The 72089-nt window shown below is 46.5% G+C and overlaps 2 protein-coding genes, 1 long non-coding RNA gene, 1 other non-coding gene and 2 pseudogenes across 5 annotated transcripts; 3 read left to right on the top strand and 3 right to left on the bottom strand.

Annotated features, from left to right (window-relative positions):
* The first annotated feature begins 14677 nt into the window (after positions 1-14677).
* On the top strand, positions 14678-19288 carry LOC147976598 (uncharacterized). Its single transcript, XR_015601593.1, has 2 exons — positions 14678-14978; positions 19038-19288. It is a non-coding gene; the product is annotated as an uncharacterized LOC147976598 (long non-coding RNA).
* Positions 19289-27100: 7812 nt separating this feature from the next.
* On the top strand, positions 27101-30768 carry LOC125528553 (uncharacterized). The gene is made up of 3 exons (XM_087518910.1): positions 27101-28428; positions 29435-29499; positions 30478-30768. The coding sequence occupies exons 1-3, from the start codon at positions 27267-27269 to the stop codon at positions 30481-30483; spliced, it is 1233 nt and encodes a 410-aa protein (XP_087375036.1). The 5' UTR covers positions 27101-27266; the 3' UTR covers positions 30484-30768.
* A 431-nt stretch (positions 30769-31199) lies between these two features.
* On the top strand, positions 31200-34570 carry LOC125554183 (uncharacterized; annotated as a pseudogene). Its single transcript, XR_015601592.1, has 3 exons — positions 31200-31319; positions 31936-32923; positions 33869-34570. The product of XR_015601592.1 is annotated as an uncharacterized LOC125554183 (transcript).
* Positions 34571-38153: 3583 nt separating this feature from the next.
* On the bottom strand, positions 38154-39358 carry LOC147976597 (uncharacterized; annotated as a pseudogene).
* A 1086-nt stretch (positions 39359-40444) lies between these two features.
* Positions 40445-45899, bottom strand: LOC147976596 (uncharacterized). The gene is made up of 4 exons (XM_087519814.1): positions 44598-45899; positions 44429-44509; positions 40975-41057; positions 40445-40822 (listed from the first exon to the last, which is right to left on the bottom strand). The coding sequence occupies exons 1-3, from the start codon at positions 45271-45273 to the stop codon at positions 41026-41028; spliced, it is 789 nt and encodes a 262-aa protein (XP_087375940.1). The 5' UTR covers positions 45274-45899; the 3' UTR covers positions 40445-40822; positions 40975-41025.
* A 5587-nt stretch (positions 45900-51486) lies between these two features.
* On the bottom strand, positions 51487-51618 carry LOC125555130 (small nucleolar RNA Z247). Its single transcript, XR_007304562.1, has one exon. It is a non-coding gene; the product is annotated as a small nucleolar RNA Z247 (small nucleolar RNA).
* Positions 51619-72089: the final 20471 nt, after the last annotated feature.

Here is a 72089-nt window from a genome sequence, read left to right as displayed (position 1 = left end):
AAACGGCGATAGAAATAGCAAGTGGATAGGAAAATAATATAATGGAGAATAGACCCGGGGGCCATAGGTTTCACTAGTGGCTTCTCTCAAGATAGCAAATTCTACGGTGGGTGAACAAATTACTTTCGAGCAATTGCTAGAAAAGCGCATAGTTATGAGAATATCTAGGCATGATCATGTATATAGGCATCACGTCCGCGACAAGTAGACCGAAACGATTCTGCATCTACTACTATTACTCCACACATCGACCGCTATCCAGCATGCATCTAGAGTATTAAGTTCATAAGAACAGAGTAATGCATTAGGCAAAATGACATGATGTAGAGGGATAAACGCAGGCAATATGATATAAACCCCATCCTTTTATCCTCGATGGAAACAATACAATACGTGCCTTATTGCCCCTGCTGTCACTGGGAAAGGACACCGCAAGATTGAACCCAAAGCTAAGCACTTCTCCCATTGCAAGAAAGATCAATCTAGTAGGCCAAACCAAACTGATAATTCGAAGAGACTTGCAAAGATATTAAGTCATGCATAAAAGATTTCAGAGAAGAATCAAATATTGTTCATAGATAATCTTGATCATAAACCCACAATTCATCGGATCTCAACAAACACACCGCAAAAAGAATTGCATCGAATAGATCTCCAAGAGAATCGAGGAGAACTTTGTATTGAGATCCAAAGAGAGAGAAGAAGCCATCTAGCTAATAACTATGGACCCGAAGGTCTATGGTAAACTAGTCACACATCATCAGAGAGGCTATGGTGTTGATGTAGAAGCCCTCCGTGATCGATTCCCCCTCCGGTAGAGCGCCGGAAAAGGCCCCAAGATGGGATCTCACGGGTAAGCAGGTTGCGGCGGTGGAAATAGGGTTTCGTGGTGCTCCTGGATATGTTTTCGGGGTATATGGATATATATAGGAGGAAGAAGTAGGTCGGTGGAGCTGCGAGGGGCCCACGAGGGTGGGGGCGCGTCTGGCCCCCCTGGGCGCGCCCTCCTGCCTCGTGGCCTCCTTGCTTCTTTCTTGACGTCCACTCCAAGTCACCTGCATCACGTTTGTTCCAAAAATAACTCTCTCGAAGGTTTCATTCCGTTTGGATTCCGTTTGATATTCCTTTTCTGTGAAACACTGAAATAGGCAAAAAAACAGCAATTTGCACTGGGCCTTTGGTTAGTAGGTTAGTCCCAAAAATAATATAAAAGGTATATTAAAGCCCATTAAACATCCAAAACAGATAATATAATAGCATGGAACAATAAAAAATTATAGATACGTTGGAGACGTATCAAGCATCGCCAAGCTTAATTCCTGCTCGTCCTCGAGTAGGTAAATGATAAAAACGGAATTTTTGATGTGGAATGCTACCGAGCATAATTCTCAATGTAATTTTCTTTATTGTGGCATGAATGTTCAGATCTGAAAGATTCGAGACAAAAGTTTAATATTGACATAAAAATAATAATATTTCAAGCATACTAACAAAGCAATCATGTCTTCTCAAAATAACAAGGCCAAAGAAAGTTATCCCTACAAAATCATATAGTCTGGCTATGCTCTATCTTCATCGCATAAAGTATTTAATCATGCACAACCCCGATGACAAGCCAAGCAATTGTTTCATACTTTTGATGTTCTCAAACTTTTTCAATCTTCACGCAATATATGAGCGTGAGCCATAGACATAGCACTATAGGTGGAATAGAGTGGTGGTTGTGGAGAAGACAAAAAGGAGAAGATAGTCTCACATCAACTAGGCGTATCAACAGGCTATGGAGATGCCGATCAATAGATATCAATGTGAGTGAGTAGGGATTGCCATGCAACGGATGCACTAGAGCTATAAGTGTATGAAAGCTCAACAAAAGAAACTAAGTGGGTGTGCATCCAACTTTCTTGCTCACGAAGACCTAGGGCATTTTGAGGAAGCCCATCATTGGAATATACAAGCCAAGTTCTATAATGTAAAATTACCACTAGTATATGAAAGTGACAACATAGGAGACTCTCTATCATGAAGATCATGGTGCTACTTTGAAGCACAAGTGTGGTAAAAGGATAGTAACATTGTCCCTTCTATATTTCTCTCATTTTTTATTAGGGACTTTTCCTCTTTTTTATGGCCTCTTTTTTTCGTCCGGAGTCTCATCCCGACTTGTGGGGGAATCATAGTCTCCATCATCCTTTCGATAAGTAAGAGTGTCGAACCCAACGAGGAGCAGAAGGAAATGATAAGCGGTTTCCAGCAAGGTATTCTCTGCAAGTACTGAAATAAAGTGGTAACCAATAGTTTTGTGATAGGATAATTTGTAACGAGCAACAAGTAACAAAAGTAAATAAAGTGCAACAAGGTGCCCCAATCCTTTTTGTAGCAAAGGACAAGCCTGGACAAACTCTTATATAGAGAAAAGCGCTCCCGAGGACACATGGGAATATCGTCAAGCTAGTTTTCATCACGCTCATATGATTCGCGTTCGGTACTTTGATAATCTGATATGTGGGTGGACCGGTGCTTGGGTACTGTCCTTACTTGGACAAGCATCCCACTTATGATTAACCTCTATTGCAAGCATCTGCAACTACCACAAAAGTATTAAGGTAAACCTAACCATAGAATGAAACATATGGATCCAAATCAGCCCCTTACGAAGCAACACATAAACTAGGGTTTAAGCTTCTGTCACTCTAGCAACCCATCATCTACTTATTACTCCCCAATGCCTTCCTCTAGGCCCAAACAATGGTGAAGTGTCATGTAGTCGACGTTCACATGACACCACTAGAGGAGAGACAACATACATTTCATCAAAATATCGAACGAAGACCAAATTCACATGACTACTAATAGCAAGACTTCTCCCATGTCCTCAGGAACAAACGTAACTACTCACAAATCATATTCATGTTCATAATCTGAGGGGTATTAATATGCATATATGATCTGAACATATGATCTTCCACCAAATAAACCAACTAGCATCAACTACAAGGAGTAATTAACACTACTAGCAACCCACAGGTACCAATCCCGGACTTGGAGACAAGAATTGGATACAAGATATGAACTAGGGTTTTGAGAGGAGATGGTGCTGGTGAAGATGTTGATGGAGATTGCCCTCTCCCGGTGAGAGCAGCGTTGGTGATGACGATGCCGATGATTTCCCCGTCCCGAAGGGAAGTTTCTCCGGCAGAACAGCTCCGCCAAAGCCCTAGATTGGTTCCGCCAAGGTTCCGCCTCGTGGCGGGGGAGTTTCGTCCGAGAAGATGGCTTATCATTTTTTCCCATCGAAAGACTTCATATGGCAGAAGATAGTCATCGGAGGGCCACCAGGGGGCCCATGAGGTACGGGGGCGCGCCCCCCACCCTCGTGGGCAGGGTGTGCCCCCCTTGGTGAACTTCTTGCGCTCAATATTTATTATATATGCTGAAATTGACTTCCATGAAGTTTCAGGACTTTTGGAGCTGTGCAGAATAGGTCTCTAATATTTGCTCCTTTTCCAGCCCAGAATCCCAGCTGCTGGCATTCTCCCTCTTTATGGAAACCTTGTAAAATAAGAGAAAATAGGCATAAGTATTGTGACATAATGTGTAATAACAGCCCATAATGCAATAAATATCAATATAAAAGCATGATGCAAAATGGACGTATCAACTCCCCCAAGCTTAGACCTCGCTTGTCCTCAAGCGAAAGCCGAAATCGAAAAATATGTCCACATGTTTAGAGATAGAGGTGTCGATAAAAATAAAATATGGACATGAGGGCATCATGATCATTCTTAGAACAACAACTTATATAATTCTTGTCATATGATCTCTTATGCTAGAGTAACAATTCAATCACAATTTCAAGTATGAATCATAAACTTCATTGAAAACTAACAAACTATAATCTCAGTCATTGGAGCAATTGCAATTTATCATAACATAGGAAAGAGTCAATATAAGAGCTTTTCAGCAAGTCCACATACTCAACTATCATATAGTCTTTCACAATTGCTAACACTCAAGCAATACTTATGGGTATGGAGTTTTAATCGGACATAGAGAAAGATAGGGGCTTATAGTTTTTCCTCCCAACGTTTTACCTGAAGGGTAATGTAAACAATAATAGTTCATGAAAACTCACATCCAATTAGCCATATATACCAGGATCTTTCCAACATGTTGTGCTAAAAGATAAAATGTAAAAAGGAAGGGTGAAGATCACCATGACTCTTATGTAAGGTAGGAGATAAAAGTAAAAGTGTCGGGAGACTAATCCACGAGCACCTATAGGAACGAAGGAGATGAGAGCAAGGAGGTCACTGTAGACCAGCCTCTGGTCTTCTAACAAGCACTGCCAGCTGACGAGGAGGAGGAAGATATCCTTAAACCTTACCTTAATCATCTTACTCCTGCTGAGATTGAAGCCTTTCTCATCATTGAAATAGTTTGCATACTAAATAAGTATCTCACTCGCGAGAATATTTTGCATCAAGAGCACATCACCCACCTCAGGAGCGTCATCCGTTGATTGGAGAACCTTCTAATCCTTAAAGATAGGATCGCTTCATCACCACCATCATCTTCTTCACCACCAAAGGAGAATTAAGTATTGGGTATGGGCACTCCCCTTGGCTTCCGCCAAGCTTGGGGGAGGGGCCCCGATATCGTATCATCCCACCACCTTTTTGCTTTTACTTATTTTAGTTCAATCCTTTTGCTTTAGATGAATAAAAGTTTAGTTCGATCCTTTTTCTTTGAGAGTTTTCTTAGTGATCTATCCTTGTAATCGTGTGCAAGTTATATAATAAAGTTAGATTGAGTTTTTGCTTTCTTTACTTTCATGTTGCAAATAAAGAAAAGAAATAATAAATAAAGAAAAGAGAAAGAAAATAAATGAAGAAAGGAAATAAATAATGAAAAAAGATTATATACTAATCCTATGGTAGGTGATAGCACCACATAAGGAAAAGTATAAGTAGAAAATTTTATTAGAGATTAACAAACATAGCATTAGTCAATGATGCAACTCATGAAAGAATTAATAAGAGAAGAGAAGATTCACATATAGATATACTATCCTAGAAATCTCTTGTGATTGTGAGCCCTCATCAAAATATTATATGCCAAAATTGTTGACGTTGGACAAGGAAGACAACTTAATGGTTTATGTTTGTTTATATTCACATAGAAGTCATATTGTCATAGATCCTTTAACATGTGATGCTTGCCCCTATCTTTGCTAGCCAAAAATTATGTAATAAGTAGAGATACTACTTGTGCATCCAAAAACCCTTAAACCCAAATCTTTTTCAAGTGTCCACCATAACTACCTAGGGATTGAGCAAGATCCCTCAAGTAAGTTGTCATCAGTGCAAAAAGGTAATAAAAATTGCTTCTAAAAGTGTGTGATCATTTAGGGGAAGAGAAAATTGAGCGTTGTACAAACTTGGATGACAAAGAATAAAAGCGACAGACTGTATAATAAAGGTTGTCATCTTAAGGGGCAATACAACGTGACGTTCTCTTGCACTAAGGGATTGAGCATACAAACAAATAAGCACATGGCAACCTCTGCTTCCCTCTGCGAAGGGCCTATCTTTTACTTTTATGCAAAGAGTCAAAGTTTTTCCCTCTATTCCTTTTATTTTTCTCTTTTGGCAAGCATCATATGGTGAGAAAAGATCTAGTCACATATGTCCTGTTGAATATAGATAGCATGAGTTATTATTGTTGACATCACCCTTAAGGTGAGTATGTTGGGAGGCGAAACTATAAGCCCCTATCTTTATATGTGTCCAGTTGAAACATTTTGTTCATGGGTACAAGGTGAGTGTTAGCAATCATAGAAGACTATATGATGGTTGATTATGTGTACTTGCCTAAAGGCTTCGACACGGGACTCTTCCTGAAAAGATGATGAATTGTAGTTGCAAAGTTGACTGAGAACATAGTTTGTTGGTTTCTAATAGAGTTTTTGCTTTATACTTTGATTATGTGATGAACTATTACTTATTCATGAGAAGTATATGCTAAAAGTCCTATGTTTAATTTTGTTGTTGTCATAATAATCAACATGATGCTTCTATGTCCGTATTTTGTTTTTATCGACACCTCTCTCTCAAAGCATGTGGACATGTTTTTCGATTTTGGTTTTCTCTTGAGGACAAGCGAGGTCTAAGCTTGGGGGAGTTGATACGTCCATTTTGCATCATGTTTTCGTAATGTTATTTATAACGTTTTTGTCCATAATAATGCTTTTTGGAGTAATTCTAATGCCTTTTCTCTCTGCAAGGAACACACCAAGAGGGAGAATTCCGGCAGCTGGAAATCTGGACCTAGAAAAGCTACGTCAGGCCACCTATTCTGCACAACTCCAAATGAGCTGAAACTTCATGGGGATTGTTTATGGATTATTTGAGAAATACTGGAGCCAATAAACACCAGAGGGGGGCCACCAGGTGGGCACAACCCACCTGGGCATGCCATGCCCCCCAGGCGCACCCTGGTGGGTTGTGGCCTCCTCGGCCCACCTTCAGTGCACATCTTCTGGTATATAAGTGGTTTTGACCTAGAAAAATAAATAAGAGGAGGACTTTCGGGAGAAAGCGTCGCCGCCTCGAGGCAGAACTTAGGCAGGAGCACTTTTGCCCTCCGGCGGAGCGATTCCGCCGAGAGAACTTCCCTCCCGGAGGGGTAAATTGAAGGAAATATGCCCTAGAGGCAATAATAAAGTTATTATTTATTTCCTTATTCTCATGATAAATGTTTATTATTCATGCTAGAATTGTATTAACCGGAAACGTAATACATGTGTGAATACATAGACAAACAGAGTGTCACTAGTACGCCTCTACTTGACTAGCTCGTTAATCAAAGATGGTTATGTTTCCTAGCCATTGACATGAGCTGTCATTTGACTAACGAGATCACATCATTAGGAGAATATTGTGATTTACTTGACCCATTCCGTTAGCTTAGCACTCGATCGTTTAGTATGTTGCTATTGCTTTCTTCATGACTTATAGATGTTCCTATGGCTATGAGATTATGCAACTCGCGTTTACCGGAGGAACACTTTGTGTGCTACCAAACGTCACAACGTAACTAGGTGATTATAAAGGTGCTCTACATGTGTCTCCGAAGGTACTTGTTGGGTTGGCGTATTTTGAGATTACGATTTGTCACTCCGATTGTCGAAGAGGTATCTCTGGGCCCTCTCGGTAATACACATCACTTAAGCCTTGCAAGCATTGCAACTAATGAGTTAGTTGCGGGATAATGTATTACATAACGAGTAAAGAGACTTGCCGGTAACGAGATTGAACTAGGTATTGAGATACCGACGATCGAATCTCGGGCAAGTAATATACCGATGACAAAAGGAACAACGTAAGTTGTTATGCGGTCTGACCGATAAAGATCTCCGTAGAATATGTGGGAGCCAATATGAGCATCCAGGTTCCGCTATTGGATATTGACCGGAGACGTGTCTCGTTCATGTCTACATAGTTCTCAAACCCGTAGGGTCCGCACGCTTAACGTTTCGATGAAAGTTATATTATGAGTTTATATGTTTTGATGTACCGAAGGTTGTTTGGAGTCCCGGATATGATCACGGACATGACGAGGAGTCTCGAAATGGTCGAGACATGAATATTGATATATTGGAAGCCTATATTTGGATATCGGAAGTGTTCCGGGTGAAATCGGGATTTTATCGGAGTACCGGAGGGGTTACCGGAACCCCCCGGGGGTTAATGGGCCATAGTGTGCCTTAGTGGAGAAGAGGAGAGGCGGCCAGGGCAAGGGTCGCGCGCCCCTCCCCCCTAGTCTGAATAGGACAAGGAGAGGGGCGGCGCCCCCCCTTTCCTTCTTCTCCTCCACCTCTTTCCCCTCTTCTCCTAATCCAACAAGGAAAAGGGAGGGAGTCCTACTCCCGGTAGGATTAGGACTCCTCCTGGCGCGCCCCTCCTGGCCGGCCGCACCTCCCCTCTTACTCCTTTAAATACGGGGGCAGGGGGCACCCTAGAGACACAACAATTGATCGTTTGATCTTTTAGCCGTGTGCGGTGCCCCCCTCCACCATAGTCCAGCTCGATAATACTGTAGCGGTGCTTAGGCGAAGCCCTGCGTCGATAGAACATCATCATCGTCACCACGCCGTCGTACTGACGAAACTCTCCCTCAACACTCGGCTGGATCGGAGTTCGAGGGATGTCATCGGGCTGAACGTGTGCTGAACTCGGAGGTGACGTACGTTCGGTACTTGATCGGTCGAATCGTGAAGACGTACGACTACATCAACCGCGTTGTGCTAACGCTTCTGCTTTCGGTCTACGAGGGTACGTGGGCAATACTCTCCCCTCTCGTTGCTATGCAACACCATGATCTTGCGTGTGCGTAGGAATATTTTCAAATTACTACGTTCCCCAACAGTGGCATCCGAGGCAGGTTTTATGCGTAGATGTCATATGCACGAGTAGAACACAAGTGAGTTGTGGGCGATATAAGTCACACTGCTTACCAGCATGTCATACTTTGGTTCGGCGGTATTGTTGGATGAAGCGGACGGACCGACATTACGCGTACGCTTACGCGAGACTGGTTCTACCGACGTGCTTTGCACACAGGTGGCTGGCAGGTGTCAGTTTCTCCAACTTTAGTTGAACCGAGTGTGGCTACGCCCGGTCCTTGCGAAGTTTAAAACAGCACCAACTTGACAAACTATCATTGTGGTTTTGATGCGTAGGTAAGAACGGTTCTTGCTAAGCCCAGTAGCAGCCACTTAAAACTTGCAACAACAAAGTAGAGGCGTCTAACTTGTTTTTGCAGGGCATGTTGTGATGTGATATGGTCAAGACATGATGTTAAATTTTATTGTATGAGATGATCATGTTTTGTAACCAAGTTATTGGCAACTGGCAGGAGCCATATGGTTGTCGCTTTATTGTATGCAATGCAATCGCCCTGCAATGCTTTACTTTATCACTAAGCGGTAGCGATAGTAGTAGAAGCATAAGATTGGCGAGACGACAACGATGCTACGATGGAGATCAAGGTGTCGCGCTGGTGACGATGGTGATCATGAAGGTGCTTCGGAGATGGAGATCACAAGCACAAGATGATGATGGCCGTATCATATCACTTATATTGATTGCATGTGATGTTTATCTTTTATGCATCTTATCTTGCTTTGATTGACGGTAGCATTATAAGATGATCTCTCACTAAATTTCAAGATAAAAGTGTTCTCCCTGAGTATGCACCGTTGCCAAAGTTCGTCATGCCCAGACACCACGTGATGATTAGGTGTGATAAGCTCTGCGTCCATCTACAATGGGTGCAAGCCAGTTTTGCACACGCAGAATACTCAGATTAAACTTGACGAGCCTAGTATATGCAGATATGGCCTCGGAACACTAAGACCGAAAGGTCGAGCGTGAATCATATAGTAGATATGATCAACATAGTGATGTTCACCATTGAAAACTACTCCATTTGACGTGATGATCGGTTATGGTTTAGTTGATTTGGATCACGTGATCACTTAGAGGATTAGAGGGATGTCTATCTAAGTGGGAGTTCTTAAGTAATATGATTAATTGAACTTAAATTTATCATGAACTTAGTACCTGATAGTATCTTGCTTGTCTATGTTGATTGTAGATAGATGGCCCGTGCTTTTGTTCCGTTGAATTTTAATGCGTTCCTTGAGAAAGCAAAGTTGAAAGATGATGGTAGCAATTACACGGACTGGGTCCGCAACTTGAGGATTATCCTCATTGCTGCACAAAAACTTACGTCCTGGAAGCACCGCTAGGTGTACCACCTGCGCCAGCAACTGCAAACATTGTGAATGCCTGGCAGTCACGTGTTGATGACCACTCGATAGTTTAGTGTGCCATGCTTTACGACTTAGAACCAGGACTTCAACGACGTTTTGAACGTCATGGAGCATATGAGATGTTCCAGGAATTGAAGTTAATATTTCAAAAGAATGCTCGGATTGAGAGATATGAAGTCTCCAATAAGTTCTACAGCTGCAAGATGGAGGAGAATAGTTCTGTCAGTGAGCATATACTCAAGATGTCTGGGTACTGCAATCACTTGATTCAACTGGGAGTTAATCTTCCGGATGATAGAGTCATTGACAGAATTCTTCAATCACTGCCACCAAGCTACAAGAGCTTCGTGATGAACTATAACATGCAAGGGATGGATAAGACGATTCCCGAGCTCTTCGCAATGCTAAATGTTGTGGAGGTAGAAACCAAGAAAGAGCATCAAGTGTTGATGCTCAATAAGACCACCAGTTTTAAGAAAAAGGGCAAAAGGAAGAAGAAGGGGAACTTCAAGAAGAACAGCAAGCAAGTTGCTGCTCAAGAGAAGAAACCCAAGTCTGGACCTAAGCCTGAGACTGAGTGCTTCTACTGCAAGCAGACTGGTCACTGGAAGCGGAACTGCCCCAAGTATTTGGCGGATAAGAAGGATGGCAAGGTGAACAAAGGTATATGTGATATACATGTTATTAATGTGTACCTTACCAGAGCTCGCAGTAGCACCTGGGTATTTGATACTGGTTCTGTTGCTAATATTTGGAACTCGAAACAGGGACTACGGATTAAGCGAACACTGGCCAAGGACGAGGTGACGATGCGCGTGGGAAACGGTTCCAAAGTCGATGTGATCGCCGTCGGCACGCTACCTCTACATCTACCTTCGGGATTAGTATTAGACCTAAATAATTGTTATTTGGTGCCAGCGTTGAGCATGAACATTATATCTGGATCTTGTTTGATGCGAGACGGTTACTCATTTAAATCAGAGAATAATGGTTGTTCTATTTATATGAGTAATATCTTTTATGGTTATGCACCCTTGAAGAGTGGTCTATTTTTGATGAATCTCGATAGTAGTGATACACATATTCATAATGTTGAAGCCAAAAGATGCAGAGTTGATAATGATAGTGCAACTTATTTGTGGCACTGCCGTTTAGGTCATATCGGTGTAAAGCGCGTGAAGAAACTCCATACTTATGGACTTTTGGAACCACTTGATTATGAATCACTTGGTACTTGCGAACCGTGCCTCATGGGCAAGATGACTAAAACGTCGTTCTCCGGTACTATGGAGAGAGCAACAAATTTGTTAGAAATCATACATACAGATGTATGTGGTCTGATGAATGTTGAGGCTCACGGCGGATATCGTTATTTTCTCACCTTCACAGATGATTTGAGCAAATATGGGTATATCTACTTAATGAAACATAAGTCTGGAACATTTGAAAAGTTCAAAGAATTTCAGAGTGAAGTTGAAAATCATCATAACAAGAAAATAAAGTTTCTACGATTTGATCGTGGAGGAGAATATTTGAGTTATGAGTTTGGTCTACATTTGAAACAATGCGGAATAGTTTCGCAACTCACGCCACCCGGAACACCACAGCGTAATGGTGTGTCCGAACGTTGTAACCGTACTTTACTAGATATGGTGCGATCTATGATGTCTCTTACTTATTTACTGCTATCGTTTTGGGGTTATGCTTTAGAGACGGCTGCATTCACGTTAAATAGGGCACCATCGAAATCCGTTGAGACAACGCCTTATGAACTGTGGTTTGGCAAGAAACCAAAGTTGTCTTTTATTAAAGTTTGGGGCGGTGATGCTTATGTGAAAAAAGCTTCAACCTGATAAGCTCAAACCCAAATCGGAGAAATGTGTCTTCATAGGATACCCAAAGGAGACTGTTGGGTACACCTTCTATCACAGATCCGAAGGCAAGACATTCGTTGCTAAGAATGGATCCTTTCTAGAGAAGGAGTTTCTCTCGAAAGAAGTGAGTGGGAGGAAAGTAGAAATTGATGAGGTAACTATACCTGCTCCCTTATTGGAAAGTAGTTCATCACAGAAACCGGTTCCTGTGACGCATACACCAATTAGTGAGGAAGTTAATCATGATGATCATGAAACTTCAGATCAAGTTGTTACTAAACCTCATAGGTCAACCAGAGTAAGATCCGCACCAGAGCGGTACGGTAATCCTTTTCTGGAGGTTATGTTACTAGACCACGACGAACCTACGAACTATGAAGAAGCAATGGTGAGCCCAGATTCCGCAAAATGGCTTGAGGCCATGAAATCTGAGATGGGATCCATGTATGAGAACAAAGTGTGGACTTTGGTTGACTTTCCCGATGATCGGCAAGCCATTGAGAATAAATGGATCTTCAAGAAGAAGACTGACGCTGACGGTAATGCTACTGTCTATAAAGCTCGACTTGTTGCAAAAGGTTTTCAACAAGTTCAAGGGATTGACTATGATGAGACTTTCTCACCCGTAGCGATGCTTAAGTCTGTCCGAATCATGTTAGCAATTGTCGTATTTTATGATTATGAAATTTGGCAAAGGGATGTCAAAACTGCATTCCTGAATGGATTTCTAGAAGAAGAGTTGTATATGATGCAACCGGAAGGTTTTGTCGATCCAAAGGGAGCTAACAAAGTGTGCAAGCTCCAGCGATCCATTTATGGACTGGTGCAAGCCTCTCAGAGTTGGAATAAACGCTTTGATAGTGTTATCAAAGCATTTGGTTTTGTACAGACTTTTGGAGAAGCCTGTATTTACAAGAAAGTGAGTGGGAGCTCTGTAGCATTTCTGATATTATATGTGGATGACATATTGTTGATTGGAAATGATATAGAATTTCTGGATAGCATAAAGGGATACTTGAAAAAAAGTTTTTCAATAAAAGACCTCGGTGAAGCTGCTTAAATATTGGGCATCAAGATCTATAGAGATCGATCAAGACACTTAATTGGACTTTCACAAAGCACATACCTTGACAAAGTTTTGAAGAAGTTCAAAATGGATCAAGCAAAGAAAGAGTTCTTGCCTGTGTTACAAGGTGTGAAGTTGAGTAAGACTCAATGCCCGACCACTGCAGAAGATAGAGAGAAAATGAAAGATGTTCCCTATGCTTCAGCCATAGGCTCTATCATGTATGCAATGCTGTGTACCAGACCTGATGTGTGCCTTGCTATAAGTCTAGCAGGGAGGTACCAAAGTAATCTAGGAGTGGACCACTAGATAGCGGTCAAGAACATCCTGAAATACCTGAAAAGTACTAAGGATATGTTTCTCGTTTATGGAGGTGACAAAGAGCTAGTCGTAAATGGTTACGTCGATGCAAGCTTTGACACTGATCCGGACGATTCTAAATCGCAAACCGGATACGTGTTTACATTGAACGGTGGAGCTGTCAGTTGGTGCAGTTCTAAACAAAGCGTCGTGGCGGGATTTACGTGTGAAGCGGAGTACATAGCTGCTTCGGAAGCAGCAAATGAAGGAGTCTGGATGAAGGAGTTCATATCCAATCTAGGTGTCATACCTAGTGCATCGGGTCCAATGAAAATCTTTTGTGATAATACTGGTGCAATTGCCTTGGCGAAGGAATCCAAATTTCACAAGAGAACCAAGCACATCAAGAGACGCTTCAATTTCATCCGGGATCTAGTCCAGGTGGGAGACATAGAAATTTGCAAGATACATACGGATCTGAATATTGCAGACCCATTGACTAAGCCTCTTCCACGAGCAAAACATGATCAGCACCAAGGCTCCTGTAACGCCCCGGATCCGATGCTCGAGTTGCCTTCCTTTTATTTTAGTTGTTGCCGTGTGTTGTTTTGTGTTTGTTGCATTATCATAATTGTTTTGCATATTTCATTCCTGTATGCTTATACCATGATCATGATGAGTGCCATTCTCATATTTTCTTCTTGCATCATGTTCATCATTGTTTGTATTGCATTGCCATGCCTATCTCTTGTCATATTGCATTTGGCCATTCATGTTGTTGCCACGAGCATCATGTGCATTGCAACTCCTTCTTCTCTTTGATCCTTCGTATTTTACTCATTGCTCAACTTCAACTTGGTTTCACCCAAGTTTCCAAATCCCCAAAGTGCTACTTCCTTCTTTCCCTATTCTTCCTCTATTTGATTGGCATTTTCACTTCTCAACCCTTACCCAAACCTTGGTCATATTTCATTTTTATATATGTCCAGCCACCCTCTCAAATTTCATCCCAACCAGAACTCATTTGATAGGGTTTTCGAAATTCAACATATTGAACTTAATTCATTATGTTTGGTTTTCTTAATTCCTCCATAAATGCTCATCTTGTGCCCACAAATCATACATATTATGTAGGGTCATCCTATAAGATTTCAGCCCATTTGGATTCGGTTTGGTTAGGTTATAAATTCATGCAAGTTTGAATTAAATTCGAACATGTTTAAATTTATAGTCTGTAAAATCTCCACACCACTTTTCTTTATTTGTGCATAAATCCAGGAGCTTAAGTATATTTTTACTTACTTCTCTTTCTTCCTGTAACACCTTGCCTTTTTCTTTTCTCCATCTGGGAATTTGAATCTACAGATTTTAAGAAAAGGGAGAAGGCCTCCCTGTAGCCACCGCAGCCCACCTGGGCCTCTTCCAGCTGGCCCAAAACCTGTTCACGGCCACCTGTCCCGTTCTGCTCGCCGTCTCTGCCTTAGATACAGAGCTCGCAGTCGCGCCGTGAGCTCCTTCACGGACGCCGAGGTCGCGCCGTCTAGCCCCCTCCTATAAATCCAGCAACCCGCGCCCCCTAGGGTTTCCCTCTCGCCGCCGCCACCCTTTCCCTTCCCCTGTTTTTCCTTCTTCCTCAAGAGTCAGATAACAGAGGGCACCACCGAGAGCTTCGCCTTTGCCTGCGTGGACGGAGGCCACCACGGTCATCTCCGGCATGTCCATCTTCTTCCTCGACTTCGACTACTTCCGTTCAGACGTCTTCCCTGCCCTAGGTCGCCTCCACTACGTCGCCGTCGCCTTCGTCTTCCTCTTCGTCACGGACCCGAAGCCGCCATTCACCGCGTCCTCGCCCTGGCTGCACCACATCTCCGGCATCCTCATCTTGTCCTACGGGACCTAGGTGAGCAGCCATTCCTCCCAGCCCCTCTCCGGTTCGATTCTATCGTTGTGGTCGCCGATCCCGTCGCGTCAGAGGCCATGTCCGCCATGGACGACCATGGCAGCGAGTCCAAGCTCGTGTTCTAGGCCCTGATCGCTTCACCTTGCATGCATCCTCACACGCACTCAGCCGCCGCCCCTCTGTTTCGCCTCGCCGCACCCTGCTTCGCCGCTGCATCGCCGCGATTCGCCGTGGCCTGAGACGAGCTTCTTCTCGAGGCTCATGCTCTGGACTCCTCCCGCAGCCCTCCGCACGCACGCGCACCTCCTTAGCCTATTCTGCACGCCCGCCGCGGCCTCTCAACCCCCGCCATCGCCACGGCTGCCCTCGCCGGCGCCGTCGTCGCAGCCGTCGTCTTCTCTGTCTAAACAGAGAAGCTCGACCCTGGGCTATCTCTTAGAAGGCCGCGCCCTTTCCTATCAACAGAAGCCATGGCAGTGCAGTGGTTCGCTCCACGCTGCATCCATCCGTTAGGTCCTGGGTTCAAACCCAGCTCTACCTCCCTTTTCATTTTTGTTGTTGTTGTTGTTGTTTCAGTTATTCCACATGCACACTCACCCTTGCTGCATCAGCAAGTTTCGCTGCTCGTTTGCGTCCAGCAACGTTCAGATCAACGCCAGAGCATAGTTCATGTTGAGCGTAAGGCATTCGTTAGCAGAGTTCTATCATAGCCCATCTGGTTAACAGCGCATGCATGTAACGGAGGGGTCTCAGGATCAAATCCCAGGCGCCCCTGGTTCTTTTTCATCAACTTTTTGCACCAATTTTGGCTCACTCAGATCAAGCCCTTATCCTTCTTCATGTTGCGCCTAGCCGCTCTCTTGTCAGCAATGCACTGGTATCCCAGTGGTCTTCAGAGTGTGCATCGATCCAGCAGGTCTGGGGTTCGAATCCCAGGGAACCCTTTTTTCTGTACTTGTATAGTTGCATTCGGCCCGTAGACATTTTTTTTCCATTCTGTGATTCTGTCATATATCCAGTGCATGCATATTTTCAGAAATGCCATTAAAATTGCATTGCTCATACCTAAATATCCTTGCATCCAAATGAAACATGTTGTATATGAAACTTGTTTAGTTTTTCATCTAGTTTAATAATTTGTCGTTCTCATCCATGTTTAAAATATCTAAAATGTTGTTTGTTTAAATTTGCTCCTATACCATGTTAAAATGCTTTAATTCATAACTAAATAACTGTAACTTCGAATTAAATAATCTTTATATATAAATGGGGTAGAATTTTTCCTAGTTTATCATGGTGGCCTTACTTTGCATGTTTAACAACTCTAAAATATGGTTTAGGGCAGAACAGCACCAAATCTAAAATATGCATATGGGGATTTACCGAAATTTGTTGTTTGTTGTTCCGGCCTCATTTAAACTTGCCTAGATAGGTAGTTTTCATTTGCTTCACCTCTTGCCATGTTAATCAACATTTAATATTGTTGGGTACATAAACAAGATCGAACTAAATAACTTGTTGTGGTGTTTCGTCACTATGCAACTCGTTGCATATTGAGCTCCACTTAACTTGTAGTTTTGCTTGTGCACTTTGCCATGCCATGAATCATTAAACCGGACATGCATCAAACTTGGTTGTGCATCATGCCATGTTCATGTGTTGGTTGTTTACTATTTTGTGTGCTTCTTTCCGGTGTTTGCTTCTTCGGGTTGGATTCGATAACGTCGCGTTTGTGAGGACCCGTTCGTCTACGTCCGTTTGTCTCTTCATGGACTCGTTCTTCTTCCTCGCGGGTTTTCAGGCAAGATGATCATACCCTCGAAATCACTTCTATCTTTGCTTGCTAGTTGCTCGCTCTTTTGCTATGCCTATGCTGCGATACCTACCACTTACTTATCATGCCTCCCATATTGTTGAACCAAGCCTCTAACCCACCTTGTCCTAGCAAACCATTGTTTGGATATGTTACTTGTAGAGTTGCATTCGGCCCGTAGACGTTTTTTTTCCATTCTGTGATTCTGTCATATATCCAGTGCATGCATATTTTCAGAAATGCCATTAAAATTGCATTGCTCATACCTAAATATCCTTGCATCCAAATGAAACATGTTGTATATGAAACTTGTTTAGTTTTCATCTAGTTTAATAATTTGTCGTTCTCATCCATGTTTAAAATATCTAAAATGATGTTTGTTTAAATTTGCTCCTATGCCATGTTAAAATGCTTTAATTCATAACTAAATAACTGTAACTCCGAATTAAATAATCTTTATATGTAAATGGGGTAGAATTTTGCCTAGTTTATCATGGTGGCCTTACTTTGCATGTTTAACAACTCTAAAATATGGTTTAGGGCAGAACAGCACCAAATCTAAAATATGCATATGGGGATTTACCGGAATTTGTTGTTTGTTGTTCCGGCCTCATTTAAACTTGCCTAGATAGGTAGTTTTCATTTGCTTCACCTCTTGCCATGTTAATCAACATTTAATATTGTTGGGTACATAAACAAGATCGAACTAAATAATTTGTTGTGGTGTTTCGTCACTATGCAACTCGTTGCATATTGAGCTCCACTTAACTTGTAGTTTTGCTTGTGCACTTTACCATGCCATGAATCATTAAACCGGACATGCATCAAACTTGGTTGTGCATCATGCCATGTTCATGTGTTGGTTGTTTACTATGTTGTGTGCTTCTTTCCGGTGTTTGCTTCTTCGGGTTGGATTCGATAACGTCGCGTTTGTGAGGACCCGTTCGTCTACGTCCGTTTGTCTTTTCATGGACTCGTTCTTCTTCCTCGCGGGTTTTCAGGCAAGATGATCATACCCTCGAAATCACTTCTATCTTTGCTTGCTAGTTGCTCGCTCTTTTGCTATGCCTATGCTGCGATACCTACCACTTGCTTATCATGCCTCCCATATTGTTGAACCAAGCCTCTAACCCACCTTGTCCTAGCAAACCATTGTTTGGCTATGTTACCGCTTTGCTCAGCCCCTCTTATAGCGTTGTTAGTTGCAGGTGAAGATTGAAGTTTGTTCCTTGTTGGAACATGGAGATGTTGTTCCTTGTTGGGATATCACAATATCTCTTATTTAATTAATGCATCTATATACTTGGTAAAGGGTGGAAGGCTCGGCCTTATGCTTGGTGTTTTGTTCCACTCTTGCCACCCTAGTTTCCGTCATATCGGTGTTATGTTCCCGGATTTTGCGTTCCTTACGCGGTTGAGTTATAATGGGAACCCCTTGACAGTTCGCCTTGAGTAAAACTCCTCCAGCAATGCCCAACATTGGTTTTACCATTCGCCACCTAGCCTTTTCTTTCCCTTGGGTTCTACAGACTCAAGGGTCATCTTTATTTTAACCCCCCGGGCCAGTGCTCCTCTGAGTGTTGGTCCAACCTGTCAGCTGCCGGTGGCCACCAGGGGAAACTCTGGGTTGGCCTACCCGTACCTAAGACAATCTGAGTGTGCCCTGAGAAAGAGATATGTGCAGCTCCTATCGGGATTTGTCGGCACATTCGGGCGGTGTTGCTGGTTTAGTTTTACCTTGTCGAAATGTCTTGTAACCGGGATTCCGAGTCTGATCGGGTCTTCCCACTAGAAGGAATATCCTTCGTTGACCGTGAGAGCTTGTTATGGGCTAAGTTGGGACACCCCTGCAGGGATTTGAACTTTTGAAAGCCGTGCCTGCAGTTATGGGCAGATGGGAATTTGTTAATGTCAGGTTGTAGAAAACCTGAAGTTGACCTTAATTAAAATGCACCAACCGCGTGTGTAACCGTGATGGTCTCTTTCCGACGGAGTCCGGGAAGTGAACATGGTGTTGGAGTTATGCTTGACGTAGGTTGTTCTAGGATCACTTCTTAATCATAGTTTCTCGATCGTGCTTTGCCTTCTCTTCTCGCTCTCATTTGTGTATGTTAGCCACCATATATGCTAGTCGCTTGCTGCAGCTCCACCTCATACCTTTGCCTTACCCATAAGCTTAAATAGTCTTGATCGCGAGGGTGTGAGATTGTTGAGTCCCCGTGACTCACAGATACTTCCAAAACCAGTTTGCAGGTGCCGTTGAACCGAGCAGGTGACGCAACCAAGCTCAAGGAGGAGCTCGATGAAGATCTCGTCCTTTGTGTTGTTTCTTTCTAGTTGATCAGTAGTGGAGCCCAGTTGGGGTCGATCGGGGACCTTGTCGCATTTGGGGTACTTCTTTTATTCCGGTTCCGTAGTCGGACCTTGATTGTATTTGGATGTTGTAATGCTTTATTCCTGTAATTGTGTGAAGTGGCGAGTGTAAGCCAACTATGTATCTCTTTCCCTTATGTATTACATGGGTTGTTTGCGAAGATTACCTCACTTGCGACATTGCTTTCAATGCGGTTATGCCTCTAAGTCGTGCTTCGACACGTGGGAGATATAGCCGCATCGAGGGCGTTTCAGATCCATGGGTGTTAGAATCATTACTGTGTAATCTAGATTATTGACTCTAATGCAAGTGGGAGACTGAAGGAAATATGCCCTAGAGGCAATAATAAAGTTATTATTTATTTCCTTATTCTCGTGATAAATTTTTATTATTCATGCTAGAATTGTATTAACCGGAAACGTAATACATGTGTGAATATATAGACAAACAGAGTGTCACTAGTATGCCTCTACTTGACTAGCTCGTTAATCAAAGATGGTTATGTTTCCTAGCCATTGACATGAGTTGTCATTTGATTAACGGGATCACATCATTAGAAGAATGATGTGATTGACTTGACCAATTCCATTAGCTTAGCACTCGATCGTTTAGTATGTTGCTATTGCTTTCTTCATGACTTATACATGTTCCTATGACTATGAGATTATGCAACTCCCGTTTATCGGAGGAACACTTTGTGTGCTACCAAACGTCACAACGTAACTGGGTGATTATAAAGGTGCTTTACAGGTGTCTCCGAAGGTACTTGTTGGGTTGGCGTATTTCGAGATTAGGATTTGTCACTCCGATTGTCGGAGAGGTATCTTTGGGCCCTCTCGGTAATACACATCACTTAAGCCTTGCAAGCATTGCAACTAATGAGTTAGTTGCGAGATGATGTATTACAGAACGAGTAAAGAGACTTGCCGGTAACGAGATTGCACTAGGTATTGAGATACCGATGATCGAATCTCGGGCAAGTAACATACCGATGACAAAGGGAACAACGTATGTTGTTATGCGGTCTGACCGATAAAGATCTTCGTAGAATATGTGGGAGCCAATATGAGCATCCAGGTTTCGCTATTGGTTATTGACCGGAGACGTGTCTCGGTCATGTCTACATAGTTCTCGAACCCGTAGGGTCCGCACGCTTAACGTTTCGATGACAGTTATATTATGAGTTTATATGTTTTGATGTACCGAAGGTTGTTCGGAGTCCCAGATATTATCACGTACATGACGAGGAGTCTCAAAATGGTCGAGACATGAAGATTGATATATTGGAAGCCTATATTTGGATATCGGAAGTGTTCCGGGTGAAATCGGGATTTTACCGGAGTACCGGAGGGGTTACCGGAACCCCCCGGGGGTTAATGGGCCATAGTGGGCCTTAGTGGGGAAGAGGAGAGGCGGCCAGGGCAAGGGCCGAGCTCCCCTCCCCCTAGTCCGAATAGGATAAGGAGAGGGGGGCAGTGCCCCCCTTTCCTTCTTCTCCTCCACCTCTTTCCCCTCTTTCCCTAATCCAACAAGGAAAAGGGAGGGAGTCCTACTCCCGGTAGGAGTAGGACTCCTCCTGGCGCGCCCCTCCTGGCAGGCCGCACCTCCCCCCTTACTCCTTTATATACGGGGGCAGGGGCACCCTAGAGACACAACAATTGATCGTTTGATCTTTTAGCCGTGTGCGGTGCCCCCCTCCACCATAGTCCACCTCGATAATACTGTAGCGGTGCTTAGGCGAAGCCCTACGTCGGTAGAACATCATCATCGTCACCACGCCGTCGTACTGACGAAACTCTCCCTCAACACTCGGCTGGATCGGAGTTCGAGGGATGTCATCGGGCTGAACATGTGCTGAACTCGGAGGTGTCGTACGTTCGGTACTTGATCGGCCGGATCGTGAAGACGTACGACTACATCAACCCCGTTGTGCTAACGCTTTCTCTTTCGGTCTACGAGGGTACGTGGACAATACTCTCCCCTCTCGTTGCTATGCATCACCATGATCTTGCGTGTGCGTAGGATTTTTTTTTTGAAATTACTACGTTCCCCAACAGAAATCATCGTCATCATCATCACCAACAACTCTCCCGTCTTGGGGATGGCAATCTCCATCAACATCTTCAACAACACCATCTCCTCTCAAACCCTAGTTCATCTCTTGTGTTCAATCTTGTTACCGGAACTATAGATTGGTATTTGTGGGTGACTAGTAGTGTTGATTACGTCTTGTAGTTGATTACTATATGGTTTATTTGGTGGAAGATTATATGTTCAGATCCATTATGCTATTTAATACTCCTCTTATCATGAACATGTTTATCATTTGTGAGTAGTTACTTTTGTTCTTGAGGTCACGGGAGAAATCATGTTGCAAGTAATCATGTGAACTTGATATGTGTTCGATATTTTGATAGTATGTGTTGTTATTCCTTTAGTGGTGTCATGTGAACGTCGACTACATGACACTTCACCATATTTGGGCCTAAGGGAATGCATTGTGGAGTAGCAATTAGATGGTGGGTTGCGAGAGTGACAGAATCTTAAACCCCAGTTTATGCGCTATTTCATAAGGGACCGATTGGATCCAAAAGTTTAATGCTATGGTTAGAATTTATTCTTAATACTTTTCTCGTAGTTGCGGATGCTTGCGGGAGGGTTAATCATAAGTAGGAGGTTTGTTCAAGTAAGAAAAACACCTAAGCACCGGTCCACCCACATATCAAATTATCAAAGTAGTGAACACAAATTAAACCAACATGATGAAAGTGACCAGATGAAATTCCCGTGTACCCTCAAGAACGCTTTGCTTATCATAAGAGACCGTTTTGGCCTGTCCTTTGCCTCAAAAGGATTGGGATACTTTGCTGCACTTTTGTCACTATTATCGTTACTTGCTTGTTACAAATTATCTTGCTATTAAACTACTCGCCACTTACAATTTCAGCACTTGCAGACAATACCTTACCGGAAACTACCTATCATTTCCTTCTGCTCCTCGTTGGGTTCTACACTCTTACTTATCGAAAAGAGCTACAATTGATCCCCTATACTTGTGGGTCATCAGATGGCGATGACTCCTCCACAAGTGACGTCAACTTGCGAATGATTTTCTTGGTGCCCTATGTGAACTAAAGGAATTGCGTCCAAGTTTGGCGTGTAATCAATGTTGTCCATTGCGTCCTTTCCAAGAATGAGCATGTTCTCTTCATTAACCTTTGGAACTTCTCCACGTGCCTACAACGTGTTAGCGATATGATAGAAATATCATATAGCATGACACTCAATGCAACTAGCCCTATGCTTATTGCTTTGATATGACATTTCTTTAAATAATTGTACCGAATGTGATTCGAGCATGTCGTAGGTGTAGCGGAAGTGATCATCGTCGTTGGGGAATCCAAAGCGATTGCACCACTTCGTAAGGAACACATCGAAGCTCTGGTTCACGAGACGAAAAGTGATTTCGTCTTCTTCACCTCTGCTAATTAGCTCAACCGTGTGTGGAAGTGTGATCAAGAACTCTAGCGTCAATAGATGACATGTATATTTGTGGATAGGAGGCGGGAAGGATGGGAGACCGGGAGTGGAAGAATGTGTAGAGAGAGAGAGAGTGGAGTCTCGATAAAACGAATTTGTGGATGTGTACGGGCCGTCGAGCTAACGTGGCAAACATTTCAACCCCCCCCCCCCATTCCTCCCCTCCATAGACACTGGAGTATGGGATATGGGATTGTGCAAGAACATGATTGTGCAGGAACAAAGGAGCCTGTTTGATTGCCTTTTTTCTAGATATATGGAGAAGTAGGAGGGGGCGTTTGAGTTGCCCTGATGCTTTCCATACTAAACTGTTGTGATAGTTTTGTTATTTGCTTCAAACTAAGAAATGGCTATTTTTTCCTTAATTTAGGACGAAAACTATCCCCGTGAAGTTCTAGGATCCGCTTAAGTGCAAAAGAAACAAAAACAAATCTTGAATGACAAAAGTGATAAGAAACAAATATTGATTTGACGATTAACTAGGCAATTATTTCTAAGTCACCAACTTCTTGCATTCACATTCGCACACATGAGTATGAGTATGTTCCACAAGAATTTAGTATTTTTCTTGAGTGGAATAAATTTGAGTAAAATCCAAGAATTGTCTTCATTTCTTACCATTTATAGTTTTGGTTTTTTTAGTTTTTTTAGAATCAGTTTTGTTTTTTTTAGTATTTTTTAGGGTTAACATGCCTCACTTCATTGATCAAGAGTTCGGAGAACAGGAATTACAGAGGGATCGTGGGGGTTCATCAGCCACACATGGCGCCCCTCCTCTAGATGTAAAGCATGTCTAGCTAGTCTATGTGCTTCCATATTGGAGAGCCTGCTTTCAAACACAAAATTACAAGTAAGAAAATCCTTAGAGGTATCTACTATCTCATGGACAATTGATGCAATCGCTCCCATAGTGCAAGTATGTATGTCCATCACCACTGACTTGCAATCAGACACTACCCTTAGCTGCTGTAGCATAAGATCTTTTGCCAAAGCGAGCGCCTTTCTACATGCAAGGGCCTCGAGGATCATAGGGTCCGTCAGTCCCTGGTACACCAGTGTGGATGAGCCAGCATATAATCCCTCCTCATTGCGACATACTACAGAAATAGATCCCTTCTGCCCATTCTTGTCAACGGCCGCATCAACATTAAGCTTGTGAAAACTGGCTCGTAGTGGAACCCATCTTCTAGTTGCAGCAGTTACATGCGCTGGTGCTCTAGTTCTCTGCTTTGGGATTGCGAGCTGTAGATCATCCAGGTAGGGATTTACAAATATGTGTGTCGACATTGGGCTTTGATGTTCGCCTTCATGGATAAGTTTCCATCGCGCCGACGAAATCGCCCATAATGTTACCACCATTTTTGTGAACTCCAGATGCGATACTGATTCCAACATTGTGAAAATCCAGTTTTTTGGGTTTGCTTCTTCGGTGGTCAATATATGTTCAACTAGCTCTGGTTCAGATAATGCCCACACACACCGCGCCGTCGAGCAGAGGAGGAGTGAGTGCATCCACGAGTCATCTGCATCGCATAGTGCACAAATAGAAGAGGTAGCCATGCTTCGGTGCTGTCTCACATCGGCAGTAGGTAGTGAGCAGTGGGCAAGTCTCCACAAAAACACCCTCACCTTGGATGGGACATCTGTTTTCCACAACTTTGACCAGCTGGTGCATTCCTTTGCATTTTCAGAAGAACTCGATTTGCCTTCTAACCATGCTTCATGTCAAATCTTCGTTGCCACTAGCATTTTATAGGCAGACCGCACCGAAAATTCACCTTTTTTATCATGTGCCCAGGCCCAAAAATCCTCACACTGCCTTGTACTAATTGGTATATTCAGAATTAGCTCCGCATCAGCAGGGAGGAAAACACTATTGATCAGCTCCCGGTTCCATGTGGCCATGTTAGGTAGCATGAGTTCAGAGACCATTTGTGGTATATTCGGTGATAAACAGGCCAGCGGAGGCATGGAATGTTCCTTGGGTAACCAATGTTGCTGCCATATGTTGGTCGAGGTACCATCACTAATTCTCCTTATAAGCCCATGAGTAAGAATCTCTTTACCTTCCATTATAGCTCTCCAAATCTGAGATGGATTACTTCCAAATAAATCTGAGAACGGTTGGGGAACTGAACTAAACCTCAACCGAACTCGCATGATCAATTTGGGCAAACCGAACCTAACTAAACCTCTTTAATTTTTATTTAAACCCTAACCAAACTGAACCACGTCCTCACTCCACCTAAACTAAACTGAGCCGATGGTTGAAACCATGGTTTTAGCCAATGGGTAAATAACAGTTCCATACCATGTTGCCTCCTACGTTCATGGCAAATGGCCTGGTGCTGCTCCCATCTCTCTGTCTTTGTGAACAGCTTGTAAAGGTGAGGTTGAGTGGGGCAGTGGTCGAGCAGAGCGATGCACCTCAGGCACCGGCGCCGCCCGTTCTTGTCAGTGCGGTGGGTCATGCATGCGCGCGGCCGCTGTCGCGCCTCCGAGTCCCGAGCTGAGCATGATCTTCAGCTGCTCCCACGAAGGTGTCGACGCCGGCGGCGGCGCTGGACGACTCTCCTTTGATGCGGCACTGCGGCTCAGCATCGCGTGGGCGGGGACGCCGGGACGGGGAGAGGTGGTGGCGGCGGCTACAGGAACAGGGAAAGAGCGAGTTATCGAGCAGACCTACGAAGTTCGAACCAATCTCAGGAACCGGTTTGGAACCATGGGTTGAGCCTGGTTGGAAATAGAACGGTTCAAGCCCATACCTAACCACACCAACCTATTATTCACACGAAACTGAACCCAACCAAACTGTTAGCAGATACTCCCTCCATCCTAAAATTCTTGTCTTAGAATTGTTTAGATACGGATGCATCAAGTCACGTTTTAGTATTAGATACATCTGTATTTAAACAAATGGAAAACAAGAATTTTGGGACGGAGGGAGTACAATCCATTAGCGACCAAACCAAAGAAGCCCACTTGATTAAACTGAACCAATACACCCGGTTATACGAAAACCATCCCAGGTTTGCTTCTAAGTTCAACAGTAAGAGGATCTTTGTTTTGTTTTTGGGCGCATCTACTGGGCGGCCGGCTGCCCAGTAAAGCGATCCAGCGGCCCGGTCAAATAAGGTAAGTATTTGTCCCTTTTATTGTCAGAAAAAGAAAACAAAAGAAACAGCCACCCGTCCTACCGTTTGGGCAGCCGTTGCATGCATGCGTCTAGTGTTTGCATGCCGATGCATTAATGTTCCTTACGTTCGTCTCTTGTGCATTATTTTTTGGTTTTCAAAATTATAAAAGACATATCTTCTAAACCGCGTGTCGAAATTCAGATCCGTTTTCACCGTTAAAACCCTCGCGGCGTGCTCTTTAAAAATAGATCCCGCATGGGGATGTTTCGATGAACTAGTCTTCCTGCCAACTAAACATCAATATGTGTATAACTAGACTACATGCTGCGCCAACTGAGTATATGTATGTGCCAATAGTCCTTCTGTCAACTAAACATCAATATGTGTACAACTAGACTATATTTCCACGCCAACTGAGCATATGTGTGTGCCAATAGTCTTGCCAACTAAATATCAATGTGTGTGCAACTAGACTACATTGCCGCGCCAACTGAGCATATATGTGTGTAACTAGTCCTGTCAACTAAATATCAATGTGTGTGCAACTAGACTATATTGCCACGTCAATTGCGCATATGTGTGTGCAACTAGTGTCCTGCCAACTAAACATCAATATGTGTGCAACTAGACTAAATTACAAGCCAACTGAGCATATGCATGTGCAACTAGTTCCTCTAGCAACTAAACATCAATGTGTGTGCAACTAGACTACATTATAAGCCAACTAAACATTAATGTGTGTACAAACTAGACTAAATTACAAGCCAACTGATTTTAAAAAAAGTTGTACCTTATAGTACTAAAGTTGCACAATGCAGTACTTTAGTTACACCATATAACACCAAAATTGGCATCAAAAAAATTTCGTCAAAACATATCCACGCGGGATCTAGTTTTAAAGATCTCGTCGCGATGAATCCAACGATGAAAAAGGAACTGAATTCCGACGTCTGGTTTAAAAGATATGGCTTTAAAAGAATTTGAAATCCCGAAATAAAAGTACGTGGATCTGTTTTTTCTAACTGATGAGACTAGTATGAACACATTTAATGCCAGCACCCACATGCGCTACGAGACAAAAAATACACATGCATGTGTGTGACAGACGCGGCCGCTCGGAAACACCAAAAAGCGCAGGGCCACTTTTTAGATTTTGGGTTTGTTTTTTTACTAGAAAACCATTTCTTGGACCCCATTCGCAAGATGCAACAGCCCAGCCCAGCCCAGCCCATTCCGATCAGCCACACGAGTCCATCAAGGGAAGGCATCGTCCTCTCTCTCTCTCTCGCCCAAACGAAAACGAAGGGGAAGAAGAAAAGGGGGGAAACTGCACGCGGCGGCGGCATCCACCGCCGAATGCGCCCCCAAAACCAAATCCCTCCACCAAAACCCCAATCCCCATCTCCATCCCCATCCCCATCCCCATGGCGACCGGGTCGCGTGCGCCGCGACGACGCCGCCCCCGCTCGCCGCCGACGCTGATGGACGACCTCGTGCGCGAGATCTTCCTGCGCGTACCCGTGGACGACCCCATGACCCTCGTCCGCGTCGCCGCCGGCTGCAAGACCTGGCGCAGCATGCTGTCCGCCCCCGACTTCGCCCGCGAGTACCGCAAGGCCCGTGCGGCGCCGGTGCTGGGCTTCCTCCACAACACCACCAGCGAACCGGAGGATCGCTTCGACTCCTCCCACTTCGTATCCACCGCGGCCTTCCGCTTCCGCCCGCCGGCACACCAGGACCTCCTCTCGCGCTGGGACGTCCTCGACTCCCGCCACGGCCTCGCCCTCTTCCACGCCCCCAAGAGCAAGAGGAACAAGGGCTTCGTTGTCTGCGACCTCGTCACCGGCCAGCGGTGGGAATTCGGCGACCCCGAGTGCTACAACGTCATGTGGTGGCCGCACGGCGATCACATGGACAAGCGCATACGCTGTAGTGCCACGGTGCTCTGCGCCAAGGCCCAATGTGACCCGCTCGACTGCCATGGCGATGGCGGCCCTTTCCGCGTGGCCTTGGTGGGCACCGACTATAGAAACTTGAGATCCCACGCCACCGTCTACTCGTCAGAGACTCGTGAGTGGAGGGACACCATCTCTGTTCACAACCTGGATTTCGTCAATGGCAGGGGGAACAGTGCTGTTGTGGGAAATAAGGTCTATGTCCAATGTATAGAGAGTGACAAAGTCGTGGAGTACAACATGCATGAGCAAAAACTATCTCTGATCACCCTGCCATTTGAGGACCAGGAGGGGATCGACGAGAGCATTGACCTCATGGGGGTGGACGACGGCAGTCTGCTGTTTGCATCCGTGCTGAAGGCTAAACTCTGCCTATGGACTATGGAGGCTGGTCCCGGCGGAGCTGCGGGGTGGGCGCGACGCTGGGCTATCGAGCTCAAACCATCGCTCCCTGCTCGTTGCCTCACAGACAGGGCAAATACGCTGGTTGGCTTTGCTGAAGGTGTTGGTGTCATCTTCCTGAGTACAAGGGCGGGGCTGTACGCAATTGAGCTCAATTCAGGCGAAGGCAACAGGGTTCGCAAAGAGTTCTTCGATAAGATCATACCCTACAGGAGCTTCTGCACTAGAGGTACATATTACTAGCCTTGTACTGTTTTTCCAACATGTACATTTAGTCATGAATACTGATCACATCATTGGCTACTATTATAGTGGTTGATGGTTTTTCTTGTAGCTTAGCTTGTTGGATAATTTTAGTTCGGGGGTTCCCGATGCGCTATATGATTCCTGAATGTCGATGAGTATGTACAGTTTTTCTTTCTTTCTGTTTTTTGTACATAACTAGATAGATATCTGTATGCAGGTCTGCTCGTTTTTTCCAGTTTCTTGGTGATTTGTAGAGATGTAGGAATCCATCCTTTGTGCTGTTATACTATTCAGGCATTGAGGCGTGCTGCAAACCTGGGTGATTGTAGGCAACCATGAATTTGTGTTGATATAGGCCAGAGAAAAAGATACAGTAGTTGTGTGGTATTGGTGTTAGGCAGATTAACTAGGGAGTTGACCAAAGAATTCCATGGTGAGTGTATAGTTGGTGATTTATGCATCGTTCGTTGGCTGCTCCAGTATATATGTTGCACTGATTAGGCCTTATGAGTTGAAAGATTTGCCGATCAGGCCCTAAGATTGCCGAAAGCAGTTTGCAAAACACTTAAGTGATCGGAACTTTGCTGTGAGCCAAGTGACTTCGGGCATCCAAAGCTCCCTGTGGTGTTTTTTATAGGATAACGTAATCCCAGGTCTGCACTAGGCACTTTCCTATGAGTCTGCCCAAATGAAATAGGCGATTTATTTATTTTGTACGTCCAACAGGTCCATCTTCAGTTTTATTTTGGATGCTTGTAGCTGAACCTTAGTTTCTGCCAATAGAAATGGGAGAGAAAACTCTCTTTCATATTACAAATAAAATAAAAGAACCTCAAACAGATCCAGATCGAATCGTGTTGTGATGTGGATGCTTCCTGCTATTGGTTGGTTGATTTGGACAAGTAGAAATGAAATGATTCTAAGGGGCAAAGTGTGCTCCTCTCCTACTTATCATATAGTCTGATGAATCTTTGTCTCTTATGATGCAGCAATAGGGGGTTTGGCCGACCTCGCACGCGCAGTTAGCCGGCGTACAGGAGCTTCTGTACTAGAGGTACATACTAGCCTTGTACTGTTTGTCAAACATGTACATTTAGTCATGAACACTAATAACATCATTGGCTACTATTATAGTGCTTGATGCTTTTGTAGCTTAGATTGTTGGATAATTTTAGTTGGAGAGTTCCCGATGTGGTATGGGATTGCTGAATGTCGATGAGTATGTACAGTTTTTCTTTCGTTCTGTTTTTTCTGCATAACTAGATATATATCTGTATGCATATCTGCTAGTTTCTCCAGTTTCTGGTTGATTTTTAGAGATGTGGGAACGAATCCTTTGTGCTGTTATACTATTCAGGTGTTGAGGAGTTCTGCCGACCTGGGTGATTGTAGGCAACCATGAATTTGTGTTGATACAGATCAGAGAAAAATATACAGTATTTGTGTGGTATTGGGGTTAGGCAGATTAACTAGGGATCTGACCAAAGAATTCCATGGTGAGTGTATAGTTGGTGATTTATGCATCATTGGCTGCTCTAGTATATATATTGCACTGATTAGGCCTTATGAGTTGAAAGATTTGCCGATTAGGCCCTAAGATTGCCAGAAGCAGTTTGCAAAGCAATTCAGTGACCAGAGCTTTGCTGTGAGCCTCGCGCACCCAAACCTCCTTGTGATATTTTTGATAGGATACCTAATCCCACGTCTGCACTAGACACTTTCCTGTGAGTCTGCCCAAATGAAAGAGACGATTTCATTATTGTGTACCTCCAACAGGTCCATCTTCAGTTTTATTTTGGATGCTTGTAGCTGAACCTTAGTTCCTGTTAATAGAAATCGGAGAGGGAACTCTCTTTCATACAAATAAAAGAACCTTAAACAGATCCAGATCGAATCGAGTTGTGATGTGGATTATTCCTGCTATTGCTTGGTTGATTTGGACAAGTAGAAATGAGATGATTCCGAGGGGCAAAGTGTGCTCCTCTCCTACTTATCATATAATCTGATGAATCTGTTGTCTCTTATGATGCAGCAATAGGGCGGTTGCCCGGCCTCTGATGAAGCTTCACGCGCAGTTGTTGGTGCTAGAAGGATATAACTAAATGGCGTCAGGACCTGGGTTTACTGTTTGCTGCCCAGGAAGAATTTGAAGTGAACTTGAGCCTCATTTGCTGCTGGTTGTGTTGAACAGTTTGGTTAGGGTGGATGCGATTTTGTTCCATTTGTGCTTGTGCCAAAAACTTGAGTCCTTTCGTCCGAGTTGGGTGCAACTCAAACTGACTGCGAGGAGAAATTTTGGTGATCCGTTGATGGTTTTGTGGCATGAATTGTTGCAAATTTCTTCTTCCCTATCTTTGGCTGATAGAGATGATATTATTGCCTTGAAAATGCACTATTCTGGGATTTACGGTGTACAATCTCTCTATGCATGCAGTAAGAGATTTCAGGTGGGTCTCAGTTTTACATACCTGCTTTGTGCCAAACTAGAATTTCCACCAGGTTCACGTGCTTCTGTGGCCTCTTTCTTAGTCACAAACTTGCAGTAGGCTTCTCACTAGGGCCAATGTGACTAAGAAACAGACAGATCACTAGTTGATCAACATGCCTTTTTTTTTCTTTCTATTTCTAACTTGTTCTTTGATTGCCCTGTGGTGGTGGCCTGAACTTTCGAATTTTGTTCAGATCGAGGTAAGAACAGATTATGAACATGTTGCTAAACGCTGGCGCTGCAATGGCAAGGATACTGTTGTTACTTGTTAGTATGCTTTGTGTTGCTGTTTTGTGGCACTTTCTGGCAACATCGTTGTGATCTTCACCTTGGTAAGACAACCTGGACTGGAATGCAGGTCTTGTGGCAAAAAGATGACCTTCCAGGTAATGGATGAGGATACTGTTGTTAGTATACTTTATTCATGGTAAATCCAAAAGTACTGTTTTCATCTTAGCAACCTCAACGGCAGACAACTAGCAGAGCTACATACAACGTCTAGTGACACAGAAAAATGGGAAGAACTCAAATTCGTGTGTAAATACTTCGTAAGATTGGAGATTTGGGGAGTCTTTCCCCTCCTTTACTCGTGTGTATTTGAGAAAAACATGTCGTGATCTAAGCTAAGTGCAAAAGCAAAAGTATTCTCTCGCATTCTTAGCTCGTTTTCATTTTCATGTAAAAAGAGATTAGCTCATACTCTCTCCGTTTCAAATTACTTGTCGCATAAATGGATGTATCTAGAACTAAAATACATCTAGATACATTCATACTTGCGACAAGTAATTCGGAACAGAGGGAGTACATGTCATGGTGTGCCGACTGGACAAACATATATGCCTAACCTTTGAATGATCAATGTATGTTGATTTCTTTTTTTTTGACAGAAAATGTATGTCGATTTCTAGTTTATAGAGAATTTACCATTTTTTAGTGGGCTTGCCATTTATAGTGTTTCTAGATCAATTTACCATTTCCAGTTTTTTTGTTTTGTTTGAGCAGATACCATTTCATGGATCCCATTTGAAAGACGCAACAACCCAGCAGCCCAGCCCAGCCCATTCCCGTACGCGATCAGCCACAGTCCACACGAGTCCATCATCTCTCCAACAGAAGAGAAGGGGAAAAGTGGGGAAAACTCCACGCCGCGGCAGCTTCCACCGCCGAATGCGCCCCCAAATCCAAATCCCTCCTCCACCAACCCCCAAATCCCCATGGCGACCAGGCGGCCTCCGCCGCAGCGCCGCCCCAGCTCTCCGGGGGCGCTGATCGACGACCTCATGCGCGTGCGCGGGGACGACCCCGCGAGCCTCGTCCGCGCCGCCGCCTGCTGCTGGAGCTGGCGCGGCATCATGTCCGATCCTGAATTCGCCCACGACTACCGCAAGTTCCACGGCGCGGCGCCCGTGCTGGGCTTCCTCTACAATGCAACCCACATGACAACCCAGACCGCAGTTCGCGGCGAGAGGCGTTGGTACTCCTCCCACTTCGTCTCCACCGCCACCTTCCGCCCGCCGGCCTGCCGGGACCGCCGCAAGTGGCGAGTCCTCGACTCCCGCCACGGCCTCGCCCTCTTCGACACCCCTAAGAGGCACGAGGACTTCGTCGTCTACGACCTCGTCACCGGCGAGCACTGGGAAATTCACGCCGATCCCAAGTGCCACTACTTCATGTGGTGACCCGACGACGACTACGACTTGCACGCGAGCCTACGCTGCAACGCCACACTGCGAGATGGAGGCTGGTCCCGGCGGAGCTGCGAGATGGACGCGACACAGGGTCATCGAGCTCAAATCATTGCTCCCCACTCCTGTCCTCTTGGACAACTTCGGCGTGACGCCGGTTGGTTTTGCTGAAGGTGTTGGTGTCATCTTCCCGAGTACAAACGCTGGGTTGTACACGATTGAGCTCAGTTCACGCCGAAGCAAGAAGGTGCACAGAATGCAAAGCATCGAAAAGGTCATTCCCTACATGAGCTTCTACACTGGAGGTATACAGAGAAACCACTTCTACTGTTTTTCAGACATGCACTTGAAGTTATGAACACTAAGCACACCATTGACTACTATTTCAGTGTGCTTGTGCTTCTAGCTTAGATTGTTGAATACGTCGCGAGTATGTAGCTTTTTTTCTTCTCATTTTTCCGCATAAGTAGATAGATACTGTATGCAGGTCCGCTCGCTTTGCTTGGTTTTCTGTTTGATAGCCATTATGTTCCTACGGCTACATCATGAATTAATCATCAACGAGCAAGGCATGTTGGCCATCTCTAGTTCATTCTTTTCCTATTCTAGTGGCGCACAATTACGAGAACATATCCAGTACTTTCTTTGTGTTCTCTTGCGACAAATCACAATATAGATAGATGTCATGCTATAAAATTCAGGATTCAAATTTAACCCATAGCTAGAGAAACAAAGAAAGACATACTCGGTTTTGACAGTAGTAGCTGGCAGCTGGATTGTCTGTTTCCCCCTTGGTGTCAACAGTTCTGGATGTCATTGCATTTGTAATTTCCTACAAACAGTTTTCACTGGAAGAAAGTTTTGTATACAATGATGGAATGAGTATTACCACGAATTCTATAAATGATTGAACATTTAAGCCGTGCCTATGTGTTAGTAGATATGAATGAGATTTGCAGGCTAGATCGTAGAGGCAAAATTAACAGACTTGGCTTTACGAAATTGTCCAGCCATGATCTAACGAACAAATTACATTGAAGTCTATATATTCATTCATACTTCTGCGTTGAGTCATGCCACAGGCCTGGCTGATTGTAGATAGCCATGATCAGGAGTTCAGGACCCTGGCCATGAGATTTTTATTGTCATGCTTCTTTTGGTGCTGATACAAACTAGAGGGAAAGTAGACATAAGTAGGCTCCTCTCTACTCATGATATCATCTTATGAAGCCTTGTCTCTTATGGTGCAGAATGGGGGCTGTTGCTGGCCTCTGATGAAGCTTCACCCGCAGTTGGTGGTGGTACAACGATATAACCAAATTGCATCAGGGCGATGGGATCTGTCTACTTTCGCTGCCCAGAAGCTTTTTGAAATGAACTTCGGTGTCTTCTGTTGCTGGTTGTGTTGGACAGTTTGGTTAGGGTTCATGCGCTTTTGCTCTATTCTGTGCTTGGGCCGAAACTAAGTTGGTTGTTCTGGGTGTGTGTATTGTGTTGGACAAAGAGTCATGTCGATACTGATGGACAGGGGAGGTGGTGTTCAGAAAGATAAAAGGAACAGCCGAGGAACGGTTTATTTTCTCTCCTGAATTTGGTAACAGTGGCCCGTATGTTCCTATGGCTATATCATGAATTAATCATTAACAAACAAGGCATGCCGGCCATCTGTATTTCATTCTCCATGGTGGTGTTCTAATTTCCCTATTCTAGTGGTGCACTTACACGAGAACTTATAATTTATTTGTGTTTTCTGTTGACAAATCACTGCTAGGTAGACCATGTATATGCTATGCTATAAAATTCAGGATTCAAATTTAACCCATGGCTAGAGAAACAAAGAAAAGCAAACTCGGTTTTGGTTGTAATAGTTGGCAGCTGAGTTGCCCGTTTTCCCCTGGATGTCAACAGATTTGAATATCATTGGATTTGTAATTTCCTACAGAACAGTTTTCATTGGAAAAAAAGGTTCTTTGTACAATGCAAGTGGAAAGAGTATACTGTGAACTTTATAAATGATTGAACATTCAAGCCCTGCCTATGTATTACTCCCTCCGTCCCATAATATAAGAGCATTTTCGACACTATACTAGTGTAAAAAATATTCTTATATTATGGGACGGAGTAGTAGACCTGAATGAGACATGCATTTGTAGTTTAGATTGTAGAGGCAAAATTAATAGACTCGGCTTTCCCGAATTCTGCAGTCCTGATCTAACACACGAATTATGTCTAAGTCTACATATTCATTCATACTGTTGGATAATGAGCAACTTGCTCTTACTGAGGGCCAAAGGCCAGTACATATACATGTGTGACAAAATGCAGAAAAGCCCCTTATACAATGGGGATGTACACAATGAACTATACACATCTAACACCCCCCCCCCCCCCCCCCCTCAAACTCATGGTGGATCAACAACACTGAGTTTGGAGAGGAAAAATCCATGCTGCGCTCGAGTCTGTGCCTTCGTGAAGAAGTCAGCTAACTGTAACTCAGAGGGCACATAGTGAAGAGCGAGAGTCTGATCCTGCACAGCAGCACGCACAAAGTGGGCATCCACACCGATGTGCTTGGTGAGCTCATGCTTCACCGGGTCACGCGCAATACTGATAGCATCGGTACTGTCGGTCAGGAGAGGAGTGGAGGTAGTAGCAGACACACCAAAATCCTCAAGTAACCACCGTAACCAGATCACCTCAGCCGTCAACATAGCCATGGCTCGCAACTCAGCCTCTGTACTCGAGCGAGAAACTGCAGTCTGTTTCTTTGTCTTCCAGGCAATAAGAGAGCCACCAAGAAAGACACAGTAAGCAGACAGCGAGCGTCGATCAGAAGGATCACTAGCCCAGGTAGCATCAGAGTAGGCCTGGAGCTCAAGAGAGCTGGAGCGAGGAAAGAAAAGGCGTTGAGAGATCGTGCCACGAAGATATCGTAGAACACGGAGGAGGTGACTATAGTGGACAGAGGTGGGGGCTGAAACAAACTGACTCAGGATGTGGACAGGATAGGAGATGTCAGGACGCGTAATAGCAAGATAGACAAGGCTGCCAACGAGGTGACGATAGCGAGTGGGATTAGGAAGAGGGTCACCATTAGAGGCACGAAGCTGAACGTTGAGCTCCATAGGAGTCACAACGGTGCGCTCATCACCAAGAGCAGCGCGAGCAAGAAGATCCTGAATATATTTTTCTTGGGAGATGTAGAAACCATCAGGGGTCGAGGAGATCTCAATCCCAAGAAAATAGCGAAGTGGACCAAGATCAGTCATGAGGAACTGTCTCGAAGGCGAGCCTTAACAAAGGCAATGTACTCAGAGTCGTCACCAGTGATGATCATGTCATCAACATAGAGAAGGAGAAGAGTCCGGCCATGAGAGGACGTGTGAACAAACAACGCAGGATCATGATTATTGGGCGAGAAACCAGCCGCAGTTACCACAGAGGCGAAGCGCTCGAACCAGGCGCGAGGGGCCTGTTTGAGACCATATAGGGAGCGGCAAAGTCTACAGACCATACCATCAGGAGCAAAGTACCCCGGTGGTGGCTAAACATAAACCTCCTCACGCAACTCGCCATTGAGAAAAGCGTTCCGAACATCAAGTTGAGAGATAGACCACTGACGAACAGAAGCCACAGCAAGAAGAGTGCAGACAGTGGTCATATGGGCCACAAGAGCGAATGTCTCATCATAATCTCGCCCCCTGCTCCTGCTGAAAACCACGGGCCACAAGACGAGCTTTGTAGCGCTCAAGAGAACCATCGGAGCGAGTCTTAATCTTGTAGACCCACTTGCAGGTGATGGGACGGACACTGGAAGGAAGAGGAACCAGATCCCATGTGCCAGAGCGCTCAAGAGCAGCAAGCTCTTCAGCCATCGCAAGCTGCCATTCAGGCTGAGTCATGGCAGTCCGATAGGAAGTGGGCTCAGCAATAACAGAGAGACCGTACCGATCAGGGGAGTAGCGATCAGGCGGGGGGCGAGGCCGAGCACGGAGTTTGTGAACCGGGGGAGGCGTGAGAGGAGGTGCACCAGAGGTGGAAGGCTCGTCAGAGGAGACATCCTCAGTACGAGATTGGCGAGTATAGTGGAGAGGAAACAGTGAGAGAGGGGAACGAACTAGAGATGATGATGGAGAACTGGAGGGGAAGGATGAAGAAGGCGGGGTTGGTGATGAATGAGAAGGAAGGAGAGGTGCCGGAGGAAGAGGTGATACATGAGGCACATAGCAGGATGTATCAGGAAGGAGAAGGAAAGAAAGGTCGTCCACAGAGAAACTCGAGGATGGAGAACGTGGGTAGTAAGAACGAGACTCGTCAAAGGTCACATCACGCGAGATACGCAAGCGACGACCCACAGGATCCCAACATCGATATCCCTTGTGCTCACCACTGTAGCCAAGGAAAACACACTCAACTGACTGAGCAGTCAGTTTGGTGCGTTCTCGGGGGGCAAGAAGAACATAGCATACGCATCCAAACATACGAAGGGCTGAGTAGTCAGGAGAGCGACCAGTGAGATACTGCATAGGAATACCACCCTGCAGAGCGGACGAGGGCTGAATGTTGATGAGATAGGTGGATGCGGAAACAGTCTCAGCCCAAAAGTGGGGTGGAAGAGAAGCAACAATCATCAATGCACGAGCCGTCTCAAGCAAATGACGATGCTTTCGTTCGGCAACGCCATTCTGAGCATGAGCACCAGGACAAGAGAACTGGGCAAGAGTACCCTGTTCCGCGAGGAAACCACGCAACAGCTGAGAGATAAACTCTCCAGCGGAGTCAGCACGAAAAGTACGAATGGGCGTGGCAAACTGGGTGTGAACCATGGCAGCAAAACGTTTGTATATAGGGAGAACCTCGTTACGAGATTTCATGAAGTAGAGCCAGGTGTAGCGAGAGAAATCATCAATAAACAAAACATAATAGCGATGACCACCTTTCGAATCAAAGGGAGCAGGACCCCAGACATCAGAATGAACTAAATCAAAAGGACGTTGAGATACAGACTCACTAGTAGGATAAGGTAACTGAGTCTGTTCGCCAAGTCTGCAACCATTACAATGTAAGAAGACATCTCCAGATACAGACCCTAAGAGGCCCTGACGAACTAAAGAAGACAAGCGAGAGCCACATATGTGACCAAGGCGATGATGCCACTACTGGAAGGACGCAGACGAAGAGGCAGCAAGAGCATGAGAGCTGGCGGAAGTGGTGGCAGCGGAAGGAACACAAAGCCAGTCAACCTCCCAAAGGCCCTCTGACTCACGGCGCCGGGGGCCAGCACCAACCAAAGCCTTGGTGCGACGATCCTGAATGGAGCAAGAGTCGATATCAAGGATGACATGACAACCAGAATCAGTAAGTTGAGCAGCGGAAAAAAGATTCATGGTAAGGCGAGGAACATGAGAAACACACGGAACAGAAAAAGATGGAGTGGAAAGAATACCACGACTAGCAACAGGAAAAGAGGTGCCATCGGCAGTAAGAACATTAACAGGCGAATCAAGAGGTCGGAGAGAAGACAAAGCGGAAGAATCAGAAGACATATGAAAGGAGGCTCCAGAATCCAGAACCCACGAAGATGTACCTGACTGTGTAGATGCTGGTGATGGTGAGGAAGAGGATGCAGTCACAGCAGCAGCAGAGCCAGTCGACGAGGAGCCTGAGGAAGCAAGAAGACGCTTGAGGCGAACAATGTCCTGGTCAGTGAGTGACGGAGTCGAGGAAGACACAGGAGGTCCGATGGAGGAGGAGCGCCTCTGGTCTCTCTTCTTCTGGCGACAATCAGACTCTGGGTGACCTGGCCGGGAGCAGTAACCACATGCAGTGTCACGGCGCGACGTGCCCTTCTCAGCATATGGATGACGGCTTAACCCCCCTGAAGGAGTAGGCAGGAGCGGCGGAGCGCTGAGGCGAGCAGGCGACACAGGAGCTCGGGCGGCCAGTACTGACGGAACCAGAAGCAACCCTGCAGAGCGAAGGCGGGTCTCCTCAGCACGAAGCTCAGCAAGTATCTCTGAGATAGGAACACGACCACGAGCAAGCAAGTGAGCACGGCGGGGCTCAAACTCAGACCGGAGACGAGATAAGAACTCATGGACCCGCTGAAACTCGAGATCAGACCGAGTAGTCTGACAACAGCGACAGGTTCCACAAACAACTGTCCGAAGAGAGTCAAGCTGGCGCCAGATGGTAGAACACTGTGAATAGAACTCATCAACAGAAGAATCACCTTGCTGAAGTGCGTGCTCCTGGCGCACGACAGATAGGTAGAGAGCATCACCAGAGGGCTGATAGCGCTGACAGAGATAAGACCACATCGCTGCAACCGTGCCAAGTCCCATGAATTCCGAAGCAAACTGAGGGAGGACACTCGCAGTGAGAACAGCAGCAGCTCTAGCATCATCATTGCACCACTGCGTGTAAACAGGCAGATCATCCCGGTACACAGAGAGAGCGTCGGAATAAGCAGATACCTGCTGATCATAAGCATCAACTGCAGCATCATCAAGAGCCTTGGCTGCATCCCGATCAGCCTGAGAAGCATCAGCAGCAAGCACCGGCGGCATAGGAGCCACGGGCGCAACAGGGCATGGCGGACAGGGGACCTCACCAGAAAGAACACCACACAGAAGGAGACCACGCATATGAATACGCATGAAGCCTACGAACTCAGCGTAGTTGGTGCCATCAAAGATCACCGAGCACCGCGGAACAACAACATAGCCCGAAGATGACATACTGAGATATCCTTTTTTTTCAACAGCTGCTAGAGGCCCGATCTGGATCTGCCAGAACCGCTCACGAGGCCAGAGACCGAGCGGGGGAAGCGACCGGGCGGACTAGGCCCGATCTGGATCGGGAACCAACACAACCCGAGGGGAAAACAGCAGCACCCGAGGTCAACCGGCGACCGGAGCAGAAGAGGAGGGGCCGGCAGGCCCGGACGAGAGGCAGATGGACGCGCGCGCTCGAGGGACCAGGGCGAGAGGAGGCCTCGCACGCTCGAGAGATCCCAACCGATAAAGGAGCGGGAGGAGCCGACCGAGAGGAGATCGGCAGCTGGAGCAGCGGATCTGGTCGGGGAAGCAGCGGGAGCGGCCCGGACGAGAGGAAGCCGGTGGCGTTGAACTGTGGAATTGAATCCCAGCCGGGACAACCCAGGGGAGCACGGGCATGAGCACGGTTAGCGACGAGCAGAGACGAGGAGAGCCAACCGGAACAGAGTCGGGGACGGCCGGAGACGAGAAAAATCAGGAGCAGAGGACGCACGGAGTTGCATCGTGCGGGAGAGAGGCTAACCTAACATCTGATACCATGTTGGATAATGAGCAACTTGCTCTTACTGAGGGCCAAAGGCCAGTACATATACAAGTGTGACAAAGTGCAGAAAAGCCCCTTATACAATGAGGATGTACACAATGAACTATACACATCTAACACATACCTTTGGATACCACTGGGTTTGTTCGCCATTGATGCTTGCCTTTGCTTGGCATTGTTGAATAATACATAATACTCCCTCCATCCCATAATATAATAGCATTTTTGACACCACTAGTGTAAAAAACGCTCTTATATTATAGGACGGAGGGAGTACTATATAATCGTATGCATTGATTCGATGCAAAGCCCAGGGGTTAATCCTCCTTTTCGAAAAAGAAACAAAAATATGGAAAAAGGTTCTGTATGCAATGTAGGTGGATTGAGTATACTGTGAATTCTATAGATGATTGAACATTTAAGCCTTTCCTAGATGTTAGATCTAAATGAGACAGGGATTTACATGCTAGAATGTAGAGGCAAAATTAATAGACATTGCTTTCCAAAATTCTGCAGACATGGTTTTGTTCACTAAGTATGCACTAGAGAGCATAAATTATTTCGAACTCTACATATTCATTCATATTTATGTGTTGCCAGGAGAGCATGCAGTTGTCACAACACAAATTAACAAGTCTCACTCAGAGCACAACGCAAACAGTTTGTCACAAGTCATAACAGAATTAAAAATCTTGTAATTATAGTGACGCTGGATCAACTGAACACTTGGATACAAAGCTACCATTTCTATGTATCCAACAAAACCGACTGCTCCTCTGAAACCACGTCCAAAGTTCAATGCTTCACATCATTACTCACAAAAGGCTCCAAGCATTTCTCCACAGAAACTTGGACAGCATTCATGCAGCTCCAGAATTCATCTAGAAGGCATAATGGTCTAGCGTTAGTGCTTTAGTCCGCTGCAGTGATAAGGATACAGTGACATCAAACATGACAAGCTACTGCAGTATAGATGGATCATTGTTGTACAGGTTAATAAGATTAATGGCTATGTCATTGATCATAATGTTACCATTGTGAAATGGCAGCAGGTTCTTCGTGATGGATGGATGGATGGCCCATCTCATGGCAGTGGCATTCTGTCCCCAGCGTGATCTGAATAGATACAATCAGAAATGAGACTATGGTATTCCAGTTTCATAACATCATTGTTCTTGGTGCACATAAAGCCGTTGATACTTCATGTCCTAAACATAACTGTTACTAAGAACGTATGTACAAAATTTGCTAATCGCAAGAAAACTATCATACAATGCGCTACATGTTTAGATGCCTTGAGTGTAGAAGGTTATTCAAGGAGTGACTTGTCATGGAATCTTGGTCATGTTGCAGAGGTTTTCAGCATTGGTCGTAACGCAGCTTGGTTGCTCTGTGGCTTGCCTCATCGCCATTGGCATGAGGTTCGACTAGGTGAAGCATGCATCGTGGTAGGCGTGGTGGGTGTGGTTGCTAATCCCTGAGATGAGCGTAGTAATGTCCGAAAGGCGTTGTACCCGGCTTCTTTGCCCCTTCTTCATAATGCAATGATACACATGCTTATGCGTATTCTAGAAGAAAAAAAACCCTGCCATCGTACTCAAGAAGATGACGCTTTCTGGAGTGCTTAATTTGAGGCCTTAGTCTGTGTGATTGTGAATATAGGCACCAAGCAGTAGCATGAATCAGTTGGTCTCATGTACATCCATACTCTGAATACACAAAATGTTGCACATAATCTGCTAGCTATTTTGGGGCAGATCACTTCCAATTGGCCACATAATCTGTAGTTTAATTAGCTCCCACCATCTTGGGTTTTCACTTGGGAAGATATCATTGAAGTTCAGTGTCTTATACTAAATTTGGTATCTGAGTCTGTATGATTTTCACAAGGGAAAATTAAAGATTTGAAGTATGTTTGAGCTAAAAACAAAAAGAACAAAGTAACAGCCAAAGCATGCTGGAATTAGTTGAACTTCTAATTGTCAAGCAGATATGCTGTAGTTATCATGGTCTGTTTTTGTAACAAAGTAAGCATTTCAAGCTGGCCGTAGGGCATACTTAAACCTTCAATACATCCACTTATACTGATTAAATGTTTGCTTCATGTCATTTTGCTGTATTGTTAATGCTTTGCTTACTTTATTTGCCAATACAAGGTTATGAAAAAGTTCCCGGGATTAAGAATTACTGTTCTTGGAGATGGAGCGTATATGTGCATCATTATTCAACTGCTAACTATTTTGCTGTTATCAGCACGACACAGACCTGATGACAGATGTGCTTATGTTCATCAGCATTCATTATACGGCATTGAATAATTTAGAGCACTTTATTCTTGTTTTCCATACATAGCAAGAATTATGAGTCGTGGAGTCGAGCGCCGAGGTTGAGTCATGGACTAGTCATGACTAGTCGACATAGTACTGTAGTACTCAACTTAGAGTACTCGACTACTAATACGGTAATACCTAGTATGTAATATTTACTATATATTATACTACAGCAATATACAATAAAAATTGAGTTGATCCAGAGGAGGATCACAACAACATAGGAGAACAGCAAGGGGAGGAGCACACAGCAGAGGGGTGGATCCACAGGAGGAGCAGAACCAGCGGAGGGAGAGCGTCGTAATGCTCCTGGGCACCGTTGGCGGGGTGGTTGGGTGGCAGCGGCAGTGGCGGGTCAATGGGCGGTGGCGGCAGCCCAGTCCCAGGTGAGGCAGCTCGTTGTGGAGCGATCTTGGAAAGCTAGGGTTGCAATTTTTTCCCTCCCGCGGGTTGAGCGCTGCTCACTTATCCCTCCCAAATTGAGTTGATCGACTCAAACACCCAGACTAGTCTGGACTAGTCAATGACTAGTCTGGACTAGTCAATGACTAGTGGCTCCACCGCTCGACTCAACGAGCTAGTCTACACGAAGAAGCTAGTCGACAATCAGATTAAGACTAATAAACTAGTCGTTACTCATACATCTCTTTTGAGCTTCATAGTCCATTATGTAACTGAAGCCTTTAAGATTGACTTCTGTTGCACTTACCAGAACTCCATTCCTATACCAACCGTTTTCCAAAATTTGCTGCATTTTTGTTACCAAATTTAAAATGTTCTATCAGTAAGCTGAAATACTTTGTAGAAAAAAAGATTGAACTCCACATTGGTTTTGTATATCCCAACCTGTTTCCATCACAAGTTGTAGTTGTCAAATTTATGATTTATCTGATAAGAGCAAGATAGCAACTTTTGTAATACCAAAAAAATTACTGCTTACCACAATGACACTCAAAACAAGCGCTATGCTTTCAGGCTGTAACTTAACATTGAGCATTTTACGACACTTTTGAAATGGATATAATGTGCCATGTTAAGCTTAACATTCTTCTAGTCATGAAACAATTTTAAGAACTTGGTACCTTTTCTAGTAGGTTATCATAGCAGCAGTGCCTCTTGCATAAGCATTCACTGCTCAAACTGAGCACCAAACTTGTTACTTGCACATAGCTTATGTGGTGTTATTCTACTTGATTTAATTTAGTAACCCTCTTAGATGTTATATTGTGTATTTTAGGCTACTGCTCCCAATACTATTCTAACAACTTGATTTTTCTGAATCTTGCAGTTGTTTCATTATTTGTGTTAATGTGCTCTAGTGATGACACAACTCCTTACAAACTCCTCATTGGTCAGCTAGTCTTGTTGATTCTGCAATAAATACACTATGATGTATGATCCATAACCCGAATTAACTACTTGCTAGTTTAATCGAACAAGTCAGTCTTGGTTAAAGAGAACTATTTATGTCCAGCGCTTGGCCATCAGTGCCTTTCAGGTTATTTTAGTGTGCTTTAAAATATTAATTAAAGATCCATTGTACTTCTATACCGAAGAATGGTGTTTAAGAAACAAAATTTTCTGATCAGACTGGAATGCACATTTCTCATACAGATGATACATGCTAGGCTGCTAGCAGCTGTTAATATGACCCTTTGGAACTGTGTCTGCCATGTTATCTAACCCATGGAAGGGAGTAACCAAACAGAGCCTCTAGTTGGACCAAATCCCAGCAAGAATTGGGTGTGTACGGAAGGGTGGAAGGCTTGGGCATTATTGCTGAGTTTCCAGAGTCAATCTAGTACTCCCTCCATTTCAAAATAACTGAAGTTCTAGGTTTGTCCTAAGTCAAACTGCATTAAGTTTGACCAAGTTTAAATAAAAATACAGCAACATTTACAACACTAAATTCTTCATTAGATCCATTATGAAATATATTTTCATATTATATATATTTAATATTGTAGATCTTAGCAAATTTTTCTGTAGACTTCGTCCAACTTTAAAAAGTTTAACTTAGCACAATCCTAGAACTTCCATTATTTTGGAACAGAGGGAGTACAAGGCAAAATGTTCTAATGTTAATGCTTTCTACCGCTGCAGCAATATAGATGGACCATTGTTGCAGTTGATAAAAATAACCCGTTAAACCCTTACCATGCAAAACGGTGTCCAATTCATGTGAATGGTCGCCGCGACCACGTTTTGATTGCAGTGGCATTAAGATCCTGACATGTTCTGAAAAGACAAAAGTACTACAAATTAGTATTCGCTAACTACAAGAAGCAAACATATTGAAGCTGTACACGTTCAAAGAAGCTAGTACCTCGGCTGTAGAAGCTCACATAGGGTATGACTGTCTGGACGAACATCTTTCTGTGTACCTTCTTTGTTTGGCCAGAAGAGACCTCAACTGTGAACAGGCCAGCTTCTGTATTTAGGAAGATGACACCAGCACCGCTCGCAAAACCAACCACCGATGGTCCACCACTCACGAAGGTTTTGCGTACCATCCAGTATGTGCTCGAGAGGGCACTAGGAGGGAGCGATGTTTGAAGCTCGACGACCCTGCGTTGCCCCCTCGCCACAACTCCATTGGGACCATCCTCCATTAACCGCACATAGAGTTTAGAACCCCCCATGCTCGCAAACACCAGCGCACCGTCCTCCTCCCCCATGAGTTTACCGCATGGCTGGTCCTGCAAATTGATCGCCGAAAGTTCTTGCTCGCCCACGTCATACATCACTATTCTTCCGCTCCACTTACGGGGGAAATAGACTTTGTTTCCCACAACCGCAGTGTGCCCTGTCTCCTCCATGGCACTGGTGGCATTCGGGTTCTCAATGGAGATCATTTTGCTCCACTCGGCAGCCTCAGATGAGTAGAAGGAGGCGAACGTGGTCCTCTCTAACTCATTGGAGCCCGCGAAAGCCACGAGGAAGGGACCGTCGTAGCAGCCCAGGTGGTCGCAGCCATCCTGGGCGCAGAGCACCGCCGCCATCCAGGTTATCTCCTCCTGCTGGTCCTCTGCAGTCTCAATTATCTCCGACAGCTTGGGGTCGGTGAGAAGCCCCCACCGGCGGTCCGTGATGGGGTCCCAGACGGTGAAATCTGCGTGCTTCTCTCTGGGTGTGTAGAAGAGGACGCGGCCATGGCGGGAGTCGGCCGCGTGCCAGTTGCGGCGGTCGCGAACCGGCGGGCAGAAGGCTCCGGTAGGGTCGAATCAGGCGACGCCATGGCTTTCCTAGGATTTGTTGTGGAGGTAGCCCAACACGGGGGACGCCCCGTGGAAAGCGCGGTAGTCGCGGAAGAAGGCGGGGTCTGAGATGGTTTCGAGCCAGGTGGTGCAGACGGCGGAGGCGCGGACGAGGCTCGCCGGGTCATCCGGCGGGATGCGGAGCAAAATCTCGCGGATGGCGTCGTCGACCAGCGTGTGGCGGCTGCGTTGCGGCGGCGCGAATTCATGGTGGGGGATTGGGGGCGAGCCTCCCTATCTCTCTGTCGCCATTAGCGGCGGGGCTTCGGAGGCTGGAAGCAGTGGGGCGCCGTGGCAGCGTGGCGGAGCCGTGCGCCGGCCGGTGAGTCGAGCGGGGCGCCGCCGCTGCGCGCAGTCGGAAACACAGGGAGCGAGTGGACTCACACGCTTATCTCTGTAGGGTTTTTGGTGGAATGGGCTGCGCTACTAACGCGAATAAGTGGCCCGGCCCATCTCCCCTCCAGCGGCTTCTTATTTCTCCATCTTCTTTCTCCTTTTTCCCTAAAAAAGAATCCTCTTTATTCTTCTTCCTTCCTGCTTTGCACTCATTCTCCCCGCCTCGACCACCCGCCAGTCGGCATTGGCCTAACCGCCGGCTCATGCCACCCATGCCGCCACTCTATGTCCTCAACGCCACCTCCGCCGGTCCGACCTTTCACCAACACCTACGTCGTCGCGGCTCGTCGCCGCATCGGTCCATCTCTGGCTCGGTGCTTCGCTCCAGATGTGCCTCATCGTCGCCTCACCCCTTCACCCACCTCTACCCCCATCGACATTGTTCCCTAACTGGGGCGGGCCCAGGTCAATGTACCATGCGCATGGTTCCTACGACGGCCCGACGGCTTGTCTTTTCATAAAAGAACTGAAAAAATATAACGTGCATGCCTAGGGCGGAGACCATGGGGCGAGTAGGAGCCGTATCCCACCCCCTAAGCAATTGCATCATGTACTATAGTTGTGCAAATAATTATATATATTTTTAGGAAATATATATTTTTCTATTGTTAGTCGTGATTAGTTACAACACCCAAAAATGTACTAACTTTCTTTTTCCTACGGGAGCCCATGACAAATGCTATCAATTAGGTGGACTTTTTTGAAACAAAACACATAAACTTTATTTAGTAGAAATAACAGTTACATCGTTTATGACGAATGGTACAATTTCATTTGGGGGTTTCTCGAACCAATCACAAGTCAAAAGAACCAGCCTAGCAAGCTCACGATCAACTTTATTTTCTTCTCTATTACAATGTTTAAATCTATAAATAAAAAAAACTAGAAGAAAAATAATAACGATCGTTAAAAATTGTCATCTCACACCCGCAGAGTGTCCTTCATTCTTCAAAGTATTAATGACCTTCGAATTATCATAATTAATAACAAGAAGGTTGCATCCTAATCACCCTTTTGTGCAAGTGAAAGAACGAATCTGAGCGCCGAAGCTTCAGCCGTCGGGACGCCCACACACCAGTCAACTTTCCAATTCCCCTCATTTAAGAAATTTCCGTTATCATCCGTTAAGACCACCCCAAGACATACCCGTCAAAAGAAGTGTTAACATTAAGTTTAACAAAACCCGCAGGGAGGCGGATCCAACCGTGTGTCTTTAACACTTCCATATTCTATATCCCCTGCGTAGTGCACGTAACATGTTTGGAAATTGGTTGTGAGATATTGATAAACAATTTTCTGCACATATTCTTATGGGGGTGGCTGCCTTATGCTAGGCATTGCGGATTGTAAAATAGGTTGGAAGCGTTGAACCCTTTGTCTCGGGCCGCATTGATATATATTGGGCATAAGCCTTGGCGTACAAGTTTAGGAGAGATCGATCTGACAGATCGTTACAGGAGACAGATGAGAATTGCTACGGGAGAGAGAAGAAGAGATAGAATAGGATTACATGTTTAAACACAAGACCTATCTCTATTCAACTATTCTAACACTCCCCCTCAATCTGAACCTCAAGGAGCTTTGCCAAGGTTAAGATTGTATGTGAATTTTTCCAATCCTCTCATAGTAAGCGGTTTTGTAAACCCATTTGCGAGCTGATCTCCTGTGGGAATGAACTTGATCTCAAGTAGTTTCCGAGCCACCCTTTCTCTGACAAAATGAAAGTCGACCTCAATGTGTTTTGTTCGTGCATGAAAAACAGGATTGGCTGAGAGATATGTTGCTCCAATGTTATCACACCACAATCTCGCAGCCCGAGGAGCTTTAATACCAAGCTCATAAAGAAGTGTCTGAATCCACATTACTTCAGCTGTAGCATTAGCCAAGGCTTTATATTCGGCCTCTGTACTTGACCTTGAAACAGTGGCCTGTTTTCTTGCGCTCCATGACACAAGATTGGATCCCAAGAATACAGCAAAACCACCCGTAGATCTTCTATCATCAGCATATCCTGCCCAGTCTGTATCTGAATAAGAAGTTACAAGAAGAGAGGGGGACTTGGTAATCTGAAGTCCAAGGCCTCCTGAGTACTTAAGATACCTTAGAATTCTCTTAACTGCAGTCCAATGAGTAGTTCTAGGTGTATGCAAATATTGACATACCTTGGTCACTGAGTAGGAAATATTAGGACGTGTAAGAGTTAAATATTGCAAGGCACCTACAACACTTCTATAGTTTGTTGCATCTGCTGGTGAAAGAGCATCTCCACCTTCTACCGTGAGTATTTCTGAGGTAGAAATTGGTGTACTAACCGGCTTGCAATTCTCCAAACCCACTCTTCTGAGAATATCAGTGGTGTATTTTTCCTGTGAGAGAAGTATGCCATCTTTAATGTTCTTTACTTCTATTCCAAGAAAATAATGGAGATCACCCAAATCTTTGAGAGCAAACTCCAACTTTAAATCCTTAAGCAAGCAAGTAGTAGCTTCTGCACTTGAACTAGCAACAATTATATCATCAACATAGACAAGCACAAAGATAGTAATACTGCCTTTCCTAAAGAAGAACAATGATGTATCTGCCTTGGATGGTATGAACCCAAGGTGTTGTAACTGCATGCTCAACCTAGAATACCAAGCCCTTGGTGCTTGTTTCAGACCATATAATGCTTTATCCAACTTACATACATAATGTGGTGTGCTGTGATCCTCATAACCTGGTGGTTGCCTCATGAACACTTATTCCTCAAGAACACCATGAAGAAACGCGTTCTGAACATCTAGCTGTCTTAACCTCCAACCTCTAAAAATAGCAATAGACAAGACAAGTCGAATAGTGGCAGACTTAACAATAGGACTAAAGGTATCTTCACAATCAATTCCAAACCTTTGTTTAAATCCTTTGGCAACTAATCTGTCCTTATACCTGTCTATGCTTCAATCAGACTTTCTTTTTATCTTGTACACCCACTTACAATCAATAATATTGTCTCCATGTTTTGGTGGCACCAAGTGCCAAGTTTTGTTTTTCATAAGTGCATTATATTCACTATCCATAGCTTCTTTCCAATCCTTATTAGCAAGGGCATCATGCAAATGAATTAGTTCACCAGTGGTGGTAAGAAACCCACGTTTGATTTTGTCATACCTAATTGTACCATCATTGTACTATTTTTCCTTCACAATACCTGACCGTGCCCTTGTTTGCCGAAGAGGGGGCGTAGAATGCACAGGAACATCCGCTGTAGATGGTGGTATAGAAGATCCTGGTGAAGCCTCATCTGCCACAGAAAATCCCGCCGGCTCCCAATCCGATGCAGGAAACGAATCGGCCAGTTCCCGATTCGAGGCGGATCCTAGCGACTGGTCGGCCGCTGAGAAGGCCCGTGCTGAGGTGGGACTGGCCATGCGCCCGCGGTCGGCCGCTGCTGAGGCCCGCGGCGACGTGGCAGTAGGGGACTCACCCTCTCCCGCACATGCGCTGGCATGTGAATCGAAGCGAGGAGGCATGGCGTGAGGCGATACGGCGAGGCCAGTGGGCTCCACCCTGGCAGCGCGGTCGGCCACAGGCCCGCGCGAGTCCAGGCCCACGGGCGAATCAGCGTGGGATCATGCGCCGACAGTAGCAGCAGGCTGAGCGCGCGGATCCGCCTGGGATCGCGTGCTGTCAGCCGGATCAACAGCGTATTCCGTGCCTGTTTTGTCTGATTCTTCACACATAAAATGATGATTCAAATTCAAATTAGCACAGATATCACCTGAATCAGAATTTCCTTGGGACTTTTGCACATGATCAGCCTTAGTTAATTCGCCCCCGTGATCACAAGGTGCAGAAAGATCAGGAAGAAGTGCTATTTCAGCACGAAGTAAGGCTCCCGCATTTGGATGTAGTTTGGCAAAAGGAAAAAGGGTCTCATCAAAAACAACAACTCGTGAAATGTAGATGCGTCCAGTGGATATTTACAGACATTTATACCCTTTATGGAGGTTGCTATAACCAAGGAAAACACACTGAGTGGATCGAAATTCAAGCTCGTGATGATTGTATGGACGCAAATTGGGGTAGCAAGCACACCCAAATTTTTTGAGATAGTTGTAGTCAGATTTTTGATGATACAAACGTTCTAATGGAGTGGAATTGCCAATGACTTTGCTGGGAAGCCTATTGATGAGATAAGTGGCAGTGATGAAAGCTTCATCCCAATATTTGAGAGGCATAGAGGCATGAGCTAAGAGAGAGAGGCCAACTTCAACTATGTGGCGATGTTTGCGTTCAGCAGAGCCATTCTGCTGGTGGGCATGAGGACATGACACATGATGCTCAATCCCAATGCTACGGAAGAAAGAGTTGAGTTTCTCATACTCCCCTCCCCAGTCACTTTGGACTGACAGAATCTTTCGAGCAAATTGTCGTTCAACGAGTTTTTGAAACTCTTGGAAGATAGAAAAAACTTCAGCTTTATATTTAAGGAAATAAATCCAAGTAAACTTGCTGTAATCATCAATGAAACTGACATAATATTTTTTTCGTCCAAAGGAATCACGAGCATGGCCCCATACATCACTAAAAATAAGCTCTAAAGGAGCATGAGAAACACTATAAGACTTAGGATAGGGAAGCTGATGACTCTTGGCATATTGGCAAGCTTCATAAATAGACTCACTAATGGAACTATGTGACAAAGGAAGATTATCTTTATTGACTACTTGTTTCACAATGACTGATGATGGATGTCCTAATCGTTGATGCCATCTTTCCAGAGAGGGTTTGATGGCGGAGTAGACTTGACGACGCCGGCGACTAAGTGCTCCGGATGTGATGGGGTAGAGACCCCCAATGCATCTACCGTGATGGAGAAGTTCCCTCGTTGCCTGACCCTTAATGAAAAAATAACGAGGGTGAATTTCAAAGAATACATTATTATCGGTGGCTAAACGAGACATGGATGCAAGATTTTTGTCATCTTGTGGAACATGAAGGACATCCTTAAGAACTAGATCACGTTTAAGGTTAGGGGATTTAATGGAGGCTTGACCAATGTGGCAAATATCCATACCTCCTCCGCTTGCGGTGTGGATCTGATCAGCGCCATGGTACCTCTCGCGAAGAGCTAGTTGCTTGAGTTCATTGGTAACATGGCCGGTGGTGCCAGAATCAACATACCAGATGCCATCGCCTCCCTGTTCACGCATGGCAGCAGCAACATGGCGGGCATCAGGGACGAAGTTCTCGTCGAAGCGATGCCAGCAATCCATAACCTCATGGCCAGACTTCTTGCAGAGCTGGCAGCGTGGGCGAGGACGGGCGGCAGGGGGACGGCGGCCATTGTTGGAGTTGAAGCCGCCGCCGTTGGTGAAGTTGCGCCGTTGTTGTTGGTGTAGCCTCCCCCGTTGTTGTAGCCGTAGGTGCCTCCAGAGCGAGCGCCGTCGCCCTGAGGAGCACCGCGTCCACGGCCACCGCCACGACTCTGCCCCTGGTGACCGTGCCCACGGCCGCGACCACGGGACGCGGAGTTAGCAGACGACTGCCGAAGATCGCCACCATGGAGGAGGGTGAGGCGGCCATCAAAACTCAGAAGCTGATTGTACAACTCCTGGATGGTGATGGGTTCCACATGAGCGGTGAGTGCAGAAACCACCGGATTGTACTCCATGTCCAAACCAGCGAGGATCTTGGAGACGATTTCTGGATTGGAGAGGGCCGCGGTAGTACACGCGACTTCATCAGTAAGGCTCTTGATCCTGCCAAGATAGTCAGCCATGGTCATGTTACCTTTTTTGAGATTGGTGAGCTCAATGCGGGTGTTGATGGTCTGGGCTTGACTCTGGGCAGCGAACATAGCATGGATGGCGCTCCAAACTTCGGCCGGCGTCTGTAGCGTCGCTACCTGAGCGAGGATATCGTGGGAAAGAGATCCCATCAAATACCCTTGAAGCTGTTGCTGTTGTGCGTACCAGAGGGATCGGGCGTAGTTGACAACGTGTTCTTCCTTGCCGTCCTTGGTAACGGTGAGGGTGGCAGGCGGTGGCAGGCTCGTCCCGTCGAGGTGGTGTTCCATCTGAGCGCCTTTGATCTGAGGTAGCACAATGGCCTTCCATAGAAGGAAGTTTCCCCTCGTAAGCTTCTCCTGTGGTGGCGATCCGAGAGACCCCGCGGTGGTGGTGGAGGAAGACGACGCGAAGGCGGAAGATGACGAGGTGATGAGCGCGCCAGCGGTGCTGGACAACGATGCGGCAGCGGTGGTCGACATGCTCTCGGTTGAAGGAGGAAGATTGGTATAGTTTTAGGAGGTAGCTAGATGCGATCTATGATCTTTGAGGAAGAGGCTATGACTACCATGTAAAATAGGTTGGAAGCGTTGAACCCTTTGTCTCGGGCCGCATTGATATATATTGGGCATAAGCCTTGGCGTACAAGTTTAGGAGAGATCGATCTGAAAGATCGTTACAGGAGACAGATGAGAATTGCTACGGGAGAGAGAAGAAGAGATAGAATAGGATTACATGTTTAAACACACAAGACCTATCTCTATTCAACTATTCTAACACGGATTACGAGATATGATGTGGTTTTTAACAATAAATGTGTTTCATCTTTTGCACAGATTATTCATGCATGTACGCAATGACTACGTACTTGGTCTATCTTGCAGAGGTCGGAGGACAGTGACATTTTTACGATAATGTCTACACGGCTGGAGCATATGACCAGGGAGGTTTTCTCCCTTTATAGATGGCGGTGTAATCTTCGAATAGGATCTACCGCATCATAGGCTGACTGATTTTTCTTTTGCTGAAAAATAATGTTTATTTTTGAGTCTATTGGACTTGTTAGCCATGTGCATCTCACTATGCAGAGGCTGGGCATTCTTTCGATACGGTTACATCTTCTCGATATATCAATCCATGAAATGTCCTTTACGGAAAAATATATTCGAGATTTCGAGTTATCATCCCGCTGCTTCTCTTGCTGCTAGGGCACTGCTTGCTGGCTGGATGTAGCGGTAAAATTAGTTGCTAGCTGGATTATCAGCTTCTTTCTAGATCACAAAAGATATGCTGAACCGATTATGTTCACATCCTGGCTCCAAACATCATTGCCTTACGGAGCGACGCGTTAAGAGCCCTCAGTTTCTCTGTCCGGCCATGAGATTTGCGTTCGTGGTGTGGGCTAACCAGACATGCAAACCGTATCGAGTATCGGCACGCCACATCTGCTACCATCTACTACCTCCGTTCGAAAAAAAAATTACGAGAAAACTTTCGATCTATTCATCAATTGTTAAGGTAGTATAAAAATCATTAAAAGTAAAATTTACATCTAGGCACGTAAACCACCTAACGACGACAACAAACATTGAAGCGAGTTGAAGGCGCACCGCCGTCATCGCCCTTCCCTCGTCAGAGCTGGGCAAACATTGTTGTAGTAGACAGTCGGGACCGTTCGAAAATACTTGACGTGATTTTAGTTTAGAATTTGAACTAAAATCACGTCAAGTATTTTCGAACGAAAAAAGTATAAAAGAAAGAGGTTTCGAGCCTTTTAGAAGTGGGAACACACTCAGGTAAAAAAAGGAAGAAAATGGGAGGCATTATATACTTGTTGCATTTAATTTTTACTCCATTGCCTCCATCTGTTTTATCATGATTCTTAAAGTATTTCTCTCTCGTCGGGGTTTCATTTTCCTCTCATTGGCTTTTAGCTGGCGTTGTGTTTTTTTAATCAATAATCCGATCTCCCGCCTTACCGTTTGCTGGGATGACTACGGGGTGGCTGTGCACCATTGCCTGGCCTTGGTGACCAGCAGTGAGACTGTAGTTTTTGGTGTTCTCATCCGCGGGCCCGATTATATCGGGCTAGGGCTCTCGCTATGACGGAAGAGTTTGGTTGCTCGCCAAGGATTACGGGGCAAAAATCTCTCGTGGAGATGATGGAGTTAGGCTTGCATGAGTAGGACCTGGATGATGTGGTGTTTGAGGATGAGGGGTGGCCGCCGATGGAGGAAACACCTTGGATGGGCTAGTATTTATATAAAGCGAACTTTCACCATTTATGATTCTTCAAGAACATGTGTACAATCTGGGATCCAGCTCAGGATGTTAGGTTTCAGACTTTGGAAGACATTATATATGTTAATGCAGTTCTCATATCGGGAGACTGGGAGAAGGTGATGGAAGGGTGTTCATGGACCTTTTGGGGCAATCTAGTTCTCGTGGCTCTGTATGACGGATTCACAAAACGTTCGTCTATTTGGTTGCACCACCTCGATTTTTGGATCCAAATTCACGATCTATCGGATGGATATTGTGGTATGACCAAAGCCATGTTGTTAAGTCGGTGAGTCCATCACTGCCGAGGCCCCGTCTAATGACTTCGCTACTTACTTTCTTCACGTGTGGGTCAAGTTAGCTGTTCACAAACCCCTAAAGAACGATCTGTCCATTGTTCATGGTGGCCAATGTGAGTTTTTTCTAGTTTTTTTGATAAAGGACATTTCATTGAATTGATATATCGAGGTGATACAATCGCATTGAAAGAATGCCCGGCCTCTGCATAACTCGATGCACACAGTTAAAAAGTCCAACTGAATCAAAAAATAAAATCGTTTTACAACTTAAAAAGATAAATTAGTCCAGCCTATGATGTGGCAGATCCTATTCGGAGATCACACCGCCATCCATGGGAGGAGAAAACCTCCGTGGCCTATGCTCCAGCCGCGTAGACGCCATTGTAAAAAGGTCCCTGTCCTCCGGCCTCTGCAGGATAGACCAAGGGCCAGTTCTTTTGGGCGATTCTACCAGAATCGCTCCCCTCCCCAGCTTTTCCCAGAATCGCCACTCCATATTTTTTTACAATCCTAGCTAATTAGACCTTAACTAGATAGGATTGTTAAAAAAAATGAAGTGGCGATTCTGGGAGAAGCTGGGGAGGAGGGCGATTCTGGGAGAATCGCCGAAAAGAACTGGCCCCAAGTACGGAGCCATCGCGTACATACATGAATAACCTGCATAGGAGATGAAACATATTTTTATTAAAAACCACATCATTCCTGGTAAGCCACAATGCCCAACATAAGGCAGTCGCCCCCACAAGAATATGTGTAGAAAATTGTTTATCAATATCCCTCAACCAGTTGCCGAATATGTTACGTGTACTACCTGGTGGGTATAAATTTAAAGCTACTTGAACTATGGCCCAAACCGTCCGAGCGAACTTACACTCAAAAAATAAGTGCTTAATAGACTCGTCATGTTGGCAAAAGACACAGGCCTTGGTGCCTTGCCAGTTGCGTTGTGCTAGATCATCTCTAGTTAAGATGACCCCTCTGTTTAGGAACCAGAGGAATATCTTCACTCTCAGAGGCATTTTAAGCTTCCACAATTTTCTGTTATCAACCGGAACATCAGAATGAACCATTGCATCATACATGGATTTGACTGTAAACTTGCCATTCTGATGCAAATTCCATCAAAAGATGTTCGGTTCATCTGACAGCTGAATAGCCTCTAGACGTATGAGTAGCTCATTCCAAGCTGCCAGGCGAGGTCCTAAAAGGTCCCTACGGAAAAGAAATATCAGGGTTTTCTTGTCCCAAAACTTTTTTGATGGTGACAAATTTATGTCTAACAATCCTATACAAACTCGGGTATTGCACCATGAGTGGTGTGGTCCCTAGCCAGGTGTCTTCCCAGAATCGAACCTGGGAACTGCCCCTAACCGAGGAAGTCCCAAATTGGAAAAAGAATTCCTTGGACTTCATGACTCCAGACCAAAAATATGAGTCACCAGGTTTCCAATGGACTTGAGAAATGGCTTTGGATTCCACGTACTTGTTACAAATAATTTCCTGCCAAATTCCATTCCCAGTAAGTAGTTTGTAAACCCATTTGCTGAAAAGAGCAATATTTTTAATCTCAAGGTCCTGGATTCCATGTCCCCCTTGACTTTTAGGTCGACATAATACAGTCCACCTAGCCAGTCGACATTTCTTTGATTCATTATCACACTGCCAAAAAAAAAACTGGATCTAAAGTAATCGAGACGCTGAAGAACCCCTTTCTGTAGATGGAAGAATGACAACATATATAACACCATGTTGCTGAGGACGAAATTGATCAAGATCAATCGCCCCCCATATGACAAGAGTTTGGCTTTTCCAACTGGCTAGCTGTTTCTCAAGTCCCTCTTCCACGTGCTTCCACTCAGCGATAGTTAAACGTCGATAGTGTATGGGAACACCCAGATACCGAATCGGGAACTGCCCGATGATAACCCACAAGTATAGGGGATCATTTGTAGCATTTTTTGATAAATAAGAGTGCCGAACCCAACGAGGAGCTAAAGGTAGAACAAATATTCCCTCAAGTTCTATCAACCACCGATACAACTCTACGCACGCTTGACGTTTGCTTTACCGGAAACAAGTATGAAACTATTTTGCAAGGATAAAACTACGAGTACTTTGCGAGAATAAAACTACGGATAAATTGCAAGGTAATAAAAGTGGAAAGCTTTTGTCAATAAGAAAGTCATTTGTCCCTAGGCAATCGATAACAAGTACCGGTAATCATTCTTACAACTTTATATGAGGGAGAGGCATGAGCTAACATACTTTCTCTACTTGGATCATATGCACTTATGATTAGAACTCTAGCAAGCATCCTCAATTACTAAAGATCATTAAGGTCATGAAAACCAACTGTCGGTGTCAAAACCGGCGGATCTCGGGTAGGGGGTCCCGAACTGTGCGTCTAGGCGGATGGTAACAGGAGACAAGGAACACAATGTTTTTACCTAGGTTCGGGCCCTCTCGATGGAGGTAAAACCCTACTCCTGCTTGATTAATATTGATGATATGGGTAGTACAAGAGTAGATCTACCACGAGATCAAAGAGGCTAAACCCTAGAAGCTAGCCTATGGTATGATTGTCCTTTTCCCTATGGACTAAAACCCTCCGGTTTATATAGACACCGGAGGGGGCTAGGGTTACACAGAGTCAGTTACAATGGGAGGAGAACTACATATCCATATTGCCAAGCTTGCCTTCCACGCCAAGGAAAGTCCCATCCGGACACGGGACGAAGTCTTCAATCTTGTATCTTCATAGTCCAAGAGTCCGGCCAAAGGTTATAGTCCGGCTATCCGGACACCCTCTAATCCAGGACTCCCTCAGTAGCCCCTGAACCAGGCTTCAATGACGACGAGTCCGGCGCGCAGATTGTCTTCGGCATTGCAAGGCGGGTTCCTCCTCCGAATACTTCATAGAAGATTTTGAACACAAGGATAGTGTCCGACTCTGCAAAATAAGTTCCACATACTGCCATAGAGAGAATAATATTTACACAAGTCTAATCTGCTGACGTATTTCGTAGCGTGTCATCACGCCACAGCCAAGCCTTTATTTGAACCATTTTTACTGTCCCACCTCAGCGCGTTTTGCAAGGCGGTTTCCTTGGCACGTCTTGTCGAAGCAGAGATCGTGTCCCCTTTATTTACGGGATTCTCATCAATACGGACGTGGGTAACCCAATCGTGCCCGTTGGTGTGCCTCCTCGATCAAAGGCGAGTCCCAAACGGTCACGGGGAGGGCTCTTGGTATTCAACCTCTTATAAAGAGACCAAGGCCTTACTCCTTTCTTTTGATCTCAATCGAATTCCCCCTTCGCCTCGAGTTCCAACACCCAAGGCCCCAGATTTCAGGCGCTTCGGACCTTCGACGATGTCCGTCTCCGACCTTCGAGGCCGATGGACGCCTTCCTCCGTCATGGAGGAAGACGTGCTAAAGCTGAGAGAGGCCAGGTTTTTGACCGGCGAAATCTCGCATAGGCTGCCTGCTCACGGGCAGGTTATTCCTACTCCCAAGCCTGGTGAGAGCGTGGTGTTCGTGTCTCACTTCCTCCGAGGGCTAGGCTTCGTGATGGATCCCTTCGTGAGGGGGCTCATGTTTCATTATGGGCTGGAATTTCACGACTTAGCCCCGGAGTCCATCCTCCACATCTCATCGTTCATTGTCGTGTGCGAAGCCTTCCTCCGTATTACTCCTCACTTTGGACTATGGCTTAAGACCTTTAAAGTAGAGCCGAAGATGATTGAGGGACAGCACGCGGAGTGCGGAGGCACTGTTATAAGCAAGAATGCTGACGCTCCATGGCCCGAGGGTTGTTTTCAAGAGGAGTTCAGCTTATGGCAACAAGAGTGGTTTTATATCACAGCTCCCAGGAGCACTAAGTGGGTGGCGCTGCCTGCTTTCCGCTCGGGTCCCCCGCCACGACTAGCGTCATGGGTCAATAAGGGGCTGGACTGGGGGTCGACAAAGGACGTGCCCCTGTTGCAGGGCCGCATCCGAGATCTCCTAGAAAGAGACATCAGTCTGGTCGTGGTGACGCAGGTTATGTTAATTCGCCGAGTTCTGCCCTGCAAACGCGCCCCTCCGCCTGTGGGAGTTCAACCCGTAGGGACCACGAGTTCTCCAACATTTTCTTGGCATGACGCCCGTGGAAATGTACAATTGTTCTTCGGACCACAAGTAGTGTGTCCGGATTCTACGGAGGACGCAGGTCTGAGCTGCAATCGTCTGGATACTCAAGTAAGTAGCCCTGTGCCCGGACAAACCATCCGTTCATTTATCACAACATCACCCTTAAAAGAGTTGTCTTTGAAACATGAGTGGGTAGCGAAGGCGAAGTTAATCAGGTGTCCGGCCCCCCTTCCCGAGACCTCGCCGGATCCCGTGTTAACCAGGATGCTGGAGATCGTGCCTTCAGAAGAAAGCGAAGAGGGGGACAAAGAAGCTGCTGCCTCCCCGAAGGAGGCTGTCTAGAAAGGAGGAATCGAAAATTCCTCTACTCAGGGGAGGAAGAGGACCGCCTCTGAAGACCCGGAGTCCATGGTCTCAAAGCGGGGGACGAAATCTTCGGCAGAGGGTCCTGTGCCGGGGGATGCCTCGGCCGTACTATGCTCTCAAGGGGATCAGCCTCCATCGAGCCGTAAGTAGAGAGGGGAGGTTTAAAATGAGAGAAATCCTTGTTTTATTTCTGACGAAAATAACCGAAATTTTACCTTGTAGTTCGGATCTCAGCCCTTCTCAGCAGAGCTCATCTTCGGGGGATCTTCTTTCGGAGATGATGGAGAGCGGAATGCCTCCCCCTGCCGTACCGCCTTACGAGGCGGGCGATCCTGAGGTATCGCCGCGAAGGGTTTCTCCGAATCCGGCAGGGCCGGAAGGCAGTTATATGGCCCCCCCAAGGCCATCCGTGTCCGGTCTTTGAAAAAGGCCATCGAACGAGTCCGGCACCGCCTGGTGCTCGGTCGGATGAACTAAAGGATCTGTTAGGGCGAGCGTCTATCTCAGAGGAACACCGTACGTTGATGGGTATGGTAATTGAAAGGATTTCGTCCGCTGAAAGAGGGTTGCATGAGGCCGTCAGGAGTTTACTGACAGGTTTTGAGGTACGCAAGGTGATGTACCTTTTGACAGTTCCGCATATAAGATGCGCCCTGTGTAGATAGTAGCCCCTGAGACTCTGTGTGTTGTCGAAGACGACAGCACACAGAGGATCATAGTCCCAGGTGTAATTTTGCCGCCTTCCTATGTAGGTGGCGAAGTGTCCGGTGGCCAGCCGAACTGATGAATTTGCCGAGCTAACGCGGCAACTTGACGTGGCAGATGCCGACATCACGTTTGTCAACAAGCGGCTTGACGAGGCACAAGGTATGTAATTTCTCCGGAGACACCTGGTAAGAGGAGCTTGATGCCAGTATCTTACAGCGTGTGCCCTTGATGCAGGTGGGGCCGCTACCATGGAGAACCTTCGGGCGGAACTTGCCCGAGCCAAGGAGCAAGCCAGGAGAAGTGATGCGGCTGCCGTAAAGGTAATTGAAGAGCTGAAAGCCGAACAGGCTGCTCACTGCCGAAGCAAGATGGAAATGGCCAAAATGGCTGTGAAGTTAAAGAACGCTGCTGACCGCTACAAGCTTCTTGAAAAAGAATATAGGGCGGAGCGGACAGACCTGGAGAAGGCCACTACAGCGGCCAAGGATGCTCGTTCTGTGATGAGAGCTATGAAGGAGGAGCTGCGTCAGGCCGGAGATATCGCGACTGGAAAGCCCTTTATGCTGCGGATGAAGTTCGGAGATCCTAAATACGCTCCGTTGGACCGGATGTGGAGTTTGGCGAACGCATATCTGGATTTAGCTGCGAGTGCCGCTGATGCGGCCGAACATTTCCGAGATCAGAAAGATAGCGAAGTGGAGAAGCTCTTCTGGTCACAATTCAACAATCCGGAGCGCTCGCTTCCGTTGACCGATCGTTTGGTCGAATGGGCCGAACTGAATAGGTTGTCCGGACTCGCCATGAAGGATGTCGTAATCATCTATGGACGGAAAGGCCAAAGCCGAACAGTTATTTTAGCTTGGTGCAGCAGTTCCTTGGTGCCGTGCCGCATATCAATGTGATGAAGAGGTCAGCATGCATAGAGGGTGCGCGGATGGCCCTTGCCCGTGTCAAGACATACTGGGCGGAGATGGAGGCCGCCACTGTTGCATCCCAAGATTCGGACGGAGGCCGAATACCTGCTGAGCACTATTTTCAGGAAGTTTTGCAAGGCGCTCGTTTAATAGAGACGCAGTGCTCGAAGGATATTATGTTTGAATAACGTGTATTATTGTAAAACAATATTTTGATGAATTGTAGAAGCTTTTTATACTTGTGCGTGCAAGTATTATAATGCCTCCTGTGCGGCCGTTGAGGTATATGTGTATATAATCTGAAAGATGGCAGTCGTCGGCTTCAGCCCCCACACATATAATGCGGGTGAGGGAGTCCTGGATTAGGGGGTGTTCGGGTAGCCGAACTATATCCCTTGGCCGGACTGTTGGACTATGAAGATACAAGATTGAAGACTCCGTCCCATGTCCGGAAGGGACTTTCCTTGGCGTGGAAGGCAAGCTTGGCGATACGGATGTTCAGATCTCCTACCATTATAACCGACTCTATGTAACCCTAACCCTATCCGGTGTCTATATAAACCGGAGGGTTTTAGTCCATAGGACAACATACACATCAACAATCATACCATAGGCTAGCTTCTAGGGTTTAGCCTCTCTGATCTCGTGGTAGATCAACTCTTGTAATACCCATACCATCAATATTAATCAAGCAGGACGTAGGGTTTTACCTCCATCGAGAGGGCCCGAACCTGGGTAAAACTTCGTGTCCCCTGCCTCCTGTTACCATCCGGCCTAGACGCACAGTTCGGGACCCCCTAACCGAGATACGCCGGTTTTGACACCGACATTGGTGCTTTCATTGAGAGTTCCTCTGTGCCGTCGCCGTCAGGCTCGTTGGCTCCTACGATCATCAATAGCGAGGTAGTCCAAGGTGAGACCTTCCTCCCCGGACAGATCTTCGTCTTCGGCGGCTTGCTCTGCGGGCCAATTCACTTGGTCGTCTGGAGAAGATCGAAAGCTACGCCCCTGGCCGCCAGGTCAGATTCGGAAGTTTAAACTACGCGGCTGGCATCCGCGGAGACTTGGTCTTTGACGGATTCGAGCCACTGCCGAGCGCGCCGCACTATCCCGACGAGCATGATCTAGCTCTGCCGCCGAACAGTGCCCTGGAGGCCGCACCCGCATCGGCTTCGACCCTTAATTCGGAGCCAACTGCGCTGATCGAGGGTGGGCGGTTGGACGCCACCTTGGGGGCTGCGATCCTAACGGCGATCGAGCCGAACACCAGCCCCTCACTCCGCGAGACTCGTGACTCCGAGGAGCCGGACTCCTCTCCGGACTCCGAACCCCCCGCGCCCTTGCCAATCGAATCCGATTGGGCGCCGATCATGGAGTTTACTGCCGTGGACATCTTTCAGCACTCGCCTTTAGGCGATATTCTGAAGACACTGGAGTCTCTCTCTATATCAGGAGAGCCCTGGCCGAACTACGGTCAGCAAGGTTGGGATTCGGACGATGGAGAAGTTCAAAGCCCACCCACCACCCACTTGGTAGCCACTGTCGACGATTTAACCGACATGCTCGACTTCGACTCCGACGACATCGACGGTATGGACGCCGATGAAGGAGACGATAAAGAACCAACGCCTATTGAGCCCTGGAGCGCCACCTCGTCATACGACGTATACATGTTAGACGCACCAAAAGATGACGACAAGGAGCGGAGGGACGCACCGAAGGATTGATCCCTCGAAAAGCAGTCAAAGCGGCGACGCAAGCGCCGCCCCAAAACCCGCCTCGACAGAAATAGCGATCACACAGACCCAGCGCTGGAGCAGGGCGAACCGCTGCCGAACAACGACAATCCGGATAATGAAACTGAACAAACAAATCCTATCAGGGATAATGGTCCGGACGACATAACGCCGGACAGGCACCCGGAGTAGCAGAATGCCCGTAAAAGGCTCGTTGCCACCGCGAGGAGCCTTAAAAAGCAGAAGCGAAGGCTCAAGGCCGCGCAAGACATGCTCCAATTTAGATGGAGCAAAATACTCAACACCGTAGCAAGGTACGGCGACAATCGCCCCTCCAAGAGCTACCCAAAGCGGAAGCTGCTACCCGAATTCGATGAGGAGGCCTCAGACCCCCACAACCAAATATCAAAGCAGCCACCCGGTCGGATAAACGACCCCTCTACCACCACAGAACGGCATGCAACGCCGCTCACAATACAACACGCGACCCATGCGAGGGCTCGCACCCAAAGGACGGTGCAACAAGATCCATCTATGGACCACGTAAGCGCGCCCCAGCATACAATGCAACACAAAAAACATCCGAACAACGTGACACACCCAGCTACAGGGGTGCCGCACACCCCCTATGTTTCACCGATGAGGTGCTGGACCACGAATTCCCAAAGGGATTCAAGCCCGTAAACATAGAGGCATACGACGGAACAACAGACCCTGGGGTCTGGATTGAGGACTATATCCTCCATATACATATGGCTCAAGGGGATAATCTCCATGCCATCAAGTACTTACCTCTCAAACTCAAAGGGCCAGCTCGTCACTGGCTCAAAGGCCTCCCCAAAAGCTCCATTGGAAGTTGGGAAGAGCTCGAAGACGTCTTTCGGGCAAACTTTCAAGGGACGTATGTCTGACCTCCGGATGCGGACGACCTGAGTCACATAACTCAACAGCCCGGAGAGTCAGCCCGAAAGCTTTGGAATAGGTTTCTTACTAAAAAGAACCAGATTGTCGACTGTCCGGACGCCGAAGCCTTAGCGGCTTTCAAGCACAGCGTCCGCGACGAATGGCTCGCCAGACACCTCGGCCAAAACAAGCCGAAAACGATGGCCGCATTAACAAACCTCATGACCCGCTTTTGCGCGGGTGAGGACAGCTGGCTAGCCAGATGCAGCACCAGCGACCCCAGTACATCTGAAGTTAGAGATGGAAACGGGAAATCACGGCGTAACAGCAATAACAAACGCCGGAACAAACAAGACATCACGAAGGGCACGGCAGTAAATGCCGGATTCAAAGTCCCTCGGTCAAACCAAAAGCCGCCCTCCAAAGGCACCAGGGATGAACTGTCCAGCCTCAACAAAATCCTGGACCAAGTATGTCAGATCCATAGTACCCCTAGCAAACCTGCTAATCATACCCACAGAGAATGTTGGGTCTTCAAGCAGTCCGGCAAGCTTAACGCCATACACAAGGGGGAGGATACACCAAGTGAAGACGAGGACGACCCTCCCAAGCAAGACAAGGGGGAACAAAAGAAATTTCCACCCGAAGTCAAAACAGTAAACATGTTACACGTGATCAAGAGAAAAAACAATGCGGCACTCCCTGAAAAATATAACCAAGTGCCTGTCACCGCGAAGTCCCGCCACTGGTCGTCCCAACCGATCACCTTCGACCATCGCGATTACGCATCAAGAACCCGGCATGCAGGATGGGCTGCCCTGGTATTAGACCCAGTAATTGGCGGATACCACTTCACACGAGTCTTGATGGATGGCGGCAGTAGCCTAAACCTAATATATCAAGATACAATCCGCGGGATGGGGTTAGACCCAACACAAATTCGCCATAGCAATACTACCATTAAAGGAGTAACGCCAGGCCCAGGGGCTCGTTGTATGGGCTCCCTCCTACTACAAGTTATATTCAGCTCCCCCGATAACTTCCATCGCAAGCATTTAACTTTCCACGTCGCTCCATTTAAAAGTGGCTATCAAGCACTACTCGGACGCGAAGCTTTCGCTCGCTTTAATGCAAAACCACACTACGCCTCCCTAACACTCAAGATGCTTGGTCCTCGTGGCATCATTTCAGTGCACGGAAGTATCAAGCGATCTCTGCACGCCGAAGAGAGTGAGGCTGCCTTGGCAGCCGGACAATAAAGGCGCCCGGACCAAGCAAAAGCATCCAATAGGTCGTCAAGACCTCAGTCACAACTAATCAAGTCCGGCACCTCTACTCATATCGAATAAACGGTCACACCCCTGTCTTTCAAAAGTACAAGGGGCTCAACGCACGCAGACGAGTGGCGATTTCTTCTTATCTTGAATTATACATGGTTTCTTTAGAAAACTATCCTTCCGCACGACAACCTTTTCACCTAAATTCCTCTCTTTTGCAGATGATCATCGTGCTACACCCGTCCAGGATACGGCACAACGGAGACACATGCGCAGACGTGCAGCAGGGACCCGACCCAAGGATTCTTTTTTAGATTAAGACCCTGCGTAAACCTTTTTTTACTGTCTCTTGTTGATACATATCTACTGTTGAGTAGGATGCTGACGTCTTGGCATGTGGCCACGCCAGAACAATGCACGTACCTGGACACAAGGGGCTTCTTACAAAGGCCATTCTTCAGGCCCGGTTCATACCACAAAGACCGAATACCTTAGGGAGTGTTCGGCGTCGCGAGTTTGGCTCTTTATGCATCAGCTCCGAATCATTGTCTTTGGTCAAATGTTGGGTTTGCCCGGCTCCTGTGTTTTGGTGCCTTACGTTCCGCTTTACCGGCTAAGGTAGCACCAGGAGAACTACTGCGATTGTGCCCCGGTTCATCCAGACGAGCACCTCAGTAGAGAAAGCCGAAAACTGACTGTCATGATCTAGCGTGAGACTGGTCAACCACTCGATGACTCATGGGAATGTTAGAATTCCTCCGCCTTAACGAAGGGCCGCTTTCCGGCCAGGCATATACGCACCCCGGGATCGGGAGAGTGCGGAGCCACCAGGGACTATCTAGTAGCCCCACTGTCAAACTCCTATGGCTAAATGAAAGTGTTAAAGCATTATAGTCCGGTAGCCTCGCTCGCTCCGCTATCACCTCCTTAATAGGACCAAGACGTTGGGTTAAGTGTGAACGCATGTTTCTGCGAACACCTCCGCATTATATGCATGGGGGTTGAAGCCGACGACTGCAATCTTTCAGGTTATACTCATGTATACATAAACGGCCGCCCGGGAGGCATCACATTACTTTCAGGCAAAAGTATAAAAGTAGCCTCATAAAAATTTATAAAAGCATTTCGCTTACAATGAGATTACATGTCACTCAAACATAATATTTTTTGAGCACTGGGTCTCTATCAAACGAGCACCCTCAAGTACTTCCTCAAAGTAGTGCTCAGCAGCCCTTCGACCTATGGCCGAATCCTGCGCTGCAACAGTGGTAGCATCCATCTCTGCCCAGTATGCTTTAGCACTGGCAAAGGCCATCCGCGCGCCTTCTATGCACGCCGACCTCTTCATCGCATTTATGCGCGGCACCACATCAAGGACCTGCCGCACCAAGCTGAAATAGCTGCTCGGTTTTGACCTTCCAGGCCATAGCTGATCCACAACAGACCTCATGGAGAGTCCGGACAACCTATTCAGTTCGGCCCATTCGGCTAATTGGTCCGTCAACAATAGTGGACGCTCGGGAGAAAGGAATTGCTTCCAAAACAGCTGGTCTACTTCGCGGTCCATATGACTCTGGAAGTACTTGGCCACATCGTCAGCGCTCGCCGCCAAATCCATATACGCATCCTCCGAACTCCACAGCCAATCCAGAGGGGCATACCGTGGATCTTCGTACTTCCTTTGCAGCATAAATGACTTCCCGGCTACAATATCCCCAGCTTCCCGCAGCTCCTCCTTCTTTGCCCTCATAGCAGAGCGGAGGTCCTTTCCCGTTATAGCAGCCTTCTCAAGGTCCGATGCCTTCGCCTGGTTTTCCTTTTCAAGAGCCCGGCAACGGTCTACGGCGACTTTTAATTCTACGACCATATTGGCCATCTTCTTCTGGCTCTCGCCATGTGCGGCCTTCTCAGCTCGCAACTCTTCGGCCGCCTTCAAAGCAGCCGCATTACCCAATCTTGCTTGTTCCTTGGCTCGGGCAAGTTCCGCCCGCAAGGCTTCAACAGTGGCAGCTCCATCTGCAGTCATAACATGTTAAAAACACTGGCATCATACTCTTCCTATTTGGCGTTTACCAGACAAGGGTACTTACCCTGCGCCTCGTCAAGCCTTCTGTTAACAAGCTCGATGTCGGCATCTGCCGCATCCAACCGCCGTTCTAAACGGGCAAACTGGCTCGTCCGGCTGGCCACCGGAGCTTCCATCTCCTGCACATAAAGGCAGTATGGTTATTACCTGGGAATATGATCCTTCGTTCGTCATCGTTTCCGACGACAACCAGAGTCTCAGGGGCTACTATATACACAGGGCACACCTAGCATGTTCAGGACTATTACACATTCCTTTTTCACGTACCTCAAAGCCTGTCAGTAGACTCATAAAAGCTTCATGCAATCCGCTTTCGGCGGACGATATCCTCTCCATCACCATATTCATCAGCATACGATGATCGTCTGAGATGGCCGCTCGCCCCACCAACTCCCTCAGAACGTCCGATCGCACACTAGACGGTGCCGGACTCTTTTGTCTACTCTCTTCGGGAGCCGGACACGGGGAGCCTCGGGGATCAATAGGATCACCTTCTGGCCTCTCCGAACTCGGAGAGGCCCTCCGCGACGGCACTTCAGGGTCGCCCGCTTCCGGAGCGGAGGAGTCCGGAGGAGGCGTCTCGCTCTCCATCATCTCTGGAAGAAGATCCCCTGAAGATGAGCTCATTTGAGAGGGGCTAAGGCCCGAACTGCACAAATATATGCGGTGGTTATTTTCTCAGAAGAAAAGGATGGCATATCTGTACTATTAAAGTTTTCGGGTCACTTACGACTCTCGGGAGAATTGATCCCCCTGCGGACTTTGTGCGGCAGCAGCGCCCCCCAAGGTAGGGCCCCCGGCGGAAGATTTCTTCTCCCGTTTGGAAGCTTCGGCTTCCGAATTCCCGGGCGCGGTCCTTTTCCTCTTCCGGTCGTCTTCCTTCACGGAGATGCTCGCTCCCTCGGTTAGATTAGGCAGCGATGGGGGCCCGCGTCTGCCCGTATTATCCTCCACAGTGTCTTCCTTCAAGGGATCCGGGCAAGGTGCGGCCTGGAGCATCTTTTCCAATACCGGATTCTCCAAACCCTCAGGGAGGGGAGCCGAACACCGAATCAACTTCGCCTTTGCTCGCCAGTCCTGGTCGAAAAAGCAAACGCTCAGAAATAACATCGTAACGAAGGAGAGATAATATGTTCGGCCGGAAGATTCCTTACCTGTTCGGCGGCGCGGTTACTATTCAGGCCCACGTCCTCGGTGAATTCCGGACACTCTACTTGAGGTCCGAAGAATAACTTATACATATCCTCGTGCGTCAGGCCGAGAAAATTTTGAATGGCACGCGGACCCTCGGGATTGAACTCCCACAAGCGGAGGGGCCGATGTTTGCAAGGCTGGACTTGACGGACCAGCATAACTTGTATTACCACGACCAAACTGAGATCTTCGTCGAAGAGATCTCGAATGCGGCTTTGTAATGAAGGCACGTCCTTGGCTGGACCCCAGCTCAGTCCTTTGCTGATCCATGACATCAGTCGTGGCGGAGGGCCCGAGCAAAAAACAGGGGCGGCCGCTCACTTGACGCTCCTAGGAGTCGTGATGTAGAACCACTCCTGTTGCCACAATGCAGACACCTCTGGGATGGAACCTTTGGGCCACGGAGCTCCTGCCATATTGCGTATTAAGGCGCCTCCACACTCTGCTTGTTGCCCCTCGATCATCTTCGGCTTTACTTCAAAGGTCTTGAGCCATAAACCAAAGTGGGGGGTAACCCGGAGGAAGGCCTCGCATACGACAACAAAATTCGTGATATGCAGGAAGGAGTCCGGAGCTAGATCATGGAAGTCTAGCCCGTAATAAAACATCACGCCCCTGACGAAAGGATCCAGTGCAAAACCTAGACCTCGGAGGAAGTGGGGGACAAACACGACGCTCTCGTTGGGTTTGGGAGAGGGGACGGCCTGCCCCCGGGGAGGCAGCCGATGCGATATTTCGGCGGTCAGATACCTGGCCTCTCTCAACTTTTTGATGTCCTCTTCCGAGACGGAGGAGGGCATCCATCGACCTTGAAGGCTGGATCCAGACATGACTGAAGGTTTGGAGCACCTGACCTGAGCTTCGGGCGTTTGAGCTTGAGGTGGGGGAAGGATTCGATTGAGCACGGGAGGGAAAGGTAGAAGCTTTGCCCCTTTATAAAGAAGGGTGGATATCAAGTGTCCCCCCGTGTCCGTTTGGACTTGCCTACGATCTAGGAGTCCTAGAAGCGGTTGGGTTACCCACGCCCGTGTTGATGAGAATCCCGTAATAAGGGGACACGATCTCTGCTTTAACAAGACGTGCCAAGGAAACCACCTCGCATAACACGCTGAGGTGGGTAATTGAATGACTCGGATAAAGGCTTGGCCGTGGCGTGTCGCCCCATGGAATACGTCAGTAGATTAGATTTGTGGTAATATTATTATTCTCTCTATGGCGATATGTGGAAACTTATTTTACAGAGCCGGACACTATCTTTGTGTTCAAAATTTTCTATGAAGTACTTGGAGGAGGAACCCGCCTTGCAATGCCGAAGATAATTTGCGCGCCGGACCTGTCGTCATTGAAGCCTGGTTCAGGGGCTACTGAGGGAGTCCTGGATTAGGGGGTGTTCGGGTAGCCGAACTATATCCCTTGGCCGGACTATTGGACTATGAAGATACAAGATTGAAGACTCCGTCCCGTGTCCGGAAGGGACTTTCCTTGGCGTGGAAGGCAAGCTTGGCGAACGGATGTTCAGATCTCCTACCATTGTAACCGACTCTATGTAACCCTAACCCTATCCGGTGTCTATATAAACCAGAGGGTTTTAGTCTGTAGGACAACATACACATCAACAATCATACCATAGGCTAGCTTCTAGGGTTTAGCCTCTCTGATCTCGTGGTAGATCAACTCTTGTAATACCCATACCATCAATATTAATCAAGCAGGACGTAGGGTTTTACCTCCATCGAGAGGGCCTGAACCTGGGTAAAACTTCGTGTCCCCTGCCTCCTGTTACCATCCGGCCTAGACGCACAGTTCGGGACCCCCTACCTGAGATCCGCCGGTTTTGACACCGACAGCGGGGGTGTTCGCAGAAGGCGCATTCTCACACTTGATCCAACGTCTTGGTCCATGAAGGAGGTGATAGCGCAACAAACTAGGCAATCGGACTATAATGCTTTATCACTTTCACTTAGCCATAGGAGTTTGACAGGGTGGCTACTATATAGCCCCTGGTGGCGTCGCGCTCGCCCGAACTCGGGGCGCGTGTGTGCCTGGCCGGGAAACGGCCCTTCGTTAATGCGGAGGAATCCAAAAGACTCCGGTAGGTCATTGAGTGGTTGACCAGTCTCACGCTATATCATGACAGTCAGTTTTCGGCTTTCTCTACTGAGGTGCTCGCCTGGCTGAACCGGGGCACAATCGCAGTAGTTCTCCTGGTGCCGCCTTAGCCGATAGAGCGGAACGTAAGGCAGCAAAACACAGGAGCCGGGAAAACCCAACATTTGACCAAAGACATGATTCGGAGCTGATGCATATAAGGCCAAACTCGCGACGCCGAACACTCCCTAAGGTATTCGGTCTTTATAAAAACGGGCTGAGCAGTTCCCATGATAATAAGCCCCTGGTGTCTAGGTACGTGCGAAATTCTAACGTGGCCACATGCCAAGACGCCAGCCTCCTCCTCGGTTATACTATGAATTTGGGGGATGTGCATCAACAAGAGACAGTCAAAAAGGTTTACGCAGGGTCTTAATCTAAAGAGAATCCTTGGGACGGGTCCCTGGTGCACGTATGCGCCCGTGTCTCCGTTGCGCCGTGTCCTGGACGGGTGTAGCACGGTGTTCATCTGTAAAAGAGAGGAACTTAGTTGAAAGAAGAATAGCCGTGTGAAATATATGTTGTACTAAGTAAACAAAGTATAATTCAAGATGGGGAAAATTGAGCCTTATTGTCGCTTATTTTACATATGCGGAGCCCCTTGTATAGGGGTGTAGGGCTACAAAAACCTTTATCAATTATAAGTTTGCTCCGGACTTGCCTAGCCGTGTCCGTGGTCTTAATGACCTGTTAGATGCTTTTGTTGGTGAAGCTATTTTAATGTGTGGCTGTCAAGGCAGCCGTATAGTCTTCTGCGCGCGAGGAACATTCAATGTTTCCCTTTAGTGAGATGATGCCTCGTGGGCCGGGCATCTTAAGCGTGAGAGATGCATAATGAGGTATTGCATTAAAGCGGGTGAAAGCTTCGCGTCCCAGTAGTGCTTGATAGCCACTTGAAAATGGGGCGATGTGGAAGGTTAGCTTTTCGCGGCGGAAGTTATCGGGGGAACCGAACATTACTTCTAGCAGGAGAGAACCCGTGCAATGGGCATCTGGGCCTGGCGTTACTCCTTTAAAGGAAGTGTTGCTATGGCGAATTTTTGTTGGGTCCATCCCCATTTTGCGGACTGTGTCCTAATATAGCAGGTTTAGACCACTGCCGCCGTCCATCAGGACTTGTGTAAAGTGGAATCCGTCGATTATCAGATCTAATACCAAGGTGGTCCAACCTGCATTCCGGATACTTCCAGAGTAATCCTGATGGTCGAAGGTGATCGGTTTTAGCAACCAGTGGTGAGACTCCTTTGTGATAGGCCGCATGGCGGGTATCTCTATAGGTGCCACTTTGTTTTTCCCTTTTGTCACGTGAAGTAAGTTTACTATTTTGACTTCTTGTGGGAAATTCTTTTGTTTCCCGGTGCTCTACTTGTGGGGTTCGTCATCGTCCTCACTTGGTGTATCGAGCCCCTTGTGTTCGGCATTGAGTTTGCCGGATTGCTTGAAGACCCAACATTCTCTGTGGGTATGGTTTGCAGGCTTCCCGGGAGTGCTGTGGATTTGACATATTTTGTCCAAGATTTTGTTTAGGCTAGATAGCTCGTCCCTGTTATCCTTGAGGGGCGGCTTTTTATGACCCTGCCGAGAGCTTTTGAATCCGGTGTTGACTGCCGTGCTCTTCGGGCTGTTTCCCTTATTTCGCGCTGGTCCTTGCTGCGACGCGGTTTCCCGTTTCCGTCCCTGACTTCGGATGTACTTGGGTCGCTGGTGCTGCATCTTGCCAACCAGCCGTCCTCTCCTGCGCAAAAGCGGGTCATGAGGCTTGTTAATGCGGCCATTGTTCTTGGCTTTTCTTGGCCGAGGTGTCTGGTGAGCCATTCATCTCGAACGCTGTGTTTGAAAGCTGCTAAGGCTTCGGCGTCCGGACTGTCGACTATCTTGTTCTTTTTAGTAAGAAATCTGTTCCAGAGTTTCCGGGCTGACTCTCCGGGCTGTTGAGTTATATGACTTAAATCGTCTGCATCCGGAGGCAGGACATAGGTCCCTTGAAAATTTGCCCGAAAAGCATCCTCGAGCTCTTCCCAACTTCCAATGGTGTTTTCGGGAAGGCCTTTAAGCCAATGCCGGGCTGGCCCTTTGAGCTTGAGGGGTAAGTATTTTATGGCGTGGAGGTCGTCTCCTCTGGCCATATGGATATGGAGGATATAGTCCTCAATCTAGACTCCAGGGTCTGTCGTTCCGTCATACGCCTCTATGTTTACGGGCTTGAATCCTGCTGGAAATTCATGGCCCAGCACCTCATCGGTGAAACATAGGGGGTGTGCGGCACCCCTGTATTTGGGTGTGCCGTAGTGTTCGGATGTTTGTTGTGTTGCATTGCTTCCTAAAGCTTGCTTTCTTGGCCCGTAGATAGATCT

This window comes from Triticum urartu, chromosome 4A (genome assembly GCF_056163025.1).
Source record: "Triticum urartu cultivar PI428250 chromosome 4A, HENAU_Tu73, whole genome shotgun sequence".
Lineage (NCBI taxonomy): Eukaryota > Viridiplantae > Streptophyta > Magnoliopsida > Poales > Poaceae > Triticum > Triticum urartu.
This window is presented reverse-complemented; position numbering and strand designations above follow the sequence as displayed.

Bases quoted from the DNA above. Each gene is read 5' to 3' on its own strand.
- LOC125528553 (XM_087518910.1), top strand. From the start codon at position 27,267: ATGGCGACCGGGTCGCGTGCGCCGCGACGACGCCGCCCCCGCTCGCCG. The intron at 28,429-29,434 runs GTACATATTACT...CTTATGATGCAG, and splicing joins CAGGAGCTTCTGCACTAGAG to CAATAGGGGGTTTGGCCGAC.
- LOC147976596 (XM_087519814.1), bottom strand. From the start codon at position 45,273: ATGGCGGCGGTGCTCTGCGCCCAGGATGGCTGCGACCACCTGGGCTGC. The intron at 44,510-44,597 runs GTACTAGCTTCT...TTGTCTTTTCAG, and splicing joins TGTGAGCTTCTACAGCCGAG to AACATGTCAGGATCTTAATG. The intron at 41,058-44,428 runs GTAAGGGTTTAA...GTATCTATTCAG, and splicing joins ATTGGACACCGTTTTGCATG to ATCACGCTGGGGACAGAATG.